Raw genomic sequence first — 72,089 nt, 5'->3', positions numbered from 1 at the left:
TTATACTAGCTTTGTGCCAAGCTAAACCCCTTTAGGCCTCCGCCAGGTCAAGTACTGTACTTTATTGTGGGCCAGAAAAATTAGGAATTGGCAAATCAGGATGGAATATGAAAAATCTGACAGATCAGTTTTGATCACATGACTATAGAGACTATAGCCACGCCCATTGAAAGAGTTCTGGGTGATTCTGGCCTCTGGTGACTAAATGGCAGCCTCGGTTGAAAATCTGATACTGCGGCTACGGCCAATAAGCGCCTTTTCAATTCGATGACGTCAAACAACAAACATGGCTGCCCCCACTGTCGTAACTTGCGACAGTATCGATCTGGCTATTAAATTGTCCTATGTTGAATAATTTCATTACAGAAACAACAGATTTAAGAAACATCAGCAACCAACTTCCTTTACCGTGTTTGTTTACATGCTAGTAGCATGGTAGTTGACCGTGTTTAGCAGCAACCGGGTTAGCCACAATGACAACGACGTCGTCTGCTTTTCTACTATTTTCATTGGTTGGTGTGTGAACCATCGCCGAAGACTGCCACTTTGGCAACTGCTGTCAGGCTACAGATAATGGGTACCGATTTGCGATATGTTTGGACAAAATAGCATGGCATTTCATTTCACTCCTTGGCCTACTATAGTAGGAATGTGCGTGCAAAGATTCACTGCAAACGGATGCAACGTTAATTTGAGGCATTTTGTTCAAAACGGGCCATTCCAGATCTGTCTTGATCACATGTGTGTGCATGCATGTCCATCGATTTGCATGATTTCTGAACATAATCTGATCACCCCGGCTGGGTCACCCGAGTGAGGGGTATGATGTTGCGAGACCTGAAACCCCGATCAAATAATCTAGGGAGCATGAAAGTCCACAGCAAATTTCATGGCATTCCAGCCAGTTTGGGACCAAAATGTTGGACAGACAAAAGGACGGATTGACATTGCCATCCTTTACTATAAACAGTATGATAAATTGATAACTTTGTAGAAATAGACTTTTTACAGATTTATTTTTAAGTCACCATTTTAGGCTATAGACTATAGAGCTTGGAAGGAGCCTTGCCACTAAGAAGGTATTACATAACTTATTCTTACAATTATAGTACAATTCATCTAAAGTGAGTCATCCTCATACGAGGTTATTAGTTCATGGACAGTTTAGAAGATGTTTTTCTGATCCAATTCCAATATGCAGTCGGTGCAAGTTATCAGCTGATGTAATCTGCTGACGATGAACATTTTACCGCCGTGAAAATTGGAACTCCAACTTAGTCAAAACAACAGCATGTCTCATCCCTGTCTGCATCTGCCTCACATTCTCTCTCTCTCTCTCTCTCTCTCCTGTGCATGTGCACAAACTTGCGTGACAATGCTGCGTCAACTATACTACCTCCCCAGAAGCACACTAGCTAGCCGCCCCCTATTCCCCCACCCACAGTCTCCTTCTAACAGTCCGGCCTCGTTGACACTATGGAGATAAATCTAGTCAGCATATAGATCGCCTGCAAAGAATGTTGTCGGGGTCGTGTATCTCTCGTGTGCCTTTGTGCTCTCCCAAAGTGCCATGTCCCAGAATCAGAAGAGACGCGCGGTGGCTCGTGTTCGGAGGCACCGCAGCATGAAGACGATAAGGCGAGGGCAAAACTTGCCAGTGGTGGAAAGTGGCCGTGGTACGACGGGGCTCACCGTAGCGCCGCTACAATGTGGATGCAAGGAATCTGGGCATCTGATAAAAGAGTGCAATATTTGTATCTCTCTCTCTCTCCACCACTGTCTCCTTGTGTGGCCCAGAAAGTGCTCGACTTTCATCCCCCCCCCCCCCCCCCGCCCCCCCATCCTGACAGTGTTATCAAGCGATCTCTCACGGGTGGTGTAACTAACTATGCATCTGATGCTCAGCTAATTTAATAGTTTTATATTCAAGTCAAGATGATTTATGTTTCTGAAACCTTGTGACCGGCAGCCAACCTTATGCCAGTTAACCTGTCATGCCTTGAATTTGGTTATACACTAATAAATCCATCCCCTTGTGACATAGTCAAGCCCATTTTCTCTGCAGAATACGCACACATTTTAATTATACACACACACGTGTGCACACACACGTACACACGCACACACACACACACACACAACCACACACACAGGGTTTACCCAGATGCCTCCACCAAAATAACCACGGCCCCATTCTTCACCGACAAATGACATGACAAATCGAATTAATCAGTCGGTTACTACGCGCCACATCCACTCCTTCATTCATCCTTTTCTCCGTTGTTTTCATCCCCTACTTCTTGCCCTCCTTGAGTTCACAGAGTGTGCAACTGAAGCTAGTAGTAATGTGGTCGTCGGATACACAATAACAAATGTCATTCCAGGAAATCACTGTCGCCGCTTCATTCTCTCTGTCTGTGTCCTTTTACTTCAAACTGTTCTGCCTTGCTTTTCTACTATAATGAAGAATATCTCCATCTTGACGAGACGCTGTCTTGAGAGGGGAGGAGAGGAACAGTCACAATCTTAGCTTTGAATCTTAAAATATCATTATGTCCAGAAATACCCGAAGAGATTTTGTGTGGAGGGGAAAAGGATGAGCCAAATACAGAGTTACAGACCTCTGCAAGACCCTAGTCACGAAGTATATAAAACAAGAACAATACATGTTTGTTTACAAAATGTTCTAAGAATAAGAAAAGATTTACTAATCTCACTGCGGCAAAACAGTAGCTCCTTGTGTCCTCAACGCCACACTTGCTAAGACTGTGTTGGCAGACCTGGGGGCTAGACGCAAGTAATGAAAAGTCAAAGAGAAATAGAGAAGAACAGAGCAGAAGAGAGCAAGAGAGCAAAAAGAAAAACACAAATATGCTGTGCGTCTTGTGTATACAGTAATTGTGAGCACTACATTCGCATGGATAGGGATGGAACCATGTTGAGTGTTTTGGCATGCACATACTCTGCGTGAGTGCGTGCGTTCATATGATTCACAAATTGTGAATCATGTGAATGAGAGAGAAGTAATTTATCATTGTAAATCACAATGATAAATTACTTCACTCAACACATATTAGCTAATACAGCAAGTATGGCCGGATGTACGGCCTGATAAAACAGCGTGACCATGCGCCTACATCAGCACATGGTCACAGAAAAGAAAAAACAACAGGAAGAAAAGTTAAAGGCTGTGAAATGGATGGAGGAAAGAAAAGACAAAGGAGTGATGAAAGAGTGAGAGAAATGAGCAGCAACGTTACAGCCTATAGATACTGTTAGATGTATATATACAGTAGTTATAAAAGCAGATAGCTAGACAGACAGATGGAGAAAAGGATGTGGCTATTTAGAGGAAGGGGGGGTAATCACAGAGGACCCTAAGAACTTCCTCAATAACCCCAACCAGGACAGGAAACTAGCTCATCAATCACCATCCAGACAGCCAGGACAGCCAGGACCCCCTGCTCTCTCTCTCTCTTTTTCTCCCTCTCTTTCTATTCTTGTTCATGTCTGTCTGACTGTCTTTTCTTTCCTCCATCCATTTCACAGCCTTTAACTTTTCTTCCTGTTTTTTTTCTTCTTTTGTCACTGTCTGTCACTCACTCACTCACTCTCAGTCTATTTCTCCTCCATTCTCTCACTTTCATCTGCTCTCTCTGACTGACTGATCTGTATACCGGTAGTTGCTATATGCAGGCTTCCCGTTCCCTGCCTATACCTCCCATTTTCATTCCTACTGACACAGACACGTGCACATGCGCGCGCGCGCACACACACACACACACACACACACACACACACACACACACACACACACACACACACACACACACACACACACACACACACACACACACACACACACACACACACACACACACACACACACAAAAACATCTACAATGTAGAGTCTTGTAGACAAATGCAATTATTGGAGTTCAGTCGGTCTCCAAAGCAGCAGGAGCTCCGAGACACTGACTGATGTGAATCAGATAGTCCGACTGCAAACGGATACCCAACCTCATTGTGTGTGTATGTGTGTGTGTGTGTGTGTGTGTGTGTGTGTGTGTGTGTGTGTGTGTGTGTGTGTGTGCGCGTGTGTGTGTGTGTGTGTGTGTGTGTGTGTGTGTGTGTGGTTAAAAGCTGCACTGATCCTGGGGGACAGAGAGAGGGAGAAAAGAGGATGGAGGAAGACAGGACAAAACATTCAGCTCGTCTTGTCAAAGTGAATGTCAAGGCATTCTCTTCGTCTTTAACCCATTCTGACCGGGCACCCATTTTGGTGTTGGCATCATGTTATGCTTTACCTATTGAAAAATAGCAGATCTACAAGCTCATATCGCGCCACCGAGTGGCGCGATACGAGCTTGTAGGTCTGCTATTTTTGAAAAATCGAAGAGCGACTGACATTTTTTAGAATCTGATCTCAGGTCAGAATGGGTTAATCAGACCAGTGTGTGTCCAGTAGAAACCTCGTATGAATCTGATCTCAGGTCAGAATGGGTTAAACCCTACGCGACGTGCTCTATATTTTCCCTCTCCTTTTTCCTCTACACCAAATATATTTGGTGAGGGACCCACTACACTGAAAATCTAAACCACAGCAGTAAGAGAGTATCATATGGTCACCAGTTCACTTACCGGCTCATTTCTATCTCTCAAAATGTCCCTGAGCAAGACACTCCACGCCCAACTGCCCCCCCCCTCCCCCCTCCCCCCGCCTGAGGTCTCATCATACCATCTCAGCACTGATCAGCCATCAACTGACTGAGTGAAGCTGAAAGTACATTTCTCCCGGGTGTTGTCGGGCTGCGATAAATCAGCTTTTATTCCCTCCCCATTTCGAATTTGGAATTGTATAGTTTTGAAGCTTGTAAATGTCATCCCATTGCAGAACTAGAGCAACAGGTATGACGAACACAAACATTTGACAACGGCACACATGAAGACTACAGATTTCCAGGAGAAGGAAACAGAAAAAACAAGAATCGTGCGAATATCTCTATGTTCAATTGTTAGTAATTGCACAGCACTTTAATCGAGGTCAATGGGCCGATCTTATATATGTTTTCAAGCCCTTACGATATAGCTTGCTAACAGACTTTTATTAAAAACCTTGCATAGTGCAAATTTAAAGTCATTGTGTATTTTGGTCGTTCCAGTACAAAATAAACATCGGCCTGTTTAGAAAGCTAAGAATTTGCTCCTCTTACAACAGTGTGCATAACATAACACGACATCCGACTGACTTTGGCCGGCCAAGTCACTTGTTCCTGCTTCACCATTACGTGTAGTTTTGAATGTTGCAGTTTGGAGTGAGCGAGCTGAAACACTGTATTATAGAGTGTTTCTGCACACGCGCACACAGTTACAGACGCATTTAATTCATAGTATAACTTTGTATGGCCAACCTTGCGTGCACGCGCACACACACACACACACACACACACCCCAACACAGATGTTCACTGTACTAATGAGCCTACACGGCTGGGGAGGTGGAGGGAGGGAAGTGGTGGTAGGAACGGAGCGAGGGGATAAAGAGAGGGAAGGTATGGAAGGGTGTGTTTTTTTGTGTGTGTGTGTGTGTGTGTGTGTGTGTGTGTGTGTGTGTGTGTGTGTGTGTGTGTGTGTGTGTGTGTGTGTGTGAGAGGGGAGTGAGAAAGAGTTAGAGGAGGAAGAGGAGTTGGAGGAGGAGGAGAAGGAGGGAGGAAGGAGGTAGGAATGGAGTGCTAGGGAGGGACGCCATTAAAAATAATGAGCTTTCCTTCACCTCCTTGTGAGAGCACTCAGCCAACGGACTCCTCAGCTCGAACGCAGCGGACAGAAAGCCCACTGTACGCAGGCTGCGTTTTAACAGCTTCTTAACATTTACAGTGTGAGAGAAATTTCCAATTATAGACAGCAAGTCATTTACAGTACATGGTACAGACGCTGCAGTGAGCCCTGTCCTGTGTAGGATGACTGTGTGTGTGTGTGTGTGTGTGTGTGTGTGTGTGTGTGTGTGTGTGTGTGTGTGTGTGTGTGTGTGTGGGTGTGTCGGTGTGTGCATGCGTGCGTAGTTGCATACGTTTTTGACTTTCTCAACCAGGGCAGGAAAACGTTGCAAAAACACAGCAGCTGATGGAATAAAAACAAAACGGTATATATTTTCAGAGTTTTCAACAGTTCAGCTGGATTCCAGCCAAAATGCCTGCAAACTAAATCCCAAAACACAAAAAGTTAATTAATTTATTCGTTTTACACACACAGTCGTGAGAAAAAAAGAGTTGTGAGATTTTTTTTTGTGGAGTGACACACACACACACACACACACACAGTCGTGAGAAAAAAGAGGTCTCGCACAATCGTTGATAAGTCACCGAGGTATAGCTTGTAAGGATCGGGCGTTTGTGGAATAAGCAACACAGCTAAACTTGTGGGTAGCGCCTCCAAGAAATTTGTCAAAATGGCAAGTGGTTGGTATTCACCCTTGCTTTGAGTCGCTTAGCGGATTGGAACACATATTGGCCATTTTTACACTTTATTAATTTTACACTCAGTGATAGGGAACTCAGTAGTGTCTAGCCACAACATCTTGGTATGGTATGGTGCAGTGTCTCTCTCACAGGCAAGACAGAACGTGTCATCATTGAAGGCAATCTCAATGCAGTGAGATATCGGGATTCTGGAGCCAGTGGCGATCCCATATCTTCAGAATCTGGCACAGTGGCACCTAATGCCATCTTCCAGGATAACGCTCGCCCCCACAGAGAGCGTTGAAGAGAATTTGGGAGTGGATAGGATGGAATGGCCTGCCGTGTCCAGACCTCCACCCAATTGAACACTTGTGGGATCAGCTTGGGCATGCTGTACGTTCTAATCTAGAGTGATCAAAAACCACGTTGGCTGACAAAATCTGTTTGAGGAGTGGGATGCCATCCAACAGCAAAATGTAGCCATAGTTTGGTGCATGACCAGCATGAGGAGGTGCCAAGCTGTTGCAGCTGCATTTGGATCTTCCACCCGCTGAGTTGTGTAGAATTAATTAAGTGTAAAAATGGCCAATATGTGTTGTTTTTTCCTTATTTGGGAGAGTGCAATCATCCAATCCACTAAGCAACTCAAAGCAAGGGTGAATACCAACCAGGCGGCACTTCAGTGTTCCTCACTTGTCAGTTGTTGAAATATCTAAACTAATAATATATCATAATAAATGTGTAATATGTATTTCAAAATCTCTGTTACTACCACATCTGGAATGTAAAACCTCAACTTTAAAGAATGCACAGAAGCTTCCTAAATAAATGTACACACGACTTCAAAAAATCATGCACACACGCACGCACGCACACAAATGCACAAAAGGGCTACATGGTGGAAAAAGCTATACGTAAACAGCTAGAGAGAGTATCGCTTTTTTTTCCAGCTCACACTAATCTGAATGCATTTTGACAGCAGGAACAACACGGTCACTTAGGCTCCGCCAACCTCACTCGACCCTGCTCAACAATACTGTGTACTGCATGTACACCGTCACATCCAGGCCAAGAGGCAGTGCTGCTACCGCAACAATGTGACTGACAGAACACAGAAAACATGTCTGTCTTTATCTCGCACTCACACTCACACACACACACCTGCAAAACAACGGTACCGTACAGTAGTACAGTACGGTATGGGTCCCACACATCGCGTATGCAGTGGAAGTGCGGTGGAAATGTCAAGAACCGCCGCTGCTATCAGGCAGAAACATTGTACCTTGATATTTAAACTTAAACACAGGTTATCTTTTTAATTTCCTGAAAAGTAACTGTTTTGGACATACAAGGTTTCCAACCGACAGCGACGCTATATAAATACATGCACACACAAGAATGCACAAAGGCATTCGTCCCTTGACAGTTGAAACCCATGGTTAATATAAGGAAGTAGAGCGCACACCAGAAACCAGCACAAGCTGTCACTGCACACACACACACACACACACACTAAATGAATTATCATGGCGTTATCGAACACAGATTGCAAACCCGTCGACTATTCTGACAAATAAGATAATGCTACATGATCAGCACAGAGCCCTTAGTTTCCACGAACCCGTTCCCACGTCAGCCACAATGTTTTTAAATGCTTAGCGACTTGTGAGAACCGCTCGACCAACACAATGTGTGACTATAGTCTAGAGACTGTGCAGACAGGGCAAAGGTCAGTGAAATGTATGTGTATGTCTATTCATGAATGAGGACCAGTCAGTTTGTGTTCGTACATGGAGAGTTTCCCCTACCGTTAAACACTGTGAAAAGTAACTAAGTGCATTTACTCAATACTGTAAGTAAGTAATGTGTAACTTTGTGGTACTTTTACTTGCCATTTTTGTATGTACTTCTACTGTACGACACCTCAAAAGAAAAATATTTAACTTTTTACTCTGCTACAATTATTTTAAAACGTTTAGTTACAAGTTACTTTGAAGATTTGTATTAACGCAAATCCACTAGTCTATACTTCAGCTAACTGAAAATGGAGGATCTACAAGCGCACAACGCGGTACGGCGCGTTGTGGTACAGAGTACAGGCCAGGGACCCCGGTCAAATTAAGTATACTGTAGGGTGTAAGTGTTTAAGTGGCCGGACATTAGCACCGAGGCGATGGATTCATAGCACCACTATAGCAGCTAGTTTGACTTCACTTGTGGATGTGAGACGACTCCCACAGTTAAGAGGAGATGACACGCTGAGATCGAGCACGCTCAGCCAGCCAAAATGCATCGCTGTCTCGTTCCACGGCCCATGTCCGTCATAAAGTCGTCTTCCTCCGCTCTTGTCATGCCTCGTTGTCCGTCTCATTCGTTATAGCTTTTGCCCCGTTTCCTAAACAAGCAAGGAAAGGGGGGAAAAAAACGTGTGCCGTTTTCCTTCTCTTTCCTCGGCCTCCTTTCGTAAGCTTTGACTTCCTTCCCTGCACTGTGATTGTAACTCCATCTAAAGCTTTACACCAGCTTTACAAGCAAGCAAGAAAAATGTGATCACGCTCCTTTCATGGTCAATATCTTTCATAACCCTCAACTTCCATCATTCATCGCATGTTTTTACTCTAGCTCCCGTAAACCTCTCCCTCACTTTTTGCGCTTGCTCTCTTTAAAGCCTGCAAGCGCGCAAAAATTGATGTCTCTCCTTCCATGGTCAATATCACCCATAACCCTTCCCTCCATTACTCCCATCTCTCTCTCTCTCTCTCCCTACTGTACCTCTGTCAGACCTGTTATCCAGTTATCTAAGCCAGACATGAAGGAAAAGTTGTCATCTTTGCTAGTGAACTGGGTCAACATTTACCCATGGCTGGCCGGGGTAGGGCCGAGGGCGGACGGGCGAACGAGCGGGAATGGGTGCGGTGGCGTGGAGAAGTCAGTCACCCGTGTCTCACTACTGTGCACAGAGTGGCTGAGCAGGGCAGGCTGTGCTTCTGCTCCTGGTGTCTCACCACTGTGCACAGAGTGGCTGAGCAGGACAGGCTGTCCTTCTGCCCCTGGTGTCTCACCACTGTGCACAGAGTGGCTGAGCAGGACAGGCTGTCCTTCTGCCCCTGGTGTCTCAGAGTGGCTGAGCAGGACAGGCTGTCCTTCTGCCCCTGGTGTCTCAGAGTGGCTGAGCAGAGCAGGCTGTCCTTCTGCCCCTGTCTCACTACTGCTTAGAGTGGCTGAGCAGGACAGGCTGTCCTTCTGCCCCTGGTGTCTCAGAGTGGCTGAGCAGGACAGGCTGTCCTTCTGCCCCTGTCTCACTACTGCTTAGAGTGGCTGAGCAGGACAGGCTGTCTTTCTGCCCCTGTCTCACTACTGCTTAGAGTGGCTGAGCAGGACAGGCTGTCCTGCCCCTGGTGGTGTCTCAGCAATGCAGAGAACAACCAGTCCTACACACAGGAAGTGCTGCACACTTAATTGGTGCAGATCCAGGTTGATTTTTTTTTTACGGCATGGCTCTGCAGGACGCAAGACATCCGAGTCTGTCTGGAGATAATCTCGCAAACCGCTGGACCGAAAACTTTTCTTGTGCACATTGCCAGTAGGTGAAGGAAGTAGACAACCAGCACCTCCACACATTTTTCATATGTTTTGTATATATATATATATATATATATATTTAAAAAAGATCTCTCTCACACACACACACACACACACACCCAGCTGCAAAACAACGGTACCGTACAGTAGTGCAGTACGGTATGGGTCCCACACATCGCGTATGCAATGGGAAATTGGGAATGCTCTTATCTGAGCAGTTCAACCACTATATCTGTAGTTCTCAAACCTTTTCATGTCAAGAACCCCCACATTGATACAGCATGGATTTGGCCACAGACCCCCCATCTTCAATTTTCTAGCAGGGACCCCCGTCAGAGATTTGTATTGAAAGTAAAATAGCCACTCTACAAGTTCACACTGCATCGCATTATGATGTACTGCAAGCTTTAGATCCGCTACTGTCTTAAAGTAGTTAAACTGAATTTGACGCTATATTAAATAATTTAGCTGCATGGGGACCCCGTGGAACCTCCTCAATGACCCCTGGGGGTCCCCACTTTGAGAACCAATGCACTATATGCCCCTCCAGGGCCACCATAGATGTGACGCCTGAGTTTAAGTGTGTATTATTAAGTGTTTAGACAGGTTTTGACATCCATGGGTTACAAAGGCATTAACTTTAACGGGAAGGGGAAGTGGCTGAGCAATGTGCTGGAACTTGAAGTGGACTTGGGATGATCTCAAGAGAGCTCACAAAGGTTTCACATCTAATTGTCACAAAGGACACAGACAAAAACACTCAAGAGCCACTGTCTGCTTGACGCAACTATTAACAAGGGTCAGAGAAAACACAGAGAATAGCCAGATAATTGCACTAGAGGGACTAATGGCTATGATAATGATGATAATGAGAGGAAACTAACTTCTACACAGTAAATGTAACTCTAGTCTGAGGGTTATCTGGTGCACTCCGACTATAATAACCCAGCAGTGATTTCAATGCTGTGCCAATATGGTAGGCCTATTCCTAATGTCGGTTTGTCATCATTAATTATTATGCTGACAATGAGTACGTTTAACTGACAGTCATATCTAACCGTCCAGCAAACAAATAATCCCCTTTAATTGGAGATCTAAAATAAAAATGGCTATATAAAATGGGTAAATAACTGTGTGAAGAGTCGTCCTTTTTCATTATGCCCAACTTTTTAGTCCCTTGCCTGTGCTGGTTCCACTACTCAGTGCTGTTGCGAACCCAGCAATAGAGTGGTACAATTTGTAGAAGAAGTGCCTCAAGCTTGTTGTGATTTTTTTAACCACTTTCAGAATTTCATGTTTAGTTTGCAATGGCGATGTCCCATAGGACTCTAGAATTAGGATTCTAATAGAAAAATCCAATTAAAAATCCTATCAGATTTTGGAACACATTTCATGAGAATGTAGGCTATGTAGCACATGTAGCAATAACCTGCTATAAATTATGCAAGAATAGCATTATACATATTTTCACACACACACACACACACACACACACACACACACACACACACACACACACACACACACACACACTTATTAAATCGGCATCATAACTCACCAGTCGACTTGGCTTGGCGGCTTGCATCAAGCAAAAACCTTAAAAAGAATAAAATAAAAAGCATTACTGCATGGCTGCCAACTATATCAATGTATATTACTGTCTGGCTATAGGAAGACAGAACCCCACAGGGTAGCTACACGCATTCACAGATGACAGGTGTTACTTATAATAAAGTAGTATGACTCAATCAGGAGAAATGAAAAGTGCCCCACCTGAGAAGGGGAGTTCTCAGCTGGTCACACCGTGGTCTCAGACAGTACTGTGTGATAATGTACGTGTATCAGTACGCATTATTAGACCTCTGCCGGAACTTGGAGAAGTAGTCTTTGTTTACCACAGTGGTACTTTCATTTGTGTATGCTTATAGGTAGGCCTATATGAAAACTTTAGATGATGTCATGATGTTATATGGGTGTCCACAGTCAAGTAGGCTACATAGGCCTAGTAGGCCTACATAGGTTTTTAGTTCTTTAGCCACATATAACATTCCAGTAGGGCGAACAGGACAGAAATTATTAGCAATGTTCAGAATCCAACATGATTGTATTGGAACATATAGTTGTGAGCTTATAGATATTTGTATATATTTCTGGAGAAGAATGAAATGCCCAAAATAGTGATGTCATGTTGAAAGTGGGTAAACTTCACAAACTTGCACTTGTGAACCTTGTGAACTTGTGAAGTGGTTAAACTTCACAACACAACCATTATGACATGCACAGAATTGGACAACAATACAGAACTGCATGTATCTAATGCTAAACGTGCAACACAGTTTCCTCAGGATAGATTGTAGGCAGTTGAGCACTGCAGCGAGTTGTGAGCTTGTATGTAGATCAGTTATTTTTGGCGAAGAGATTTGGTGTAGAGTAGACTGACAAAAGCAGTTCAAATACCAGACTCGGACTAGAGGGTTTAAGTGTTTAAAATCCCCACCTCAGAAACCATAATGCAGCCCTGCTGCTACTCTGTCTAAATGAACAATACATAGTTTAGCAGACTGCCTGTCAACTGACGCTGTTTTTCAATCTCTCTCTCTCTCTCCCTTCCTCTCTCTCTCTGGAGTGATAAACGTATTGAATAACAGCTTATGGAACGCCCTAGTCAATACCAAAGTATAAGAGGATTCAGGGAGAAACTGTAGACTCTAGATTTCTGACCCTAAGGGGTCAAGGACCCACTTAGTTAGACTCAGCCTTTATCCAACCTTGAGGGGGGAATGCGTGATTCACTCAACATATGACTCCTATTATAGCTCTCATGTATTCTGAATGTTTGAAAGGTATTCCAAACAAAGAGATTATTACGTAGGGTAGGCTATGAAATATCTTGTAGCGTGGCAGTACGGTCAGAAGCATAGAGTAATTTGTATGAAATATCACAATATTCCAAAGAGCTACTTATCCTTTTTTTCTGTCGGGTGGGTAGGGGGGGTGCAAGAAATCTTTTAAGTATATAGAATCCATTCTGTAAAGAGTGTTTGAATTTTGACAGCCAAGGACTAAGGTTTCTCACCGGTCTTTTATAAGTACCAGATGGCTCAATCATGTACGACTCAAGTAACTGTTGGATTTTCCCAGTGAAACATTCTCATTTATTTCCCTGCCCTGGGTGACATACCGTACATACTCTAGTCAAGTATTGCCTAATTTATGCTCCGTCGTACGTTGGTGTAGATCAGTGGAAATATCCGATTTACAAGCTCACAACATGGTGCTTCTGCAACGCGTTTTGAATTTGAACATCAACTATTTTCAAATGTATAAATGTGATATGACCAATATGCTTGTCTGGCAGACATGTCTCCCCTTATAGAAGTTAAAGTAGTTAATCAAACACATGCAGTGGGCTCAAGGCAACCGACAAGTCAGAACCTAACTCCTAACTCCAGCTGAGGCACACTAAACTAGCAACTACTTTGCTCATCACTTAAAGCTATAGGGGATGGAAATTGCAGGTGGTTTAATACAGATTCTAATTAAAATTCCACAAATTAGTTACAGGGGAAGGGAGGGGGAAAAACTCACAGTCTGAACTTGATTCAAATTTGAATGCAGCTTTCCAGAGGCAATGGATAGTTGGATACATACATCATGATTATATATTGGGTATTTTATGCTTCATTTAAGCTTGAATGAACTCTCCAAATAGTTATTTTCAGCTCCTTATTAAGACATCATCATGTGAATTAACATTATTTCACAGGTTAGTAGGATGGAATTATTATTAGCCTTTTAACCTCTGGTACTGGACTGGTCCTGTTCTAGCTTTTCCGATGAGATACTCATTATTCTCAAAAGCAAAGCCCAGCAGTAGCTCATTACAATGCCAATCATTACCAGCAGTGACTTTCAAAACATTTCTTTATTCAATATTGGGCTACAGCACAACCCATATCTTCTCTGGCAGATTAATTGTGTTTTGGCTCCACCTTGTGGCAAAGTGGAAATTGCATGATTTCTCGCAGGCAGATTGTGGCATAGCAGGATTTGTCCAGGTCAAAGTTCAAGGTGAGAGCGAGGGAGGCAGAGTCCCCCTTCATCTCCGACACCCCGCTGCGCGTCTGCTCAGCGCTTTTACTCTTCCCTCCATCACGGTCTCTTCTGCTACCCTCTCCTCCCTCCCTCTCTCCTCCTCCTCCTCCTCCTCCGCTCCCCTCCCCGGCTGTCGGGCCGTGCAGTCGGTAGGCGAGGTCCCGAGGGAAGGCCAGCATGTGGCGGTAGCAGCCGGGCACGTTGAGTTTGAGGGCACCGACTCGGAATCGGCAGCACTGTAGGCCATCTCTGGCCAGTCTCTTCTGGTACCAGAGCCCGATGCTGTTCTCTGGGTACCTGACCGTATTACCCGGCATGGGCAGAATAACCTGGCATAGACGGCACAAAACCTTAGGCGCGCCTTAATAGGGCTAGGCAGAAAATATATCAAAACCAATATTTATAACCAATAACCAACGTGATCTTGCTGATGTAGGTTAATCGATTAATCGAGAAACAGTTTCTTATCACCAAATCGACAGGAAATGTTTTTAATCGATTTTTTATAATTGACTAAATCTATTAATCAGACGATTAACCACACAAACCCTGTATTATACTATGTTCTACAATAGTGCTATAGTGGACATATCATTGCGACACGTTGTGAGCTTGTAGATCGGCTATTTTCACCATTTTTCTTTTGATAATTGTTCATTTATCGTAAACAAGGAAAAGCTTTGATATGATGATGATATTAATTAAGTCATTTCGGCCAGACCTACGCTACGATGTAACCACTTTCAACCTGGCAAAGAGACGTTCTTTAACAACCTGCCACCCTACAGGCCAAGTCAATGTTTGTTTTTTGCTAGTGCTTCGCTAGTAGTCATACAATCCCCTCTCTCCATTCAAACACAACAATCCCACTGCGCCATGTGTGACATAATACTGTAAAACCATGAAGAAACAAAATAAATTATGAAGATGGAAATTTTAAAACACTCTCTCAAGCTATTGAGTAAAGCAGGTGCTATGCAAGCAGTGGTGCCAACATGTCTGCTATTGATGTATAAAGGACTACTTTTGTGGGGTACGTACTAGGGAGAAAATTAAAGAGAACTTGTTCATATTTGTTCCTTTGCTTGACATTATTGCAATCATAACACCTCAAATACTCAAGCAGTACTCAAGTAAATGTACTTACCATTTTTCTATCATGCGAACATGGTGTCAGCAGTTTAATTGCAATGTACTTTGTTTTGTAATAGGCATTGTAATTTTGTTATTATTATAGTATATTATTAGATCAGATGCATTTGCATGTATTTTCTGTTTAGTATAGGTAGATCATATTTGTATAGAAAGTCCTAACCAGGGACTGGGGTTGCAAACGCAACGGTTCCATGTTTTTATACCTTGATATATTTGTATTGTTCCTGTTAAAAATTAAATTAAATAAGAACGAAATGTCTGCTTTGCAGTCTGACATCCTCACCTGTCCTAGATTGTAGACTCCCTCTCTCTCCTCCTGGTCTGTCACCACATGGATCTGGAGTAGGGGGGAAAAAACGACAGCATCTTTAGACGTAAAGAAAATCATCAACACTTTCAATCATCAACATTGCATGAATTATTTCCTGCATTGAATGTTTTAATGGCGTTTTAAGTGAAGAGATGTACACTGGACAGTCTCTGCTTACGTACGTTTAGTGTATTTCTGGCTACCAGTAAAAGCTAGCTCCATTCCAAAATAGGTCTAAATTAGTCCCTGGTTAAAACCCAAACCCTACAGCGGACGTGAAAAGCACTGTTAAAATATAATTCCATCATCTTGGAGCCAGGCTTACCTGAGGCTGGCTGGACTCTGCCGTGTCCTGCTCCTGTTGTGCCCTCACCAGGTCACCCTCCCTGGCTGTGTGACCCAAAGTAGACAGCCGGTGTTCCACAGCCTCGTTCCACACCCTGAACATCAACAACTCAGTCAAGGACTCATTTACAATAATACAATGGATGTCACATTTACAAACTGAAATCATGAATAAAATAAAGTAGACCCTCATCAGGTGAGATGGATGCCTAATCAAGACAAGGTGTACTATGTTTTTATTTTTAATAGTATAACGGCAAAGACACATGGGGAATGGAGGATCAATAACTTGATATTGTTGTTGTCGGGCAGAAACATTGTATCTCCACATGTCAGCTTTGTTCTGTGCGTGAAAAAGAATGCCCTAGGCTACTTTGTCAAACAACAGTGTCAGACAAAAGGAGCGGAAATAGCTGATCTACAAGCTCACGTGTCACAATGCAACGTGTCATGTCCACCCGACGGCAACGGCATGCACTTGGACTTTGTGTTCAGAAGGGCTCACCTGCTACAGTAGGCGTGGAGGTAGAAGACCCTCATGCCATGGGGCAGGCTGAGCCAGGCACGGACACAGCCTTGCGGACCGGTCCCGTAGCGGTGCAGGGCCTGCAGCATCAGCCTCTCCCTGGCCTTGTACACAGGCATCATGGCCAGGCTCTCCTTGGCATTGTCTGTGTTAGAGTTAAGAACAACCAGAACTTGAAACACCATATTGATTCTGAAGCATGCAAAGGAATCTACCACAGCATTTAACTCAATTAACGTCAAGGTACAATGGACATACAGGCTTCACATTGGTGCATTAGAAAACTGTGGAACAGTGATTCTCAACCTTTTTATTTCAAGGAGTCCCAGTTTGATATTAGACCCCCATTTGATGATTTGATCAATTGTTTCTCAGGGACCACAATCTATAGTACACAAGCTGTAAAATCATCAGTGTTCATTTAACTCTTTAAGTCTGCACAAAGGGAACCAAATCCCAACATTGAGAATGAGAATCAGTGCTATAGAACTTTATTCAGTTTAATTATGTGGGATTATTAAGCAGTGGGGTTCCGTTTTCGAGGGGTGCTGGTAGCCAAGTGTGTCCCAGGTTTGATTCCTGAGCCCAGTGGCGGGTTAACTGCATGTCACTGACCCAAGAAAAACTAGCTTTTACTTTTACTTTGTGACGTTAGGTGGCCACAAGTTTAGGAGACCGGAAGCAGGAGTCTATTCATTCCAACGGGAGAGTGAACATGAACACAGCTTCAGTCCTTCAGAACGATTCTTTAGCCCGATGTTTAACTAAAATTGGACGCAACTCTCACAAGCACACAATCTTCCCAACATTTTGATACCAAAATCACAAATCATGAAAAAAAGATGTTTAGTTATCGACCTATCTCTGTCACAGGAACACTCACACGAAATGTAGCACCAGTAAACAGTAGGACGTCCACAAGATCTGCAGTCAGATGGCGCCCACATAGGAGACCATTTCTGTACCATTTCACCTCTAGTGGCGAAGCAACGGTTGGGCTATCTTCCTAAATTAAGCATCTTTGATGTCACTCCCCGACTCTCTCTCTCCCCATTTCCGGCAGAAAAGTCTTACCTGTCAGCAGGAAGTGTCTTTTAGCCTGGCTCTGAGGGTCGTCACCTTCCTCTGGAGTGAAGACCAAACGTACTGCACTCACCTGACCCAACACACCAACACACATCAATCTACATCAGTGGTTCTCAAAGTAGGGTCCAGGGACTACTTTTACTTTCAAACTAAATACTTTTAGTCTACACTTCCTTGCTCTATAACAAATCAGCCCTTCAATAAAATACTTATTTTGATTCAAAACCACTTAACCAGTGGTCACTACAGTTCCTATACTGTAGTGATGCGGGGTCAGGGTTTTTTATGACCCGCGGGTCCCGCATGTATTAATAATTTGATTCGTCCCAGCCCGCCCCGCAACCCGCCGACATTAAATACACATTGAATACAGCAACCTCCTACAGGCGTATGCATAGGCTCAACTTATGTAACTTAAATAGCACTTTATGTAAGACATAGCACTCTAGTGTATAGTTTCCTTAAGATAGATATTCCACTGTTTTTTTGCAATTTACAATTTAGGCATTTAGCAGATGCTCTTAGAGTGTCTGCTAAATGCCTAAATTGTAAATTGCAGTCTGTGGTGGTAGTTGCGTAATTATTCTACCGTATTCAATGGGTCACCACCACCTTTGGTGTAGCACGTGTAATGTGACTGACGGTATACGGTAACTGGTCTTGTTTACATACATTTGGTGGCAGAGATTGAGAGAAGACAGAGAGGCTACCTTTTAACGCCGACGGTTAAAGTATTCACAGTCACACTGTTTTTGGATTTATGGTGAAAGGAGGAGATCAACGTCAAAGCAAATAAGCCATGGTGAAGCCAGCCGAGCACAGCACGGCTCCACAGTGCGCACTCTTAATTTGTTTACCAAACTTCCTCGCAGGACAAGTGAAATGATCCCATGTATAAATTACATTATTTAACCCACTATAACCCGGCTCGTCAATACAATTAAAATGTCTTGACTCGGCTCAGCCTGCCCCGCAGGTTACAGGTCGGACCGCGCATCAATACTATACTGAACACAGGTTTGTGGTTTTCAAAGACAGACAAAGAATCAACAGAAGGACAATGCTCCTAATTTACACACTTATTTCTTTAGATCCCTCTTTTACATACCTTGTGTTTAAATTTAGACTTTGTATGCCTTTGAAAAGCATTTTAATTTTCTTTGTGTATGAAATGTGTATGAAATAGTAAACTTGCCATACTAAATGCCATTTCTGACAGGATTTGTAGAATCTGGTCAATGTTGAATGTGAAATAAACTGACACTGGCTGTGTAATATGTCAACAAAAACACATTGTTTTACAGCTGAAGATTGTTCTTCAATACACAGCTGTCACATTGCACTGGGTGAGAGTACATCCAACTTCAAATGATACCAGTGTAAATAAACAGCAGCATCCCTTAAATTATCATTCATTTATTTGTAAAAACCTACCATGTCTTCTTTGAGCAAGGCCAGTCCTACTCTGTCCGACTGAACACTGAGGCCTGTCCCAAACCTCTGAGGCCCATAGTAGTTTACGAAGCCTTTAGCCTGGGAAGAAAACATTCAAACGTAATGAAGCACCAAAAATCTAGCTTAAAATAATGCATGAGCAAACTGATGCTGTTCCTATCAGTGCCAATATTGAGTTTCATTAAATTATCTAAATATCTTTAAAGGCTTAAAAGTCTGTTTCTTGTACAGGATGACGTCTTGCTTCTGCATGTCTGCAAAGAAAACACTACGTGTAGTTGGTGGGCTTTTTCTACCTCCGTTTGACAATTGCAATACTGTTTATAGATTTGCCTGTTCCTCTGTTTTGGCTAAGCTAGACTGTATCATTGGGCATCAAAGACCCACTCCCCCGAAAATGTCAATGTGACTTTGAAGCTTAAACATTAAAAACGTGATAGTTGTTTTGCATATAAATCAGCCTGTGTAGTACAATCCACAACATTCATGTATTAGCATAGTGTAAGTTAAAACCCATTTTGGGCGGGAACCCCTTTTGGTGTTAGCATTATGTTATGCTTTAGCTATTGAAAAATAGCAGATCTAGCAAGAATCGTGAAAATGTGCCTCAAATTTGGAATGTATTTTTTCAGAACGAATGTTTTTAACTCAAATCTTTGCTTCTGGAGGGTCCCTGGAACAAGATATTTTCAGATGGGGGGGTCTCGGAGGCCAATTACAGATCATTTTTGGGGTCCTTGACATGAAATATTGAGTGATATAGGCCTAGAAACATAGGTATTTCAGAAAACAGTCAGGATTTAGAAGACAATTCTTTCAGGCCTAAATGGGTTAACATCTCTCGTGTCATGTCAATATGAGTTGTCGGTGTCCGGGTGGAAACCTAAACCTGTACCTTGACATTCTCCACAGCCTGTTGTATCAGCTCCACCAGGTGGGCGTGCGTCTCCGTCTCGGGGGCGGGGTGGAGCGTGTCAGCGTCGCGGTGCGGTCTCAGATCCCGAACCACCAGGTCAAAGTGATTCCCCTGCAGGCGACCCAACCTCAGGGGCTCGCTGACCAGACGGACGCCGGACACGACCATCCCTTTCTTCTCAAACGCCGACGTCTTCTCTTGCAGCCTGACAAACATCGCATCAAAGAAGAAACTAGATAAATTATAATGTCAACGGAATTAAATAAAGGCAACACCAAATGTGAAAGCTGGTGTTTATTTGCAGTTTACTGTAGTCCTACACACTTTACACATTCCATAAAAGCGAGAAAGTATAAGCAGCACAAGTACCGTTGTGGAGAAACCTTCTTGACTACCATGGACTGGTAGGTGATGGCTCTCTTGTCCTTGATGCCAGCATAGGTGAAATCTGAGGGCAGGACACCCAGCATTGCTGCCATGTAACTGATAGCCTCCAAAGTCTCCAGGTTCTCCTTACACAAGATGAAGGCTGCCAACACACACACACACACACACACACAAATTAACAGGTAAATAACGTCAACAACTACCGTCACTGGGTTGACCTTGACGAAACCCTAATACTTCATTGACCGGAGTTCCGCATGGGTCTACACTTGGTACCCTCCTTCCCCCCCCCCCCTATACACCAAATATATTCTGAGAATAGGCGATCTACACAAGAGTGAGCTTGTCGATTGGGGATTTACAGAATGTTCGTTTCCTGGGGAAAAAAAACTAAATGATGGAGCCTGCACGAACATGAATTTCACCCGGCAACATGCCAGGAATGGGGACGCTAGGGTTCATGTGGTGGACAATTAAATGATGCCCATACCCGTATAAACATCGTCCTTGCTGCAGTCCTCTGCGGTCCTCTTCCTGGGTCTGCCTCGGTCTCTCAGGCGCACAGTGATAGCCGTCTTGCCCTGCTCGCCGAAACTCTTGGTCTCCACCAGCTTCCCAAACCTCCGGCTGAGGAAGTGGTGGACCGTCGTCCTGTGGTCCTTGTCGGCATCGGGCAGGAAGGTGTGCGACGACCCCGGCACTTTGGCGTCGATGAACCTGAAGAAGTCCTCCGCCTCCTCCTCTGTGACGAGCCCGGCGAGCTCCCTGAAGTCCGGGCACTCCTTCACCTTGTAGGGATATACAGATGAATGAAGATCATGCAAACATAATTGCCATCAGGCATGAGAGAGAGAGAGGCAAGACAGGATAGAAGTAAGAATTGTGACAGGCCTATTATCACCTTGATCTCTGACTGACAGGTGATGGTCATGAGGAAGGGGAAACGATGTCGTACTGCACGGTGGACATTAGCTCGCTGGTGTTTCTCTGGGAAGGAGCCCAGGGACAGTAGCTCTACACCGGTCAGCTGCTTCGTCTCGCTCCTGGTCTCTTCTTTAGGGAGGCCTGATGGGTCTCTGACAGACACGGCAAACTGTTCAATCGCATCACAGACCGAGGCGCCTAAAATCACACTCAGGTCAAGGTTTTCAGTTGTCACCGAAGGAGTGACATCCCCATTTGTTTCATAGTCTTCTACACTGATTATGGCCAAGTCCTGTGTAACTCTGGATGAGCTGCACTGCTTAGCTTCGTTGCTGGTGTTGTCACTAGGTTTTGTGGGGATAGAGTGACCGAACTCATTGACATGAGGAGGAAACCTGGGACTCTCCTCTTGTGAGGACGTTATTATTGGCTTACTGATTAGATGTCCATCGATGTCTATTTCTGTCACCACAAAGTCCCTGGTGAAGTTTTTGATGCTCCCACAGAAACCTTCGTGGCTTGATATGAAACACTCTGGGACGGTGACAACATCACTTTGTTCCATCTCTACCATCACATCCAATGGCCGCAGCCTGCATGCACTTTCTCTAGTTAAGCCTTTTAGTAAACACGAGGTAAGGAAGTAAAGGAACACAGTACCCCAACCCCACCCGTAACAATTCTTCCCCGCAACGTTCTTCTAAAGCGCAATGTCCACTACCCACTCTTCTAGAAGTATTAGTAAACTAAACCCACTGCAGAAACGAAAGTCAGACTGTCAGTGTCAGTCCGTCAGTTATCTCATGCATTTGTAAGAAGCTAAGAAGGTGCTAACCTGAATCAGAACCGAGTCATTATCGAGTCAGTCTCTGTCTTAATACTTCTCTAGTATGAACTTTGAACTTTATTTGTATAGCGCTTACTATTACTATTTACTACGTAAAACCGCGTAAAACACCATATATACTCTAAGAAAACACCCCATGCTGCTGCATGTTGTAAACAAAACCACGCGGAAAAGGGGTTGGTGCACTTCCGCGTCACGTGATGAAGTTTTTTTTTTTTTTTTAAGAAAGAAAAAGAAGAGGAAACATGATACCGGTATCAAAATAATAATCCAAAAGATACGCCTACTACGTCCACCACTACTACTATTATTATTATTATTTGACATTTGAATAGAACACGATAGTAGTTAATCAATGTTGGCATAAAAACAGAACAGACTTCCATATTTTTTTGTCAATTTACCCCTGAATGGCTCTGCGGTTAGGGTCAACAGAAATCTGGGAACGCATCCAAAAAGGAAACCATTTTTTCCTCTTTTTTCTGCTGAATCTGTCTTGAGCGTGATGCGTTTGTTGCACAAAGTGCTTGTCCAAAAAAGAACAGATCTACAAGCTCACATCGCGTGGCGGATACCATGCATTGTGAGCTTGCAGATCTGTTCTTTTTTGACCAGCGACACTCGCGCGATGGGGCGGAGTTGACGTGCGCGCAAGTACATAAATAAGCGTGGCTTTTATAATAAGAATAATAATTCATAGTGGTGACTGACCCACGCGGTTATTTGGGGCATCAATCATGATCATGCAGCCGACAACCGTTATAGTGGTGGCGGACAAAACAAGCCTGAAACGGCCGTTCATCTTTTTCAATGGCGTGAATATGGTGAGTAGGCTGCTATAAATAAATTCAGTACCAGCCTTTACCAGGAGGCCAGCTATCTGACGGTCTCTTTGATAATTGGGGGGATATGGGGGGCTAATATACAGTTTTGGACACCTTTCATTATAGGCTATCATTTGCAATGTAACCTATTTAGCTTCTCCATTTGAGCATTTATAGTGCCCACAAGAAATACATTGAAATGAATCGACAAGGTATGACATATTCGATGTGTATAGCCTACTGCGTTTCCATACTGCCGTCTAAGGAAAATAAATAAATAAAAATAGGTATTTGCAGCATCTATTGAAAACTAGATAATGTGCTGCTTATTTTATATGAAAATTATACACATCCTTTATAGCCTATGATGGTTGATTTAGATTTAGTGACATTCAGCCAATGCAAATCAAGTTATTCAACACTGTGGTTCAACACTGTGTTATTCCCCAGCCATAGCATTACAGTGTTATTATTATGCCAGGAATCAGTCAGGCTTGAAACTAAAGCCATGGGTACCGACCTTTACAGGCTATGGTACCGACCGAGGATAGTCAGGCTGATTCTGTTCCCTTTTAAATGTACTAAAACAGGCTTGCCAGTAGATGGCGATGCTGATCTTTTTTTTGTTGCAATATTTGAACATTAAGACAATGATGGTCTGTTATAGCGTTCTTCTTTTATAAAGAAAACAACAACAATTTACAGACCAAACCACCTATGTATATAAGAAAGGAGCTTTTCAAATTGAATGATGCTTGCGGTTTTGATTTGGGTGTGTAAGCAGTTTGCTTAACTTTTTGATTGATTGATTGATTGATTGATTGATTGATTGAAAACGTATTAACAGTTTGTAGAATGGGTAGGCCACTAGGCCTACATTTCAAAGAAAGTGCAGGTCAATACAAAATCTGCTACTTTTTTACAGCAGGGTCCTCCATTTTCAAGTCATCAAGACATTTAAAGACATACAAATAATATACCCATCTATGTAAAATAGAACTAAACATAATCAAATACACATCAAATACACAGTTAGAAAAAAAGGGAATGGTGAACAGTATAGAAAAATAGAGGGGGAATTGTACACTGTACAGGGGCCAATTTAACCCCTTGTTTGAGCCGAATCTGGATTGCACGTGGAGAATTCAGTGGTGTAAAAGCCGATCCGTGGTAAGTGGTACTATAACACAACGGTTGGGAACCCCTGATGTACATTTACTCAAGTCCTGTGGACATTCTGCATAATGAGTAGCCTACTTCTTCTTCTTTTTGTCACTTAAAATGTTATTCCTTTTGTTACAAATCACAACACGAAATGAAAATATAAAAATAACCAAAAAACACACACACATAAAAAAACAAAAAGACAAACAAAACGACATCTTCTGAATGAATACTAGCCAAATATAAAATACATTATACACTTCATGTTGCTATGACTTTGAAAAGAAACAATTTGCCTTTTTTTCCCCCTTAAGGCCTTGAGCTTCATCCTGCTGGCGATAACAGTAGCTGCCCACCGACACCTCTCTGATAATGACAAAGTAAGACTGGGTTGTGTGTTTAGTGAATAAAGGTTGTTCATGTTCTGTTCACTTTTTATCTGTTTGCATAAAGGGGTCATTGAAGGGGTGCCATACCATTAACATAATCATCTAAATCAGTTTAACTACTTTAACCCTATAAACATCATCTACAAGTTCACGACTGCTATACAAAAAAGGATGGGGGTCTGTGTGTCCAAATACAAATTAATTTGGGGTTCCTTGACATGAAAAAGATTTTATAACACTGACAAACAACCAACCAGACTGTCCTTATTTTCCTCCTCAGCTGGAGGAGTTTGGTTTGACTGGTGTGGTGAAGCTCTACGTCCTTGGCTCAGCCTGTCTCATTCTCTCTTTCGTCGGAGTGTGTGGAGCCCTGAAGGAGAATAAATGGTGCTTGATTGTGGTAAGATCTGTTGTGTGTATGTGTGTGTGTGAGTGAGTGAGTGAGTGAGTGAGTGAGTGAGTGAGTGAGTGAGTGAGTGTGAGTGTGAGTGAGTGAGTGAGTGAGTGTGTGTGCGCGAGCGCATCCAAGGTTGGCCTTACAAAGTTATACTATGAATTAAATTATTCTGTAACTGTATTTACTTTTTGATCTTTGTGTGTGTGTGTGTGTGTGTGTGTGTGTGTGTGTGTGTGTGTGTGTGTGTGTGTGTGTGTGTGTGTGCGTGCGTGCCTGCTTACTAGTTTGCAGTTGGGATGGCAGCAGCCAGTCAAATGATGATTGTGAACACAGCGATAAAGTACCAACCTGTTTATGAGGTGCGTTCACGTTCACCATCAATTCTTCTAAGTTCTATACAAAACTATGATCATTATGTATATCACAATCCACTATAGACCTATGTATTCCTATTACAATACTACAATACTAATTTAAAAGGTTTGTACACACTAAAATCCTCAGTTTTATTTTATTTTTATTTAACCTTTATTTAACCAGTAAAATCACATTGAGACTGCGTCTCTTTTACAAGTGGGAACTGGCCAAGAGGCAGAAATAAAAATTACACTTCAATACCACATCGTCAATGTTACATTTTGAACCAGCAAATACAACATCCATAATATACCTTAAAATACCTATGCATAAATACAACAAGTCACCTGTCCTACTTTTTTAGTAGCAGGGCAAAATACACCATATACACAATCTCCACGATCTGAGCCGATATAATTTAATATATAGGCATGAACATAGGCTAGTAGCCTACATATCCAAACATGTGCAAGTGTTGGATTGTACATCAAAGATGATCCTTTTGAAAGTTCTCAAGGGAACTTTCACAGCCAGTTTTAGTCTGGACTGTCTAATATATTATTTATGCCCCAAAATCTTTAAATCTCGCACTATTAAGGCATCCGGCCAGTTCCACGCGCTGCACAAGGTGCCCCTTTTTTTCACTTGAGCACCTGCCCCTCTAAATGTCTGTGCACGCCACTGCTGAGCATGTATCCATTTGTAACAAACAAAGCACAGAAGTGAATCATTATTATGTGACATGGTTGTTGTGATGTCGGTCTACAGAAGGAGGTGCAGAACAGGGAAGCATCATTCTTGTCCATGATGCCTCTGAGTGGAGCCAGCAACAACAACCGCACCTTAATGGACGGCATCCAACTATATGTAAGCACTAAACTATTTATTCTCATGAGTAAAACAATCGGTATGGCAGAGTACGTTAATACGATATAACGAGCACACCTGCAGTGGTTGGAGGTAAGGCTACTCTTCCATTGAGAAATGTAGATCCTGGTGTCAGGTATAGGACAAGTACATAGAGTCTGAAACCCCACCTTTTCAGACTCCATCATGGCCCATAGCACTTACCCTACCCCCTTAGATAGCATTTCTGTAGACTTAGATAGCATTTGATACAGACTTATAGCATGTTTTGTAGACAGCACTATACTTGCATTGTATGTAGTCATAGCACATCATAGTACATATGTATAGCATAGTATAGTATGTATAGTTTATATGTATAGTTTCATTGCTTACGCATGTTTCATGATAAATGCTTTTTATGTGATGTATTCCCATGCATTTTTGTTCTTGCTTAATATAAGTCGCTCTGGATTTAAATGCCTAAATTGTAAATTGTAAACATAAAGGATAGAGTGAGGACCGGGAGCGACAGCCCCGCCCCCTGCTATTCATTTCAATGGAAGTTGCTCAATGGCGTTTTGAAGCACCCGGAAGACTACCATTAAAAGTATAACTCAATGGAAGTTGAGAGCGGTCAGGGTTGACGCATGTTAGGCACATGACGTCACTGAACGTCCGTCCACCTCCATGAACGTGCTGCAGTTCCACGTTTGGCCAGTAGGTAGTGGCAGCTGCAACGTTGGCCAACCCTTCTGAGGGCTTGGACGCATATACTGTACTTGTTGACAAGTACTGCCTGAAGCTCATGAGCCTAACATTTCCCCTATAGCCAAGAGCGGATTACCTCTGAATTGTATTCAGTGTCATTTCTGTACAATGTACATTAAATGTCCTTTACTGATGCCATTCAGTCAGTATCACCTTGTGTACCCGGCACTGTCCCGATTAACCCTCATAATAAAATGTAATGTATGTGTTAATTGCCATCTGTTTTTAACTTGAGGGCACATGGTCCTTTGTGTGTGTGTGTGTGTGTGTGTGTGTGTGTGTGTGTGTGTGTGTGTGTGTGTGTGTGTGTGTGTGTGTGTGTGTGTGTGTGTGTGTGTGTGTGTGTGTGTGTGTGTGTGCGTGCATGCATTGTGCGTGCAGTATAAGTGCTGTGGTCTAGTGGAAGGCTACGCAGACTGGGGCTCGTCCATTCCAGTCTCCTGTGTGTGTGAGCACCCAGGAAGGAATTGCGTAAGTATCGTGCACATTTGCGCTGGAAGAGCCTGAGTGATAATCTAACTAACAAGAGTCTTTGAGTTAAATTAACACCGGATTTTGCTTTGTAGTTTGTACAATAAAATCATTAGACTGCTGGTTCCATGCCATTAGAACTCATTTAATATTTCTGATGGCAGAACCGGCTTACTTCTGTAGTCATTCATTGCCGTTTCATCAGGAAAGACACTTGAATGGTATGGCACTTTTGGCATGGTACATTTACCTTATAAATATGGACTGAAACAGACCATACTGTAGATGCTCTGCCATGTAGTGTCATGTTTTGATTGTGTATTTCCTCTATTTGTCTTAAATATACAGTACCACAGTGAATCAAGATAAGAGCAATGTTCTCTGTGTGAACATTATGACATTCAATTCTCCATCCTCAGGTGAGACTTCAGGGAAATGTCACTGTTGGCACAGCAAGGAGTAAGAATGAGTTTGTTTATCAAGAGGTAAGACAACATATTTTATATCAGTGGTTTTCAAAGTGGAGGGCCACCAGTGGGGCCAAATTGAAAGGTGAGTTTTTGTTATAGTGATATAGTGATTATAGTGTCAGTTAACCACTTTCAACCAATTCAAGATTGACCATCTCCCTGGTCAAAAGTCTATGACCAGACCATGCAACAATTATGAAGTACCGGTATTATGATAGTTGAGCTACCGGTATGTCATTATGAAATGCTTTATAATGGGTTGTGATGGTTTTGTTAGTGCTTATAGATATAATTATACGGTATTGTAAGCACATTATAATGCATTAAAAGTAAGTATTGTAATGCATTATAGACATATCTAATTATTGTTGTAACTTCATTTTCTAATACCATCAACTAACAGTAACACCCATTATTGTTGCTTACAGCCTTGTCTGCATATCTACATGGCTTCTGTGAAACGTGCATTCTCAATCGTGACAGGGTTCAAATTTGGAAGTGCCATGTTTTGGGTATGTTTATGCATTTCATTGTTGTATACTGTACATACAGATCCTTACATCTGTAAGAAAATATTAATAATAATTAATTATTATTATTGCATGCATGTGTGTTTGCTACTTTGCTTGCAGGGGGTTCTACTCGTTCTGAGCATCAAACTCATGGTTCAGATGAAAAAGAAAAAGGCGTTCCTGGAACTTCTCCAGACTTACAAATACTGCCCTCCAAGCATGTCTTAAGTGACCATCACACTCGCATTACTAATTGAATATTCTTTGGGATGCTCAGGTGTTCAGCTTTTGTGTTTGCGCATGTAAAACTAACAAACAAACAAAAACACACACAAAAAAACACCCTGCTGTATCCCCTAACAACCACCTGAATAAGTTGACAAGCCAATTAAGAAAAGCTTCCAGATGCAGTAAGATCTCCATGCATCTGAACTGAAGTATGCAGTTCCTGACCTGCAGTATACTACTGTACTAATACTGCAGGGTTGTTTGTCGGCTGTTTGTGTGAGCCCCAACGAGAAGGTCCCGGGTTCCATTCCCGCTGGGGGCGTGTTCTCTCCTCCGTGTCATCAGCACCCCTTGTGGGGTTTGACGAAAGGGCCTTTCTGTGTGGAGTCTGCAATTTGCATGTTGTCCCCGTGTTCCCTATAGGGTAGGTACCCTCACAAAAGCATGCAGTAATCCTGGTCTCTATATACTGCCTCCCCTGATGGAGGGGAAAGGTACTGGTTTAAATAACGTGTTCCTTCCACTTCAATGCACGACGTCCTCCCAGGAAAACTCCCCCGTCAGGCGATAAGAAGTGGCTTGCTCACTCCTCAGTCCTCATGCATTGAAGGAAGCATAAGCAGTTCAAGGTTCTCCCTAGCTTGGCAGAGGGAGAGTAGCGCCCAGGATTACAGCTTACTCATTGGTACTGGGTGAAAAAAAAACACATAGCAGCAACGATAACAGGAGCGGTTTGCACTGATTCGTTTATCAGAGACGTGATTTTTATGTGGTTTCAGAATGTACGAATCTAAAAGGCTCGTGCCATGTTCATAGCCATTACCTGAGGATTACACTCTGTAAATGTATTATTTTGTCAGCTGAGGTCGACTTCTGACATAGCCTACTTACTGTATGTTTTATTTATCTTCTTTTACTTATTTTCTTGTTGTGTTTTTGTTCCATTGTCGATAAGTACAATAATTTGTGCCATATTCTATTTTATTTTCATTCACAAATTACGGATAGCTCATTTTGGATCAAGAAACCCTTCATGTCATTCTCACGCCAGGCTCCAATCCTAATCAACGTGAGTTATGCAATAGGGGGTGCTTCAACACCCAAGCAATTATGATTTCTCAGACTCCCAAAAAACAAGAATTATTCTTTCAAGGCCATTTTAAAATGTGTTCAGAGTGTTGGTGAGATCATCACGATTTTTTTTGTATTATTGTTTTCACTTTTCAGGCTATGCATTACGTAATTTGTGTCTGCCTGGAATTCCCAGCAATCATGACCTAACCTGTAACACTGTTGCCAACTTGCCCATTATGACATACAGCAGCTGTTCATGAACTATCGCATGAACTGTCTCCTTGTCCTGATTTCACACTGGGTTATGTAGGCTACACTGTAAAATCCTCAGTGTTCATTTAACCCAGAGAATGTACAAAATGTAACCATATAGACTAGACCCACGTGGGACCGTTTGGTTACCGTGGGACCGTTTGTGCACTCTCTGAGTTAACAATGGATAAATTAAATGGTGATGATTTTGCTGTGCATGGTACGAGTTTTATCCAAATGAATTCAGCCTGACGGAAATGATTTTGCACCCACATCTGCACTTTGATAATGAATTAAGAATTACATACTTTAAAAAAAAAGTTAACTCTTGTTTTGTGCATTTCATAATCTCAGTATGTTTCGATTATTTATTTTTGAACTCATGGAATGAATACTTGTTTTTGAATGTGAATAAAAGAGAAAAGAAGCTCCCTTTTTCTCTTTTTCATATGTGTTACCGGTGATGGACAAAGTACTCAACACCAGTATGTGAATAATAGCAATTGGTCTATCAAATTTGAACTGGACATGCTTTTTGACATTTTCTATGAAAACAATTAAGATTTTCCAGAAAGGTTCAACAAATATCACTCAAATATGACGTTACTCAAGTTACTCAAAAATGATTACTTACCGGTAATTGCAGTAGAAGAAATGTAATCTTTACTGACCATCACCATTTGTTGCCTTGAGCCAAGCTCATTTCCCAGTAGCCCTAACAAAATGACACCTGGGCTGTCAGGACAGCTCATTTAAACCTTCTGCTCATAAATGTTTTCATGCTGTTTGCCTTGACTGGGTTCCACTATTCATTAGCTGTAATGACCTCCGTGAGCAGTTGTGGAATGCATTGAATACATTTACTTGAGTACTGTATTTTGTAATTTGTCTTTTTTAATACCTTTGAAATATTTTTAAAAGCAACTTTTTAAGACGAGTACAAATTTGACTGAGCAACTTTCACTTGTAGTTGAGTAATATTTGACCAGGACTACACAGTATGCTTTGACCAGCTCAGGCCTTGTGGTTAGTTTCTGCCCTGAGGCTGAGACTGGGAGGTTGGGGTTCAATCCCCGGCCGGGTCATACTGTCAAAGTATTTATTGGGCATATACTAGCGTCATGTCCAGGGGGTGTACTTGTAATCAAGCTGCCTCACACTACAGAAACAGGAGCCCTATGGGCCTCATGGCTCGGCAAGGCCTTATACTTACTCACCTATACTTTGACTCAAGTGCAGGGGGTGGGTACTTTGTAGTAGTTTGTACACCATTGTCTGCAAGACACGGGGGAGGTAAGCTGTGGGTTTTATTGAAGATGACAGTCCCTTCCTAATTTGGCCTGAGACTAGAACATCAAGAGTGATTTCATCACGGAGGACCTGTTTTCGTTCAAACATCAAGGAAAGTGAATTCAGCTTGCATGAATTTGTAAAAGCAGGGTCAGAGGAACCCCAGGGTGGTCTCTGACAGGCTCCATGATATATTTTACTTTAGTTTAAATTGATAATAAGTTGTTCCACACAAAAACGATTATCCTAATAATAATAGTTGTCGCCAGACTCCAGGCGGAGCTAAGATCTATGTCTGTGGTGACAGGAGAATCTCCTGGCAGAGATTCTGTATTTGGACCTGCTGTAGTGGACTACAGCAACCTTTAAAAACATTTCCATTAACTTTTCTTAGAAGAAGCAGGGTAGGTACTGTGCTCTAAAATTTGATTTCCCATAAGTAGTAAAATAATGTAAAATGAAAATAAAAATAATTTAACTATCAAATCTCTGAAACAAATTATGGAGATTATATTTATATAATAGAACATCACTAAGAACAATAACAAAACATCACTCATTTTATTACACACCAATCAGAGTGGTGAATTACAAAGTATGTTCACAAATCCAAACCGAAAAACAAGACTATAAAATGATAACAAATCGAGAAAACATTATTTGGAAGTTACATGCACAGATATTATACGTTTTTTTCCCTTGGCATTTCACATGCAACTACGGTATAGTCTCGCGTTGCCAGACTGTTGCCTCTTGCAATTTTCAAATGCTTCAGTCATACAGTCTGGAGAACGGAAGTTCTGATCATGAGAAAAGTGGAAGTGCAGCGGGCCCCCTCCTCCTCATTTCACGCAAATTTATCCTAATATAAATCGAAATCATCTAAACATAATATAGCGTGCTGCTTAGCAGAAATGGAAATAAAAAGGCTAGAAAAAATATTTTTGTGAACCGAAATGCGAGCTTCCTTAATCGGAGTTGTAGTTCCAGACTCTAAGTATATAGCATTCGGAGATTGTGGAATAGTTGTCTGGCAACGCGAGACTAACCTACAACTAACTAAAAAAATACATTTGATCAAAGCAGCAAAAATCATGATGCTTTGTAGTAGTATCTACAGTACAAATTAAAATCTTTTATCTCTTCTGGAAGTATTTGGTTGCCAATTAGAAACATTTGAATATTTCTGAGATTTGCACCCCATGTATAATTACAATATGTACATTCAATTAGGAAGGGAGAAAAAAAAACTGTATAAAATAATGTCATGGTATTTGGTTATTACACGAGTTCCGTTGTCAGTGCGGTCCATTTGTCATAGGATATGGCTGAATATGTTTAGTCAGGAGCTAAAAAACTAAATGCAAAAGTCTGACATTTGCGTGAATGTGTGTAAACCTATTTTTACAGTCATGTCTCCATCAGTGCTTTTTCTTCAAAATATATATCTTCAAAAACAGCTTATTAGAAAGAGAAGTCTTTCCACAGTTACAATTTACTTCACTCCGATGAGTCTTTATTCCTGCACGTTAACATTTCAATCACAGTGCTATTATCATTAAGTCTTTGTGAATATTTGTCAGTGAAGGGTAGTGTACCGGTATATATTAAATCCTGACAGCTTAATGAAGAAGACTTGATTTCACAGCTTGGATCCCACTATGGTTTCATATCTGTTAGTCAGGTTCTCAAAATGGGGTCCTCGAGCCCCAGAGATCCTTTGGGTGGCTCCAGGGGTCCCCAGCAAAATATCACAATCAATTTAACCACTTTGTCCATATTTTATACTTTGGCTTTTTGAAAAATGAAGTCTTAAATATATTTGGACATTTTTCAATAAGTTAGATAGAATTGTCAAATCTTTTCTTCTGCGAGTCCCTGGTACAAAATATTTTTCAGATGTGGGTCCACGGCCAAATACATTTAGGGGTCCTTGACATTTTTGTTTTGTTTTATTAAAAACGTTTTTAGAACAAACAAATTGAAATATATATGAATGTTATATTATCATTAAAATCGTATTATGCCAATTATTTGGGAGACCATTTGCAATACTCTCGCGGCGCACCAGCGTGCCCCGGCCCACAGGTTGGGAACCACTGACCTGTACCATATCAAACAAATTGTTCTCTAGGAGTATATTAGGTTTCAGAAATGTCTGTGTAAACCTTCAACGTTAAGTGTAAGGCTCTGTACATATCATTTTCTTCCCATGTCCTTGTTCTGCCCTCCTGCTCTTCCTCTCATTGTTTATCGCCATCATTTGCAGTTTGATTATGATAGATTAGATCCACCCTGTCCCTGCAGGCCTGTGCCCGAAGGACCAAACTCAAGCAGGTTTTTTCCCGTTCCTAAGCTACAAGCAGCGGCTGACGGTGCATTAACCACTTTAAACAACGTATATTTATACTTTGGCTATTTGCGAAGAATTTTGAGAGATTTCTATACCTACTGTATAGTACATGCCCAAAGTAGGGATGCCAGTTTGAAAGTTAGTGGGATCAGCTAGCTGTAGCGTTTGGTTGGACGAACTGGAAGTGCCCTCTGTGGTTCATAAATAATGACATTTTGAAAAGCTATTTCGTACACAAGCAGATGCTGTTCTGTATATTATTTATTCTGTTCATCACCATAGGAGGACTAAGGACTTTGAAATTGAAAATTGAAAATTGAAATTTTGTGAAGCTACTATGTATACAAATACAAAGTATTGTTGCTGACTGTTCTCCGATTACAACATCACACTGACCCTAGCCTTCTTCTAAAATCGCACGCACGCACGCACACACAAACACACACACACACACACACACACACACACACACACACACACACACACACACACATGTGCACGCGAAGGCTCAGGCGTCCGCAGACGTTATGAGTGTGGTGTAATTTCCTGCCTTGGCATTGATGCTGTAGACCACTGTAGGGACATCCGTCTTTCTCCTCATCTGGCAGAGGATGGCAACAGCCAGCCCTGTGGACACCACCTATAGAGAGACAGTACAGTATAGCAGTATTAGCCCACGGACCCCCATTTGAAAAGATATTCCAGGGACCCCCATAAGAGAAGATTTTTGCGGTGATTCTGAACCCGTTTAATTTCAAGGACCCCCCAGTTTGACATGCATTAGTCTACAGACAGGCCCTCATTTAATGGCATTTCTACTGTATCTCTGGGACCCCAATTTATATTGTAAACTCAAACTCTGAGAGTGTACAAATGGAACCAAATGGACCGTTTGTACCCTCTCAGAGTTACAGACCCATAAGGGTCCATTTGGTTCCAAACTATAACTCCCTCAAGGACCCCTGGGGGTCCCCGGACCCCACTTTGGGAACCACTGCAGTATAGTACACTGTAGAGCCATCCATTGTTCTCTACAGTGCTGCCATACATTATCATTGTTACATAACCTAGTCACGTCACCAATAGAACATGTTGAAATAAATAGATTTTCTGAGACAGGTTTACAGATCATGGGTATAAATTGACTACAAAGGTGACACAGACAGACAGACGTTACGGGTAACGGGTATAATAACGGGTATTGCATATCATGCATTCCCTATTTGCATCGTATCCCGACTCGCATACTTCCCGAGTAGGCCGGTACCCAATGGACACCTGTCTAGTAGCCTAATTATAATAATAAATAATTATAAAATAAATAATTAGATTCATAGCATCAATAGTTTTCTCTTGCAGTTTTTAAAGCAAAATGTTGTAGTCGGGTAAAGGGGGTGCTTGATTCAGAAATGAGGAAAAAGGGGTATTGAAGAGTGTTACATGTCATTGCCTGCCTCCTGGCAAACACACATTCCCATTGTAGTCAGTGATTGGCCACTTGACACTTCCCTTTCACATCTGGATGAAGGCTGTCCATTCAGATGCCAACAGAAGAGGCTCATTCATCTCATCTCCCAAGGGCCGGACAAAATGTATCACTGGCCGAAATAATGCTCAAAATGTCAGCATAATTATGCCACAATAAAACTGATACTGTAGACATAAGAGCAGACCTACTTTCTATACAAGACTATCCATCTATCGATGACTCACACATTACTCTTCATGTGTTCTGATGATGTAGTACAATGTAATATTACTTTGTTTTTCTTGTTTGCACAGTATGCACGCGCGCACGTGTGTGTGTGTGCGTGAGAGATGGACTCAAGCCTGATGATAGATGGAGAAAGTCATTTAAACGGTATGTTACATGAACTTGTGAAATACTAATGTTACAACACATACTGAAAACCCTACCCAGTGTGGAGAAACAGGAGAGAGAGAGAGAGAGAGAGAGAGAGAGAGAGAGAGAGAGAGAGAGAGAGAGACACTGGGCTGTATTTTGTGTGTCTTAACTTAATTATTACTTAACTTAAGACCTGGAGGCGTATTCAATGCCATTTGGCTATTCTGAGTGGCCAAAGAGCATTGACCACACCTCCAGGTCTTAAGTTAAGTAATAAGACCTGGTACTTAAGACACGCAAAATACAGCCCAGAGAGACAGAGAGAGAGACTGATATTCTAAAAACACACAGCACCAAACATTGAGACAGACAGACAGACAGACAGACAGACAGACAGACAGACAGACAGACAGACAGACAAGACAAGACAAGACAAGACAAGACAAGACAAGACAAGACAAGACAGAAATTGCATACCCAGAGCAACATGAGTCCCAGTGATATTGTTATAACAATATTAATGGCCAGAATCACGTGAGCGATCAGGATCGGAAGGCATGGCTGAAACAGAAGAGACATTAAAATGGCATTAAAGCCTGATTCATACAGTACGTCTTGTCATCTTCTAGTTGCATTTGTGTGGTTTGGGCTTTACACTTACTAGTGTACACGCACACACGGACACACGACATACATAATGTTAGGTCGTGTTGTTGCAGTCATAGCAAATTAGAGGAAACAGAATTCTATTGTAATCAGTCCAGTGTGTGTCTTAGCAAATTGACTCCAGAGCAGATGGATGGATGTTCATGCACCAGGGATATAATCAGTAGGCTGCCCCAAAAAGGGTCAAAACATCAGGGTCAAGGTTACATAATCAGTCATATGTGACAAAAGTTGGGACATTGGTGCACTGGTGCAGGCATGGTTTGGTACTTCAAGAGCGTTTGTTTTTTTATTCACGTTCCTCCTGACTGTGGAATCAGTTCATTTCCAGTTGATCTAACAAAGTCTAACAAAGACCAAAGTCCTATTCACACAGGATTAGTATTATATAGGGACCCCAGGTCATTTGTAATAATCATGAAGGACGTCTGTTTTTTTTAATCCTGTGCAAATAGGATTTACTAATCTAGCATTTACTGCAGCTTTAAACAAACAAAAACAAAAAGAAAGACAACCGACCTCCTTGTAAATCATGATGGGCTCATCTGTGCTCTCCTCAGAAAAACTGCTGTTCCTAGGGACCGCCACCTGCAACAAGCATGGGAAAGAAAGAAAGAAAGAAAGAAAGAAAGAAAGAAAGAAAGAAAGAAAGAGCACAAGCATACAGAAAGAAAACCAAACCACCAGTCAACAAACCAATTGCAACCTTTATGAGAAGAATAAATGAGTACAACATGATGAGGTGTGATGAAATAGAATGTCTTAACCACTTAAGCCCTGCTTAACACGTTGACTGCGTTATAAATAAATCTCTAACTCCAGTTCCCAGCCGGGGTTTTCACTAACCTTTGAAGAATCACGCCGTCGCAATTGTACCTCCCTTTCATGAAACTGTGCCTGAAAATAGTCCCATCGTTTGTGTTTGAGTTGAAAAATCCACCACCGCGGCGATTCGAAACAACAACACAGAATAGAGCGAGATGGATTACGCACCATTACGCACCATAGGCAGGTATGCATTGAGCCTCAATTTCCCAGAAGCCCTAGGAATCGAGTATCAGTGGGTTTCACGTGATCCAAACGCGTGACGTGGTGTCACGGATGTCCGACGGAAACACTGTGTGTATGTCTTAAAAGTTATCAAAAAATGGCGAATAAAACATAATTCGAGAATAGCGTGTTCCGCAGGGAAAGACAATGGAAAAAAAGTCAGGAATAACGTGATCCGTAGGGAATGTGTTAACCAATGTCGCAATGTTTGAATATTTTTTTATATTTCTGAATATTGTTTTTGAATAGTTTTGAATATGTTCACCTATAATGACAAAATAAGGACGCTACAGTTGAAGTGGTTAAGCCTAATCACACAAAGCTATGAACCTGGAATTACAGTTAGAAACACAAAGCCAATAGAATCAACAACGCCCCGGACCTCCGGTCCACTATAGGAGGCGAGACAGTAAATGAGAAGGAGCACTTTTGGGTTAGTTTTTGATACTCACACAGTTGCTCAGGTCGTCCTCGTTGCAGAGGCAGGACTCAGGGACATCGTCGCCCCAGTCCTCGTAGCCCATCTCCAGTCCACAGCACTCAAACTGAGAGACACGACGCACGAGGGCACAGAGTGGACTATTAGGATACACACACCGCATTGGCACATGTTGACACGTGCAGTCGTGCATGCACGCTCACGCAGACACAGTGACATACTGTATACATCAAATATACATCAGAGCCAGACAAACACAACAATATAAGATTAACAATAGAATACTATAGAACAAGCACACCATTCAAAGTAATAGGGCGACCGAATAGAACAGAGTTCAATGGAGAAGTGACGCCCTGCTCTATTCGGTTCCTCAAGCTCTATGGTGCTGGTTCTCAATGGAATCAGGCAGCAACCATAGGATCATAATAAAGTTGTGATAAGGAGGCATTATTTGGCTCAGCAAAACGAACACATACTCGGTCACACCCAAGAACAAGTAGACGACAACCTACATTGTACTGCATGCCGGCGAGCAAAGCTTTGGAAGAGTCGCTGGCTTCGCTGAGCGGTATCATGGCCTGATGTTCCCGCTTGATCTCCTCACCGACCTGTGGGGGAAAAAAACGTTTATTCACCAAATCAATGAAGCATTTGTTTGTGGTCTGTGGGTTTTCTTTTGTGGTTTTGTTTATGGATTTGTTTTTCATTTAAAGCGTAACCGTGTGTGTACCTCATGTCGAGCCGGCAGTGCTCTCATGAGCTCCACGAACAAGATGAAACTGGTCAAGGCCATTCCGACTGTGAACTAAAACGCACGCACGCACGCATGCACACACACCCACACACCCACACACATACACGCAAGTCATGAGTCAAAAGAGAAAAGATAAAGATACAATACATAACTTCTTTGTGAATCAAACTATTCTAACAAATCTAACAAATTATTTTAACCAATCTCTATCTTACAATTAGGTCCACGTGTAGCTGGCTCGAAGGAGCTCTCTGTTAAAGCTCAACACTAAAAATGTTGAAGTATGAGTTAAATTCCTTAGGTTATAGATCACAGCAATGAGAAGAGCAGAAACTGGGGTCAAAGCCAGCCCTCTCTTGCATGCCAAAACCCATCATAATCATGTTATAAATTCATATGGACTGGCTTGACAGGCTTTTTCCGTTTCAATCAATCAACAAATTACTAGCTGAGGCAAACAGAAGCACACTGTGTCATGGGTTTGTGTTGGCCAAATGAGAGAAAGGTTATGTTTGTGAGACTTACTAATACGAGAGCCCATCTCTTCTCTTTGCAGATTCCAAACAGACCGATTATGGCCAACAGTAGGGTGACAATGTCCAGGGCGTAAAGGATCGTTATTCCTGTGATCAGCTCATCCATCTGGGGGAGAGACATCAAATAAATTTCTTTTCTTTTTTGTCAATCAATGCCCTGCTTCGTCATACAAGAGTGTCAAGCAAAAGTAGTGACAATAGCCTATCTATAAGCTCACATTGAGTTTCACGGCTATTTTCGCCCCTTTCTGAAATATTTTTGTTCCATTTCCTGTACAGTAACGGTTTTGGACATTTCCACATGACAGCGACAAAATGTAATGATTATACACAGTAGGGTCATACCTTGGGCTAACTAAAATGAATGAAATATTTACAACTACATATACAGTTGATAACATTTACATTAAGAAATATAAGGCTTTTACTGTATAAGAGGCTTTACCGAAGAATTATAACCATATACCTTAGTTTTTGTCTTTGTCTGTGTATTTCATACCTATATATAGGCATACATATATATCTATATGTATGCCTATACTTTTGGTGGATGTGTAAACTATTTTTCAAAGTGGTAGCTGTGCTTTGAATAAACCTTTTCTGACTTTTTAAAAGCTTGATCATGACAAATACGTCATATTACAATTAAAAACTAAAATGAATGAAAACCAAACGAAAAGTAAGAAAAGAAAAACTAAACTAGTAAACCTTGCCTTCATCTCAACTTGTCTCGCTCAATAAAGAGACAGCAATGCAATGTGGACTGTGTACCCCCCTTTGTAAGTAAATAAATCAGTTTTGTGGCAGGCAGGGTCGGGTTCAAATGGTGGTCAGGGGATGGAGAGAGGCAGACACATCCCACTGGGACTATAAGGAGTTCAGTTAACCGTTTCCCCATTATGTATCATTTAGTTTGTTGAGTGACCCATGCAATGACACACATAGGGAAGCCTTTGCAAGTGAAAGTTTATTTTAACAAACGCTGTGTCAAAATGGCCTAACTGTTTAGCTTGGCCGAGGTCGTTTTCACCTGCTTTTCTGAAAAGGAATAACGGACTGTGTGCATGAGTTCTGTTTCCTCTATCTTTTTTGCAGCCCAAGGTCAATCAATTGTGGTTATAGTCACCAGTGCCACATTGGTGGTTTTTGTGTTGTCTATACATAGGCATAGAATGTGTTCACAGTTCATGATTCTTCTCTATGTCCAGAGTACTGCATTGAGTTTTAAACTTTTGACAGATCTTTGCTTTCGTTTATAATACTTTATATGGTTTCCAGTTTCACATTTGGGGAAAAGACCGCCTTTAATGTGAGAATTAACCAACACCTTGTCACTCTCAGCTGACTCTGTCACCCAGGGCGACTTCCCACAAGTGACTTGTTGGGGGGGATTTAGTGTCTTGCTCCGGGAACCTTCCGCAGGGACATGCGGAAGTTGGCGGTTGCGGGGGTTGAAGCCAGATGTTTCAATCTGGCTCTAAGGCAGATTTCATTCAGCAACTTATAATCTATTTCATGGTCTCGTTATTCGATGCCAAGAAGATACAGTGAATTAAATATCTAAAACTGTATGTTCCAGAGTGTGTATCTGATTAGATTTTAAGCAGGGAACTGTGGTCACATGTACCTGTGGGTCAGTTGAACACCCATTAGGACAGTATATGCTTGCCAACTTATCTGACAAAGAAATTCATACCTGTCAGTGTATCATACAATGTTAAACCCTGAGCGCACAGGACGGAGTTCTCCACCCTATCAATTAGTAACTTATTTCACGTTTTTCAATACTTTATACTTCTACTCCACAAGTTAGATAACAATTATTTTAGAGAGAGAGAGAGAGAGAGAGAGAGAGAGAGAGAGAGAGAAGAGAGAGAGAGAGAGAGAGAGAGAGAGAGAGAGAGAGAGAGAGAGAGAGAGAGAGAGAGAGAGAGAGTGAGAGAGAGAGAGAGAGAGAGAGAGAGAGAGAGAGAGAGAGAGAGAGAGAGAGAGAGAGAGAGAGAGAGAGAGAGAGAGAGAGAGAGAGAGAGAGTGAGGAGAGAGAGAGAGAGAGAGAGAGAGATTAGAGAGAGAGAGAGAGAGAGAGAGAGATAGATAGATAGATAGATAGATAGATAGATAGATAGATAGATAGATAGATAGATAGATAGATAGATAGATAGATAGATAGATAGATAGATAGATAGAATAGATAGATAGATTAGATAGAATAGATAGATAGATAGATAGATAGATAGATAGATAGATAGATAGATAGATAGATAGTAGATAGATAGATAGATAGATAGATAGATAGATAGATAGATAGATAGATAGATAGATAGATAGATATAGATAGATAGATAGATAGATAGATAGATAGATAGATAGATAGATAGATAGGTATTATCGTTACCTCCTCAGCTCCGTGCAGGTATCCATGACTAAACAGAGTGACTGCCAGCAACAAAGCACTGATGGCCTGCAAACAACAATCACAACAATAACAACTTAGTTTAAGCCATGTATCTGATGCTCTTATCCTCAGTGACTTACAATGAGCAACACTATGAAATCATGTGTTCATTTAACTCTGAGAGTGTACAAATGTAACCGTAAACCGCGGGTCAATTGTTTACATTGGTTCAGCCTCATACTGTAGTTAAAGACCCATAATTGTCCATTCGGTTCCTAACTATCATTAATTTAGCTGGGGACCCCCTGGAACTCCCCCACAGTAACACATGATAAATGGACACTGATGGATTTACTATGTAGTATCTCAAACAAGGACCTTTTGGCAGGGCCGGCATACTAGTCTATGCAGATATATGTGTCTGCAGTAGGATCGTTTATAACATTTGAACACATGCCCAAACTAATAATGTCAGACTCACTCAGGTATCCCCACCGAGCCTACTGTAAATAAAGGATTGGAGCAGCAGGCGGGTTGATTTGTCAATATAATTTTTTTTGTTCTACTGTCACAGATATTAGTACAGTGTTTTAATTTTTGAATAGGCCTATGTTTTGGAAATGCTTCACTGATAAATAGGCTGTTGAAGTTGTAGGTGGTTCCTGGTTGTACCGTTCTCAATCAATCAATCAATCAGTCAATATGCATGTTGGTCATGCTTGCTTAGCCTTGCTGTTATTCTCTGGTTAGATTAATAGTACTGGAGGTGTGTACAAAGTGCCACCATATATACCCTAATAGCCTACTTAAACATTGTAGGCTATAGGCCTACTGTTGCTTATTTGACACTATAGTGGGTTACCATTGAAAGGGTTCAATAAGCAGAAAATGCATCGTCATATAGCTTATGTTAGTCTAGATGGAACAGGGGTCTACGCGCATAGGGTGGATTTTTTATCGCCACCTGTTTTTTCTTAATCTTTGAAGGATATATTTTAAGATTCTGCCAGGTAATAATGGGCAAAAGAAATGTCCCATGAGGTTAATTTGAACCATTTCTTACACATATCCATTCCTAACCCTAAACCACAAGATGACAATAGAAACAAGCATACCTTTTGAAGGGAACAACCTACTGAGACAAATTAACGAACTTTTCTATACAATTTGGACCCAATTAATTAATTAAAGTGGTTATTATTAAGATTCAAGCATAGGGCAAAAACTGCCAAAGAATAGCTGAGAATGTTGTTTTTTCTTTCAGATTCTGCAAGGTACCAACCTGAAAACATTTCCCATGGGGTTCCTTTTTAACCCTTTCTTACACTATTACCAAAGCCCAGAAAATGCATAACCTTTTTAAAGAGACAAATGACTAAAATGAGCACATAATATTACCATACAATTTGTACCAATTCATTGAAATGGATATTATTTAGATTCCACAACTTAATTGACTCTAATATTAAGCTGAAAATGTTTTTTTCTACACCCTATTTTAACCTCTCAACATAGAACTGTAGGCCTACTGTACGAGTAGCCTACCTGTACCACCTATACATTTCCCACATATTTTAAGTTTAAGATTTTAAGTGGTACTTCGGTATAAGGTTGAGAACCAGACTATATGGCTATGTTGAGCATTAGTCATCTACTAATATTAGGCTATAATTAAAAACACCCGGTCACCGCCCATGTAGGCTACAGCTAGGCCTACGACTCGTCACCGACGTTACTCGGACAAGTGTGGCCTATCGATGCCTGTGACTCGAACAGGTGTGTGGAGGAGACTATGTCGAGAAAAAACCAAAAACATGTTGTTAACGACGCTTTCGTCGTTAACAACAACTTCGGGTTTTGAACCCGAAGTTCCGAACTGACCAAGATCCACATCCACACTCACACTACTAAATGCATCTACGATCTTCTTCTGGTGGTGTTTATGTTTACAAGTTCAACGACGTACCGGTTTCGTCTTGTAACATCGTGCCCACGCGGCCCCACCCCCTCCAGTGCAGAAATTGACCAGTGTAACACTGGAATTGGTAACCTATTGAATTTCGTGACTCCATTAGTATTATAGCATAAACGGCGCACAACCTGAGAAGATGGGTGGTAAAGGTACTCCTGTTAGGTCACACCCTGACGGCGATTATTAATTCTAGACCGGTATGACTTGTGAAAGACCGTTGTGATTGAGTGAGTCACATAATACGATACGTCACCAATGTTGGTGTAACCGCCTGGGGTCCCGCACCGCGCAGAGAAAGTCTGGATGAAATATGATTCCAGAATGAAAGACAGGATAGCCTGTCGCAACGAAAACCAAACGACATGTGTCCAATTCGAAGCTGTTTATTCAATTTTAGCATTGTTATTCAGGTTTTCCTTTTTTGGTCAGTTTTGCATGGCTTCAAAGTTCATATATTCATAAGTAATAAACGAGACCACTTGGCACTTACCCCCGAACAAACTGGTCAAGATAATGAACCCTCTTTTAAGACAGACGTTCACTGTCCCCATGATTTATTCGCGGTCAGGAAAAAAACAAGTTTAAAGTGACCCGATATCCTCAGTAAAGAGAAGGAAAAAATGAATACTATGAGAATGTTCACAAACAGCCTGTGCTCCCTAGTGTGAGTGTCCACAGCACCAGCACCATTGTGCGAGCCTTCATGTTATGGTGTTTAAAGAGGGAGGGACCGTTAGTCTGTATGGAGAAAATGAGAGAGACGTTACTCTGCATGGAGAAAAGAGAGAGAGAGAGAGCGAGAGAGAGAGAGAGAGAGAGAGAGAGAGAGAGGGGGGGGTGCAGGGAGAGTTCTTTAATAATAATGATACCTATAGGCAACATATTAATTCAAGCACACGCGTGTGCATTCACACACACACACACACACACAGTCACACACACACACACACACACACACACACACACACACACACACACACACACACACACACACAAACACAAACAATTCAGGCCCTTTATTGGCATGGGAAAACATACATTGCCAAAGCAAAAAGTGGAACAATATATTTTAAAAGTTTCTATACCGAGATCAGCAGCAGCACTCGATGCAGATAGTGAAGGAAAGGATTCAAAGGAATGGAAAGGACCATATAGAACAGATGGTGGAGGTGAAAGAACAGATGGTGGAGGTGAACGGAACACTGTCCCCCCCCTCCCAGTAAGCTGTGGCGTTCCACAAGGAAGCATACTAGGGCCTTTACTGTTCCTAATATATGTAAACGACATGACATCAGCTTGTGACTGCAATTTGTTCCTGTTCGCAGATCAGCACTGCTGGTCTCGGACAGGAACAAACTGCAGGTTGAAAATACCCTCAGCTCTGAACTCGGTAGAATCTGCACCTGGCTCGCTGATAACAAACTATCCTTACAATATTATCACACGAAAAGATGAAATTACCTACCTAGGTTCCATCCTGGAGGCCAATATCTTTCCGGTGATAAAATGGCCACCAACGTAATCAAAAAAGTCAATCAAAGAACAAGATTCCTTTACACTTTACAGGATCTCCTCACTGGTCAACAAAAACACCTTGAAGACAGCTAGGAGCCCTCGTACAAGGTTTCTTTGACTATTGCATGCACCTCTTGGTACCACAGCAACTCAAAGGCCCTTAAAACAAGGCTCCAGACCTCCCAAAACAAACTGGTCAGGCTCCTACTTGGCCTCACCCCCCGAACCCACCTCACCCCTGCCTACTTTGACAAACCGGTCTCAAAGGGCACCTACGGACGGCTGCAATTCGAAACTGGCCCCCGTAAAATCTGAATCGACGACGATACACGAAAGAAGAAGAAGGGTCGTCCACTCACAGTTAACAGTCTTTGTATTGAGTTTGTGCTTGAAATGTACTGTAATTCTGCAAACTGTTAATAAATATTTCAATAAATCAATCAATATCCTATGAAGAAGGGGCAGGTTACATTGAAGTTGGTGTGTATGTGTATAATGTTTATTATTATAGCCAAAGCCACTGCAGAGTATGTGCTGGACATTCTTGAACAAATACACAACAATAATTGTGTTTGTTGATTTCTGGTTAATTGTATGTAAGCTAATCTATCTACTCTTTCACTATCAAGGACCACACCACCAATGGAAACATTTAACCATTTATTGAAAACAGGAAGGAAGGGCATGGTTATGGATACGGCATACGGTCTGGGATTTGAGCGGAGGTGGGGAAGCTTCGGGGATCCGGCATGCTCCCGAGGCACGTCAGACCCCCCTTAGGGATCTGTTAGGAGATGTTAGAGGGAGTAGGATAAGGATTAGGGTGAGGGGGTGGGACGACGAAAGTGAGAACGGGGGGAGAACCAGGGGTAGGATGGGTTGGTTATATATGGGTGGAGGTGGCTTGATTGGAGATGGCTGATAGGAGATAGGAGATAGGGGCGGCTGCATTGGGGGTGTGGTCCTGCTGCTGAATTTCAGTTATCTCTAACTCCATTTACTGCAAGAGAATAATGACAACACTGCTGAAAGCTACGCACAATACAAGTTTTATGTTGCATCTCGGCCCAGGGGAACTGTGTGTGTGTGTGTGTGTGTGTGTGTGTGTGTGTGTGTGTGTGAGAGAGAGAGAGAGAGAGAGAGAGAGAGAGAGAGAGAGAGAGAAACACCCTGAAATGTGCACACAGAGTTTAGGAGGCTGCATTTCTAGGTTAATACAAAATAAGGTAATGAGGGATCAAGGACAGGCTGATAGGAAGTCATCAATAAAAAGAGACCTCAGATGGATTTGAGCTAAAAGTCTTGAATTCAATTCAAAACAAAACAATGTAGGCCTATGTACAAATTAAAAGAAAGTTTATGAAAGTGGACAGCCGTATTTATAGTATGGATTTCTGTGTGTGTGTGTGTGTGTGTGTGTGTGTGTGTGTGTGTGTGTGTGTGTGTGTGTGTGTGTGTGTGTGTGTTCGTGTTCCCTCATAATAGCCTTGTTGTGTGCTGTTGTCTTGGCAGAACAAAGGATCTCATGGTAGACTAGCATCTTCAACCCCAAATCACGTGACTTCTTATCCCGTGCGTGCGTGTGTATACGCATGCACATACACACACACACACACACAGTCACACACACACACACACACACACACACACGCACGCAAGCACGCACGCACACAGCCACACACACACACACACACACACACACACACACACACGCGCGCGCGCAATGCAATTGGTGTTTCCCTTTGAGTAAAAAGGGGCCAATTGTTAAAACAGTTCACGAAAAGCATTTCCTGACTGAAGGAACATCTGGAGAACATGAATGCACACACACACACACACACACACACACACACACACACACACACACACACAGGTTGCCAATGTATATGAAGTCACGCATATGTACACAGTACACACACTAACCTCTTGACACATTTGCGCACGTGCGCACGCACGCATCTGGAGCTCAGTCAGGACATGAATGCACTATAGACATTCTCTAGCCTGCAGAACAGAGGATGTGGGTGGGAGTCACAAAGCACTGGTCCAGCAGCACACTTCGCAGAGACTTGAAGGAGCAGCAGTGTGCACAGAATGATTCCAGCAACATATCTGACTGCTGGAACCACGCTCATGCAGCAGTGGCTCAGAGCCTCAGCCTGATGGCCTCAGATGTCTAATATCTCCCCTGGTCCATAGGGGGAGATATGTGGATCACAGGGATATCCCTTAATTGGTCTACTGTAGTTGTTAAGATATTGGACTTTCACGTGGGAGACGGGAGTTTGAATCCCGGGCGTTACACTCACAAACCTGAGGAGTCCACATTGTCTCTAATCTGGCAACTATGGGAGCAGCATCCATGGATTCCTAGGCCCTGTGAACATTGCTTATAGTTCAGTGGTTCTCAACCCCCCACATGATTTTTTTTTGGGGGGGGGGGGGTCTGCAGATGACAGTGAAGTGACAATTAAAAAACTTTTAAGACCCTTTAGTTCTTTACCTAAAAAAAAAAAGAAAATAAAATAAACTAGAAAGACCATTACTGCATCAGAAGTAATCAAATTGTCAAAAAATATAAGAAGGCAAAAATTATGAAAAAGTGTAGATCGGCTATTTTCACAATATTCATCTGTGGAAAAGAGTCAAACAAAATGTAATGTCTCAAATACTACAATTCCAAGTGTTTATCAGGGTGGGGGGGTCCCCAGTTCAAATGTTTATTTTTGGGGTCGCGGCCTGAAAACGTTGAGAACCACTAGCTTATTTGACACACAAAAATAGCAGATATAAAAGTTCACAACACGTCACGACTCAATGTACAGTATATACTGTATATATTATAGGGTTAGAATAGTAGCTTATGTTCAGCAGGTGAATGAAGTTGCAGTGTTCAGTGTTGAAGTTACATTATACAGACAGACTGGCTATACTTGTGTTAATATGTAAATATAGCAATCTTTACTTTAACTAATAACAAAACAAGAACAATGTTTATATGATTGCAAATTTTGATCACTTACCGGTATTTGCAGACACAGTATTTTACAATGTGTCCCCTAAAAATGTGTTTGTGTGTAGTACTATCCCCCAATCACTTGGGGGATATTCATTCTTGTCCTGAGGATGCATTCTCTATCGTATTCTGATAGTGGAGTGAATCTCAGCTCTGCTGTATCTGACTTTCTACTACTCAGCATTCCATGTAAAGTGTAAATTACAGTACTTCTAGGTCTAAGGTGGCCCTTGAGGGTTGTAGTTAGATTATTTTCTTTTTTTTACCCAATGACACAAATAACAGCTGCTCCAGACAAGAAAACTTAACCTTGAATTGTATGTTTAGTTTGACTGCCTGGTATGTGGTATCTTTACCTATTTTAAACACTCAGTACTTTCATTATGTTACCTACATCTACTACCACTCTCAACCTAGAACATGTCTTTAATCTTTAGTGTTGCATAATTAGACCCAAAGTTTATTGACTGTTACAGATAGCTACCTGCCATTTGAAGTGTTAGATGTTTAAAACTTGTCCAGCAGATGGCAGCATAGAATCGTAGGACAGCAAAGTTGAGGCCCAACGCTGCATTCAATTTATGGTGAAGTGACCACCATTCATCATGTCATTTGAGTTCCAAGAAGTTTTTTTCGCCATCTCTAGAATGCGCTTCTTCACTGTTCTTCACCCATGTACTGCTGTAGTGTATTGGGAGACAACTGCGCTTCCTAGTCAGCCTTATCCCTCTCTTGTGCTTCTGTTGCATTACCAACAAGCCCAGAAAAGCCAGGCCCACCGTTGTCGCGCATTTACACTAGCCAGTAGGCCTGCCGTTATCACAAGAAACCACAGAAATCAATCAGGTAAAAATGCTCCGTTCCGTTTCATTTGTTTTTCCCACAAAGTTAGTGGTGGTTGAGGTTCCGGTGGTTTCGCCCTATGTTTCTTCCTATGGGTTTTTCTCCCGTTTGAGACTCCTGCAGACTACTGCCACCTCCTGGCACGTAGAGGTATTTCCTCTTATCACTTAACGATTTAATGTGATATCCTGGATTCTGATTATGTAGTGCAGACTGTGCACTGCAGTGGTCAAAATCAAGGACCCCCCTCCCCCCGCTTTCATATGCATAAGGCCACAGGCACCCATTTCCATTTGATGCCATTTCTTCTGGGACCCCAATATATAGCTCTATCTCTGGGACTGGGACCCCAATCTACACTATACATTTGTACATTCTTGTTTTACAGAACTAGTCCTCAAGGACCCCTGGGGGTCGGCAAATCTGTACTATAATGTTCAGAATGACTGGGATTAAATTGTTGGCATTGTGTCTTTGGGTCTGTTTGGAGTTTGCACAGCCCATTCACCTATAGTATCTATCTATCTATCTATCTATCTATCTATCTATCTATCTATCTATCTATCTATCTATCTATCTATCTATCTATCTATCTATCTATCTATATCTTGACTTTCCTACATTACTGAATGCACGGTCAGAGCCCACACACACACACATGCACGCACACTCACGCGCACACGCACGCACGCACGCACGCGCGCGCACACACACACACACACACACACACACACACACACACACACACACACACACACACACACACACACACACACGATACCAGGTGAAAACCATCAGGTGAAAACCCTTGTTTTAAAACAGGTTGAGTTTTTCCCACTACAAGGTACAGTATGTAATTTTTAAGGGTATGCTGACCTCAGATTATTTAACAGCATTGCTGTTAGATGTGTGTGCCAAGTTGTGACATGCCTACTTCACCAGATATTCTTAATGTTAACAAAGTCCACACCCACAACACCAGAGGGAGTGCAACGAACCATGTACAACCCAGATCTGGCACAAACAAGGGACTAAATTATTTTTGCTCCTATGCCACCAAAATGTGGAACGCCCTACCAACAGTCATTAAGACATGCAAATCCCTTGACTCCTTCAAAACCGCTCTCAAAGGGCACCTACGGACGGCTGCAATTCGAAACTGGCCCCCGTAAAATCTGAATCCCTCCCACCGCCCACCCCCTTTCCCCCTCACTGTAGGCTATATGTTTCTTTTCCCTTTTTACCTCCTTTATGATGAATTCCTGTTCTGTTCTTTGACTATATAGAAGTGTCTATTTGTACGACTCTACATTTTTTTATGAATTGAACAAGGTGGACCCTCTTGTAAACAAGTGTAATGCTTAATTGGGTCGTCTACTCACAGTTAACAGTCTTTGTATTGAGTTTGTGCTTGAAATGTACTGTAATTCTGCAAACTGTTAATAAATATTTCAATCAATCAATAGGGAAGAACAGTTTTGTGACTTCTTAATAAACCCCTTTAGGGCACACATGTTAAGTAATATTGTCCTCGCCCCTCCTTGTCCTATATACCTACATTGACATTTTAAACATTTACCTTAATCCGCTGTATGGTGACTTAATGAGGTCTCATTAGATCATGACATGTTGGCTTTTAGCTACAGAGATCAAACTTTTGACCTAACTTTTAGGGCCTGGACTCTTCAGCCACCAGGCCAAATCTTCCAGTATAATAACACATTCCCCTCCTCTCTCTGGTCCTATGTGAAATTATGTTTGTACAATATACTTATTAAACATGTATTTGTTACATAACTCTGCTGTCAGGAAGAAACCACCTAACTCCAAAATGTTCATTTTTCAGGAAATGAATATAACATTTTCAGGAAATGAGAAAACCGTATATTTTGAAAACAAAGCAATACTGCCTCATCAAAGTTGGCGTTGTGACTTTATATATTGTCAATTACTTGCATGAGCCGGAAAGAGGTGGTTGAGTTAGTTGCTTTATATCAGGGTCCAATAGAGTTACTTACTTGCTTTTTACTACTTTTCATTGGTTCAATATTTTTTTTAACCAACACGCAGACGTAGAGGGTGTTCAATAGCACTAAATTATGCAAAAACAATGCAAAAACCTCAAAGCTCCTCATCAATTTTATTGATTGAATACTTAATTGTCAATTTGCAAAAAAAGAGCACAGGAAAGCACAGTTCAATACAAGGTTTTCTAAGAGGATGCACCCTGCATTCGATGGGTGGATTCATACTACATCGGGTGGAGGATTATAAACCCAAGAAAGCCTACGGCTTGTTTCCATTGGTGTCTTTCGTACTCAATACACTTTGGGGCGCAAAGGAGAGACCACAGCCTTGAGCCTTCTCTTCATCGATGGCATTGCAGTAAAAAGTCCACGTTGCTATAGGCATGCACACGCGCGGTCAGGGACAAACACAACACGCATGTTATAAAAAGGTTTAACAGAGACCATGTGATGCTGGTTTCGTTGCCTGGAGAAGAACCTGTTTATTTTATGTGACTGTAGGTTTTTGTTTGCTTTTATCAAAAGAAAATAGGGAAGCTCCTCATCAATTTTATTGATTGAATACTTAATTGTCAATTTGCAAAAAAAGAGCACAGGAGTACAGTTCAATACAAGGTTTTCTAAGAGGATTATAAACCCAAGAAAGCCTACGGCTTGTTTCCATTGGTGTCTTTCGTACTCAATACATCAAAACATTTGTCTAGACTAGTTTGGATGGACATGGTATCGGTCAAAAAGGAGGCATCGAAGAGGAAGGACGGGTGGGTAAGGATCAACATGGAATGTCAGAACAGGTCAGGTCGACCTCCCTTTGTTTATCCATGCCTGGACCATATCAAAAGCAGACCACAAGTATAATTTTGTGTTTGAGTCTCTTGCTCTGTCAATGCTTTTAGGAATTAGATTACAGTAATGCATAAATACATAATCTAGATTACAGTAATGCATAAATACATAATCAATCATAATCCAATCTGACAATCCCATCGGCAAATATTCGGGAAAACAGTCTTGACTGTCTTGACTATTAGTCAATCTAATGAATCACTTACAGTAGGAGGAATATTAGAGAATCATGCACTGGCATCAGGAAGTCATGGCCAGAGACACTGATAACTTTATTGACATCGAGTAGTGCCTGATACAAAAGATTATCCTATTTGAAAATAAATGTATCCTTTAACAGGGGTGCCTGGTGGTGACTCAGCCTTTTGGTGTGTGGAACTGTGTTCCTTTTGGGGTTTCCCAAGAATCCCAAACATTTGACCAATTTGTATGTGTCACGAGTAGGCTACATGTCAAAGAAAGGAAAGAGGAGATCCGCACACCATTTTAAAAGCTACCAAAACTATTTATTGACAACAGAGCGGAAAACAATACACATTTCGGCCTCAGGGGCCTTCATCAGTTAGGAAGGGAAGATTAAATGTATCCCTCAAGCTCTAATGTCAGCACTTGTGCAGGGACCCGGGTTAAAATCTGGGGTAGAAGAGGAAAGTATTACCAGTAGGCCTATAGGTGCCTGGACTGCTAGGCCGGCCCGGGCCACAACACTTTATATACTTTTGGATTTAGGGATTTAGAAGAAGACATCAACAATAAAAGGAATGTACCTGCACACGGTACAGGTACAAAATCTATTTACTGTACCTATGCAATGTGAGACTCCAGTAAAGATGAGCACCTGCTTTTAAAATGTATTGTATGCAAATGTTTTTTAAACAGGATTTACAAGAAGGAAATGACTTGTCTTTCTGCATTTTTGCACACCCACACACGTATGATGATGATGTCATGCGCATACCATCTATACGAGCCATTATGCCAAAGGTTGTGAGTTTGTAGATCGACTATTTTTAAACATTTATTTATGAGGTTTAAGTGATTAATGGACATTTGACAGATCCTAATTGAAATATTCAGTCACCTGATAAAAATACTAATGATAGCCTATAAGACTTGTACTAAGTGCTGCCTGTCTGAAGGTCTTTTGGGCAAATACTGTATATTGTACAGTTTTGTAGTTTATGTCCAGTTCAACGTGTAGGGTCATACCCCTCTCTAGAAGGTAGACGAGTCAAGATGATATACACCATCAGCAGGACAACACATAAGTACAACATAACATCACATAACAATACAACCAGTAAGACACCTGAGGGTGAGAAGCGACCTCGGCCTAAAGGGCGAGGTTGCGTGCACGCATCCGTCTGGGTCACAGCAGACTGCTGGGCGAGCGCTGGTGCTTTGGCATATGGGGGTAATTTTCGGGCCTGTTGAGAACTCTAGTTTTCTCTGGCTGCCGGGCGCGGCTGCACTAATAACTTTGGGGCAGGCCCGTCTAGAGTTTGAATGGACAGGTATCAGTCAAAAGGGAGACATTGAGGAAGAAGGATTGCATTTTTAAAATCTGCCTTTTATAGCGCCACCAGGAGACTGATTTATATATTTTTTCAATTGATCCAAATAACACGCAAATCGGTACACATGATTTTTATAGCATGTGATCAAGATGGATGGATGGATGGTTTGTAGGTGTGTATAGCCTCATGGGAGCTTTTTTGGGCTTATGATCTCGTCGGGAGTGGAAACTTACGTCATGCTGTAGAAACTACAGACTGTGTCTTTATCTCAACGAGACGAAAACTGAATACGTAAATATATGCATATCCAACAATAACCACATTATAAAAACACTTAACAACACTCCTCTGAAACAGGTTGATGACTACAAGTATTTGGGTTCATATATATCTTCTTCCCAAAAGGACTTTCAAACTAGGAAGGGTATGGCCTGGTCAGCCTGCAATGACATGCATAAGATCTGGTCATCCCAGTTTAGTAAGATGTTAAAAGTACAAAATATTTAGGACGACCGTTGAGCCGATTGTACTCTATGGCTCCGAGACATGGACACTTTCAAAGAAACTAGAGAAACGGTTGGATGGCACTTACACCCACCATCTAATGAGAGCGTAAAATCTGTCTTGGAAGAGCCACCCATCGACTATACTGCAACCTTCCCTGTGTCTCTTCACTAGTCCGATCCAGAAGAACACAGTTTGCCGGCCACTGCTACAGAGCTGACAATGAGGTTATATCTTCCCTTCTTCTCTGGAGTCCTGCCTCAAAGCAGACCAGAGGTAGAAAACTGTCGATCCCTGATGTCATCGCTAGGGACACATGCATCAGTAAGCAGGAACTGCATGGCAATGAAGGACCGGAAAGTCTGGCGTGGCATTGTGAAATCCATGATCACACACACACACACACACACACACACACACACACACACACACACACACACACACACACAAAACATGTTTAAATTACTCCCACACATTTTGTCCACGTTCCTGACCTGAGGAGCACTTTTTCTAGTCTGTCTGTGTATGTTTTCCTTTGCAGCCCTGGAACCAACCATGAATGTGTTAAGTTTACATAACCAAAGTTCATGTGTCCTTAAAGTGGGAGATTACATAAATGCATTCCACCGCATTCTTGCCTTCGGTAACCACCAATGAGCAGGGAACTACCCACCCCAAGTCAAAACATGGATCTCTGTGTCAGTGTGCAAGGTTTTGACTGATGTTTCGGCTCCGGACAGTATGTGGCAGGCTAGCAGTACACAACAAACTGGTTTATGTAAGTAAGTTATCTGTACTCATGTAGCCACAGTGACTGACAGTGTGCAGTGTGGTCCTGCCTCTATAGAGCGTTGCAGTCCCGCCCCCTACCAGGGCCCAGGAAATGATTCTCCGTTCATTTTCCTCATAGACTTTTCAAAAAGTATTTATTTAAAGACCTTTTAAGCCTCGTACAAATAAGCCAACTGTTGTCGTGACAAATCAAACACAATTCTTTGGGCCAAAAAAAGAATTAGAAAGAAGAAGAAAACGGAAGGTTACAACACTTTTTTGTTGTTGTTTTTCTTTGTAATTATTTTGTTTGGTCCAAAATATTGTGTTTTTTTTTTCGAGTTGGCTTTGTCGGCGGCATAACCGTCTTTAAATAAATACTTTTTGAAATGTCTATGGGAAAAATGCATTGGGAATAATTTCCTGGGCCTGGCGTCGTCATTACAGGGGGCGGGACTGCGACACTCTATTACAAGTGTCTATATGTTTTCACAGTCTGTTATGCTTTCAAGACATGTTCATATCTACAGGCGTTTAACCTGCACCACTTATGCAACTAGCAAATTACCATTCATCATAACAAGTCACGTCACACCAATTGTATTAGCAGTAGCACAAGTAAATGTGCAGAAGAAGGGATAGACACTGGAGCAGCTCGGATATAGTTTAACCCAATCTGTGCCAAATGAGATAATCTCGTGAATAGCTATTTAATCGACCAACCGAATCCGACGTGCACGTGGCCACACGTGTGGTTATTAGTCGTTTTTCTGCTCAAAATGGGACAAAGTACGATGTTTATGCTGAACAAAAGAATCCCCATGGCGATCGTCCACAGCCTTGAGTGAGCTAGGCTACACTACACTATAGCTGTGGAGGATTATATTCCAATGCCGGAGCAGTTGCGCATAAGCAAGCAGCACGCTAGCAGCCTAGCAGACAATACACTAGTTCCTTTCAATCATCACATCGTGACATGAAACTCTATACCGTCATATGCATACATCTGTCGCGCGAATTATCAAAACATTGGAAATTATCTGTGTATCAGATTGTGAAAATATAATAATAATAAAATTATTGAAAGAAAGAACTAGTGTATTAATGTTTGCTAGTGTGCTGCTTGCTTATTTTATGGATATACATACTGTTGACTTTTACAACTTTGTCATGGGTAATTCAACAAAAAATACCGGGGAGGGGTCTTTGCGCAACCGCTCCGGCATTTATATATAGGCGCTGTGAAGGGCTACACTTAATCCTGGTTGGCCAGGGGGCTCTTTTGGGGGTTTTTTCACTGGTACTGGCCCCACGATCCCGCCTAGCATAACGGGATGGAACGTGTGTTTAAGCCTTTTTTATTCAGGTGTTAGTAGCCTACAAAGAATGACTGACGAGTCATAAAGTAAATGTACTTCACATTAAATCTATAGCCTAAATAAAAAGCACATCAATCGGCTCAATACACATTACACACACACACACACACACACACACACACACACACACACACACACACACACACACACACACACACACACACACACACACACACACAGACAGACAGACAATACCAAATGCCTGAGAGGATAGTAGTATTAAGCCATGCTTTTAACAGATGACACAGTTAGGGAATTAGGCAGTTCCAGAGAGTAGGACCAAAATAACTAAATTCCACCTCCCTACATTTATATCTTATTAGGTGAACCAGTGTCTCTTGATCTGAGCGGTCTGATTGTTTCTTTTTTGGGTGAGCTGCAGGTCATATTCAGGAGCTATAAGCCATTAAGACTTAAGAGCTTTATAAACAACATAGCCTACTACTTTGAAGTAAACCCTGTATAGGGCCAGTGCATAGGGAGGAGTTTCACTCAGAACGGGTTATTCAGAATAACCCGTTACCAGAATGCCAATTATTCTGGTTGCCATTTTTCTGCCTACCAGTAGGCTAGTAGGCTGTAGTAGTAGGCTGCTAGGCTATATTTTCCAGCCTCACTGTGGAGACATACCATTGTAGATATAAAATGTTATAAACACTGTATGGTTTGGGTGTCAGATGACAAAATAACATAACCTTGAGCCACAACAGTAATGGTTCTGCCCTGTCCATTTTTATACTCTTAACTCCACCGCGGGCCGTCAGAATTATGCTTCCATTGTAGCCTCGCAGTGCGTTGACTGTCGGAGATATCAAATAATTAAATACACGCTGTATGGTAAACAAACGAGCATGACAGTGTAATCAATATAATAATACCACCATCGATCCAGAGCCATAGAGTAGAAGTAGAGTGACATATGTCAAAGATAGTAAGATGATGTACTGCAGTGACAGTGTACACACCAGCGTCACTGACAAGCAAACTTACGAAATACAGACTTGGCAGCCAAGTAGCCTAGCAGCCTACTAGCCTACATGTAGGCAGAAAGATGGCGCCCAAATAAGCCAAAATCCTACCGAACGCGTCACTATGCTCCCCCCTATTGAATTGAGAGACTAGTATGAAGTGATTTAAGTATGGGAGCAATGTGTTCCGCTTATCTGGTCCAGTCAGTACTCTGGCTACAGCATTTTTTGAATGAGCTGGAGTATTCCTATACAACCTTTTTAGGAAGTGCAGTGATGATGGCATTATAGTAATATAAACTGTTTCCTTGAGTCTAAAAGAAAAGTAATCAAGCACACTGACACTCCTCTTCCCATAGTAATCTAACTGGTTTGAGATTAATGCATTTTTTTTTAAATCAGACTGAGACAAGAAGTTTCTTACTTTGTTTAATTTGTATTATGATGAACGCTGTCATAGCAATATTAGTGGATGGTTTTCTAACCACATGAACCCTAGAGTCCGTATTCCAAGGGCAAACATTAGTTGAAAATATCTGAGCTACAAACTCACAATGCATGGCAACGTGAACATTATGAGCAGGTAGACTGTCTAGTTTTTTTTAAAGTAGGCCTATAAGGAATTTGAAGAGAATATAGCCTACCTAAATGTGAAAACGTTTCCAACATTTATATGGTTGACTGGAGGCCCTCATATCTTCGCTGAAAATAGCAGATCTACATGCTCACAATTCCTTGTGTCTCTGGCTGGCTGCCTGTGTCCCTGGCTGTGGCCCTGTGTCCGAGCACTGAGCAGTATTGTACATCCTGTACACTTGTACAGTACAGTACAGTACAGTACATCCTGGAGGCTAATCTTTCCAGTGATAAAATGGCCACCAACGTAATCAAAAAAGTCAACCAAAGAACAAGATTCCTTTACAGGATCTCCTCACTGGAACCAGCCCGACCCACTGGTGCGTTCCTGGGTGTCTGGATGTTCCGGGGACCCCCACACTGTAACTCTGTCATTTCTCAACGGTTTCGGACACGAGGCTGCTCGCCGGAACCACCCCGGCCCCCTGGGCGCATTCCTGGGGGTCTGGATGTTCCGGGGACCCCCAAACGCCAACTCTGTTATTTTTCTACCTTTTCAAGCATGGGGTGTCTCTCCGGAACCGGGCCGGCACCCTGGGCTTGTTCCTGTGGGTCTGGAAGATCCGGGGACCCACACATGGAGTTGCACCACTCACTTCACACGGGTGTGATTTTTTCTAATACAGGATTTTTATTAGAGTAGACTGAAAGGAAAGGTACTATGTTTACCCAGGGTATCTGGACAAAGCTCAAGAACTTGTTTACTGCTGTTGTAGTAAGCTGTTTCTACATTGTGCCGTAGTATATTACTGTAACTATTTGATGCAAATTTCCAATACTCATTTGAACTCAGGACTTTATTCATCTAAGTTAACCCCAATGACACAAATCTCATTACAAGTAGATTAGTCGGTGGCGTGTCGTCGTCGTCAGTCTACGACGTAAAAAAGAAAGACGAAAAAAAAGAAAAAGGGAAAACAGTAACAGTATCGCGATTGAATTCTCCTCCAGGGTACACCAGTGGAGCGGTTGCGGTGGTTATGGTTAAATTGCTAGTACTTGCATCATGACTTGCATGCAGACCGCCCGACCTGGCCCACCGCGGAAACAGAACGAGCGCTTCCTCCGAGTGAGTCATCGGCCATTTACCAGCATGCAACGGCGTCGGCGACTGTTCTGTGTAATGTGTATGATAGAGAGAGGCGTTGCCTGCTTGCATCGCAGAACACTTTAAAACTCCGCTCCCAAGACAACCAGCCTTCTATAATATTTCTGACACCGTCAACACAGACGCATCTTTATATCGTGGATATATTTATACATTCACATATAGATATACATTGTTCACAAAATGGCCAACTACATCCATGTCCCCGACGAGGCTCCGGCGGTGCCGAAGATAGATGTGACGATGGACGAGAACGACTACAGACACGGTGCACTGGCACTCATCAAGAGCCTGAGACCCAATTGGAAACCCTCCGAGGTTAAAATAAAGGTATCCTTTATTTATTTCATTCATTTATTTGAGAAGTGCGGCTTGCCCCCACATGACTGCTCTCTATTTAATTTAACAGCTTCTAATCCGGCCTCCCTATTTTTTCCCCCAGAGGTGTTGATTTTCAAATATTTTCCTAAAATATCCATATATCTACACAAGCTGAGTCAAGCTTGTAGATCGGCTATGTTCGCCATTAGTCATATGACGAAGTATACGGCTCAAGAGCAGGTATTAGTTACTATGCAGTTACATAATGTCGTAGAGAACCAGGCGGCTCCTTTTACAATATGAGCTGCGCCAACTTTGCTGCTTCGTGACCGGCAGCCAGTGGAATTTCACACAGCGCAACACACACACACACACACACACACACAGTGACACACACACACACAGTGACACACACACACACACACACACACACACACACACACACACACACACACACACACACACACACACACACAGCGACCTCTGAAGGCATATAATATATGCCTTCAGTGCCATATATCAACTCTGGTACATGTACCACTCTCAGTACAGACAGTGCACTGCAGTCTGCAGATTTCAACCTTCACATACAACCCAAACAGTAAACACCCTGCTGCGACCTCTTAACATACAAATGAATGTATGAAGCCTTATTATCAACTCTACTGGCTGCAAAGTAAATGCTTAGTGCTTTTCAGTCATACATCGGTATTCGGTAGTTAATAAGTTCCAGATTGGTTACTGGATTTTGCTGTGTAGGCTATGTGACTTCTGCAGTTCATGCATTGGATGGGTGGGGGTGGGGACTGGGGAGGTGGTGGTAGGGTAGGAGGAATGAAAGAAGTTGCATCCGAGTGTGTCATCTTGGGTTGGTGTACTCTGTGTCCATGAAATGCATACTAGCCCAGTAAACCTAGGACCTTTCTCAAGGAAGCAACACTGAACACACACACGCATGCACGCACGCACAAGGCCAACTCGGATAGAGATATGAATTTGCATGACGTTTTGCATGAGTCCCATGATCTCCTTAAGGTCATGTGACTTCACTTGTTGCTAACTTGCCAACTTGCCATGTTGTCGTGTCAGACTTGGGCAGCAGGCTACAACATATGACTCAAGACAAGAGTGATGCAGAGTCACTGTCTGTGGGGGGTCTGTATGTGGGGGGTAAGGGGGGCGTCGCCCCTCTTCATAAACACGGGGGAGGTGATGTGGTGGGTCACAGGCCCTACCCCTTTGCTTGTATTCATCAATGGTCACAAACAATGTGAGAGGTCAGCAAAGGACTGTCATTGGTTCATTTTACAAAATAAAATTCCTGCCATTCCTGTCATCGCTGTTAGTCTATCCCCAATAGTGTGAACGATTAGGTTCGGAATGTTGGACCGCCCCACTCCCCCCCCCCCCCCGAAAATGTTCCCAGTCCCACCAGGGGAACAATTCAGCTTAAATCAACCCAGACAAGCCTTCATTTCCATGGCTACATTCACTTTAGTCTGTTGCCAGAACCCAAATCGAGTCGGAACTTGCACAGAACAATAGAGGCCGTTCGGTTCAGTGATTTAAAGAGGACAATATAGAAGAACGGCCATAGGCAAACTATTTTAAACATCAGCCTAATTATGTCTTCAACCGCTTCCAACCTGACATACCTTTTGGCCATGTCATTGTGCTAGGTGAAAATAGCGACCTAAAAGGTCCCCAACATAAAGATGGAAGTATATAGAGCTCTTAGTGGTTAAATACTACCTGTACAATAACCAACCCTCCCCTTTCAACCCCTTCCTTTCTGTGTAGTTCTTCACAGATGGGATCACCAACAAACTGCTGGGCTGCTATGTCGGAGGAGGTATGAAAGATGTGGTACTGGTTCGTATCTACGGCAACAAGACGGAGCTGTTAGTGGACCGGGAGAATGAGGTGAAGAGCTTCCGGGTGCTCCAGGCTCATCGCTGTGCCCCACGCCTCTACTGCACCTTCAACAACGGCCTATGTTATGAGTTCCTGCAGGGAAGGGCCCTGGAGCCTGAGGACATCCGTGGCGAGCCTTTGTTCAGGTAGAAGAACAGACAAATATATTGTCCACACATCATGGATGTAGTGTAGTGGTTCCCAAACTTTTTCATGTCGAGGACTCCAAAATTGACACTAATTAACCCGCAGACCTCCATTTGAAAAATATATGCCAAGAACCCCCATATGAGAAGGTTTTTTACGGCTCTAGCAGTTCATTTGGTTAAAAAAAAGAACGGAACCGGTTCAACCCCGGTGAAAAAGGGGGCTTAAGGCTCATGCATAGTCTGGATTTTCGGTGGTTAGGTGACCACCGAACTACAACATGACGTCACGAGCCGTGGTGAAGAGAAAACCACTGCCACCGCTCCAGCCCTTCTCTCTGTTTTTACTCACCACCGCTCAACATTTTTTCCAGCTCCGGTGGTCAGCTCACCACCGGAGCGGTGGTCACCTCACCACTGAAAATCCAGACTATGAATAGGCCTTTAGAGTTACAGACCTTTAACTCCTTCAAGGAACCTTGTGGGTCCCTGGACAGCATTTTGAGAAACACTGTTTTAGTAAAGGTTTTTACACACCGGGAGCATGAGGAATAAATAATACGAAAATAACCAGCAAGTATTTTGTATGTAATAAATGCATACAGAGAAATTCAGGTGAATTATTTGCATTAAAAATGCTTCGGTGAGTATTAATATTGGACCAACTAACTAAGGATAATTTTGCAAGAAGGAAACAAAATATCAATGAATTACTATTATTAAATTAATAATTTGTAGATTAACTGGTATGGTACATAATGCAACAAGGCCAAGCAGTTCTCTTTGATGAGTTAATGAGTCAATGAGGATTTGTAAGGGAACTGAGCTTCTGATCTTGTCTGAAAACGCTAAGGCCATCCATACTGTAATGTAAATGCATGCTTAAGCGTGGAGTCACACCCAGACACATGACTACACCAACACACACACACACACACACACACACACGTGCACACACTTATATAAGTATGCGCACCAGCCCTTATGCCTGATTTATACTCTGTTGCGCAGGTATTACATGCCGGTCTACAAGCTCACAACGTGTCAAGCTTGTAGATCGGCTATTGTGTGCCGTGCAGTGACAATGTTCAACAAAGTATACATTTCCGTTTTTATATCACCATGTCAGCTGCATCTTCCCATTTCCTTTTGCACCAAATTAATTAAATCTTCTTGTTGCCAACTCCTCCCTATAGGCTCATAGCAAGGCAGCTGGCAAAGTACCATGCCATTCATGCCCACAATGGCTGGGTTCCCCGGTCTGACCTCTGGCTGAAGATGGGCAAATACTTCGCCCTCATCCCCAAGTACTTCCAGGACCCTGAGCAGAACACAAGGTAAGAACATATCAAGTAGCCACCCAAGTAATTGGCAAGTTTTCATTTGGCTTAAAATCTCCGTCTCAGGCTTTTTTTGTTGTTTGTTTTTGCCCTTTTAATTTCTAGCATGTCATTGTCAACATGAGTTGACAAACGTAGAAATTTCACCATCATTAAAAATAATCACGTGTTGTTAACTTACATCATGATGGAACAATGAATGGATTTTTGTCCCCTTTTCTTTTTTCGAGCTTCCGCAATAAACCTGATTAAGGAAACACTAGGACAACAAGAAACTCTAATTTCATCAGCCAACAGGCCTGTTTGTTTATGTTCCGACTTCCGAGTGGCCTTTCACACAATGAATAACTATGACCCGTCCTTGATGTTCCTTATCGATGAGTCAATGTTCGAAGCAACTCCACGTCTCCACATCCATATGTTACATGTGACGGCACTGTTTACTGTCTGCTAGTTGATGCGCACAAGCCGCACATGTTTAAAGGTGCAGGGCGGGGTTCCATTCATAAACATAGTAAGTAAGTGTGCTCATGATTTTATTGCCCACCTATCGATAAGGCCTCTGTGTATCTTTAGTCAGTGTAACGCTGTCGGCATAGTCAGACTGAGGTCAAACTTCGGCTTGTGGAAACAAATTCCTCCAAGGACAAACAGTTTGAAGTTCAACGTTTGACCCACTGTATACTGTTATTTAATCATATGGATGTTGAATGTTTACATCAACCTCCGATATGATTTAACAGACTGATTTGACATACTGTCTGTCACTATTACTATTATTAGACACGGTGACTAATACTATTGTGTGTGCTGCTGCTACTGCTGTGGTTGAGTTTGTGCTGTAGTCCCTCAGGGAGGGATTATAGAGTTTTGTAGTGTACCTCCTAACCTCCTCCGTTCTTAAGAACTGTCGTAGAATAGCAGGAGGAGTTGACATTACATTGATCACGTGCTTTTTGAACCCTCCAGGTCAGTAGAATACACCTTCCACTTGCCACCTGGGTCGAGTGACTTAACACCTCATTTCACATTATTTTTCTCTGGCACTGGTATTTTCACTATTTTGTAATGGTTTTGTGAATTCGTCTCTGTAATCTCTGCTACAACAGTTTTATGAGCCAGATTGAATACTGTTGAAACAGTTTGCAAAAAAAAGCACAAGAGTACAGTTTAATACGAATACAATGCTAAAAGGATTGAACCAAGACAGAACTATGGCTTGTTTCCATTGGGGTCCTGAGTATTCAATTCATGAAGAGGCGTCTCCCTGCCCATCTCCTGTCTACTCTGTAACCGGAGCAGAGCACACCCGCAGTTCACTGTGCTGAGTGTGCTCCCTCCCATAAGAGTAAGACGCACACATTCACTCGTCTTGTAGTAGCAGCAGCACAAAGTGCTCATTTAGAGTGTTTCAAAGATTATTCATAGTTTCATACAACATGAGATTAATCTGCCCATAAACACAAATGAATGCCCTTGCTCTCTGTTAGGATAAATTACAACCCCCACCACCCCATCCCTCAACTGATTCATCCCATCTCATATTCCGTTTGTTCACTCTTGTCATTTCGAATCGTTTAACCCTCGCCACCTCTCGCTGCTGTCCCTCCCGCAGGTTGATCACGGAGGTGCCGAGTCGCCAGCGCCTCACAGAGGAGCTGGTGTGGCTCCAGCAAAGCCTGTCGATGCTGGGCTCCCCCGTGGTTCTCTGCCACAATGACCTGCTCTGCAAGAATATCATTTACAACCAGCACGCAGGTGAGTATGCACAGCATGGGTGCAAGACATAACTGTACTAGATATCACTATACCCTGCGACTGCATTGTGTTGTAATGTAGACTGCATTTGGCACCTTGACTCAGGTAGGAATACATTTCTACCACACTTCATTACTTACCATGCTTACCGAATGCCAAGTTATTTCCATACAATTTGAACAGATGGAACATATGTTGATTTTAAATCGATGCACGCTACCTGTTGCCACAGGCAGCTGCCATTTGTTCCTGAGATACGCTGAAAAAGCATCAACAGTTGCCGTAAGAGGCTATTTGTTGCAGATCAGTGTATTAGTTTGAAATTATATGAAAATTGAAGGCATCATACATTTTTATCGTGTTCTGTTGTAATTTAATGGAAAATAATGCCTTCCTGCTAAAATGCAGGAATTCGTCTGTTCAAATTGTATGATCACCAACTTGAGTGTTCACCACTGCTCATCGCAGCCAAGCCATTACATCAGTTCCGCTAAGCGAGGGAATGAATTGCATTTGCAACGTTGAGTTTCCCTGAAAGTACATGATTCTTTTTAAATTTTATGTTGTGAATGCAATTCCTAGCACTGACATTCTTTCTAAACGGCAGTTAAAGGTCCAACAAGTTCCACTTCAGTCACCCAACAGACAAGTGGGAGGGATTTCCCTCAGGTTAAAGGCTGGTTATATAACCGGGGATAGGCTGGAGATGTTTTTGGGAAGATGTTTATGGTGCGTTCCAAAATGTGCACCGGGAGTGCACTCGCCTATTAGTTTGCATTGCACAGTGTGCTATTTCCGAACGCGCCCTTAGAGAGCTGTCAATCCCCCCTTGTCTGGACCAGTCATGATGAGGGGAGGTGGCCATTATCATAGCTGCTTTTGTCCAGCTTTTCTTCCCTAGGAGAGACAGCCGAGGCTGTGGCTGACCAGCCCAACCTGGTTAAAATGAGCTCCATGTACCTCTATGTATTCCTCTCAGATTCATCTCTGTCCCTACAGTGCCCTTTGATGTTAGGCTACTGGCAGTGGCAATGATGGTGATGGAACACGTTCTTCTACACTGCATTTAGCCCTGCTGGTTATAACATAGCACCAGCTGAATCCTTAAAATGTAAAATACTGCCTGCCCTCCATAAAATAATTTAAAATAAAGGCGAAAGCAGTGCATTGGTAGAGAATGTTTGGACTAGCCCAGGGGTTCTCAACCTGTTTGGCTGGGGACCCCCAGGAATGATCTGTGTCATTCTCACGACCCCGCCCCTGCCCCCCAATACAAATTGACAGCTACAATAACCTTAATAATAGAGAGAAAATACATCATAAAAAAATATCTAATAACGATGCTCTGATGAAGGCTCATAGCCGAAACGCGTTCCTTATTGGTGTGTGCCAATAAAGAAATGGAAATGTGAGTACTTTGTCTGCCATTTAATACGTTCTTGTGCTACCTTTTTGACCAGATATAATCGTTAAGGAAAGATTATGCATGTACTATGTAAACTCTTAATTTCCATTTTCAGTTGCAAAAAATATATATATTTTAATGATCTGGTGACCCCCAGGTTGAGAACCCCTGGACTAGCCAATAGTGATCCTAGATCACTGCGCAGGATGTATGTCATCCCCACTAGGACCAAAAAAAGCAGAGATCAGGAGATCGTATCCTGTCTGCAGAGAGATTAATTTGAACAGAGACCTAGTTCTTAAGTTTTCCTCATGTAATTTATCGTCTTGCACAACACTCGACACAATACACAAGCAGGCCACACCTCCTACACATGACTGAAAGACACCACAATGGCATGGACGCCACAATGTCCAAGCCATAATTAATCCATTCATTCCAGAGTATGTGGATGGGCGCCATATGAACACACAGGGACAGCTTCACACAGTTGATCCACCAGCACCCCGCCGCCCACAGATACACCCTTTAGTCACCTTGCTCTTCAACAGAGTACGGCTCAGCTGTTGCTGCTGAGCTACAGACCACTCGTTTGTTAGCGTGAGGCGAGGAGCCACAATTTCCTGTCTCGACAAAACCACATGGGAAGTAGAGGGAGATAAATACTGACATACTGAGAGAGAATTCTGTCTACTCTTTCATTTTTATTAGATTTTGTTTTCAGTTTAAAGCGGTTAAAGCTAGAGCTGTAAATATCGATTATCTTGGTGATTATTCCATTGATTACTGTTTTTATTAATTGAATAATGGAGAAGCATGTTTTTTGATGAAATGCCCATGAGCTTATGATTTGTCCTAACTCCTAGAGCTTATGATTTGTCCTAACTCCTAACGAAGGTGTTTGTTCCTCACTAATGTTTAGTCACCCCGATCAGTAGGTGCATTTTTTTACTTTCTTGCCACTAGGATGTGAATTATCGATTAATGCATTAATAGTTAATTGATACGTTTTGATAATGAGGTTTGATGATATAAGGTTATCGATCGATTAACAGGTTAGTTGATGAGCGGCGTTTTTGTAACATACAAATCTATATTTCTGCTGATATACAGAAATAATACAAAAAGCATATTATATTCCTTAATCAAATATTTATTTGACCATTGACTATACAGGGCCAGGCAATGGCATCTTTGTATGTGCGTTCCTCGGCCACACACACTCAGACAGCATTACATTCACAGAAAACCACCCAATGATAGGACCGCGTAATTTTCTATTAATTACGATTAGTTATCAACTGTTAACGACTACCGACTAATTTCTTAACAGCGATTAATTGATTAACGTTTAACTATTAACATCCCTACTTGCCATGCATTGGCCAATGCAATAAAAAAATATTTTTGTTTTGTTATATTTTTGTGTGCCTTGATCGCTTTTCTTTGTGAAAATAAATGTGATTTAAAATTTACTGTCCATTTATGCTGTTTAAAGACGTGTACAAACAACATAGGTTATTTTAAAGTACTCTAACCAAGACATAATAAATAATAATCAGACCTAAAACATGAGTTCACATAAGTCCACAAAACAGGGAGTGTCCTCCCACACACCATCTCTCTCAGCCTCGCTTACAAGCTGGTTTTGTTTATCTCTCTGATTAAAGCCAGATAATGGTAAAAAAAAACAATGAAAATAATGTATAAAAACAAAACGCATTCTGTGCACCCTTTTGTCCAAGGCCGCGAAACCTGCAGTTCAGTCACAGCCTCACAGGCAGGAAGCCCCTGGCATTTGCATAAAACCAGAACGCGTCACGCCATTGGGCTAAATGTTGACCAATGAAAATGAGCCACTGGAGGGGGCGTGCCATGAAAAGGGGAAGTGTGTGTGTGTGTGTGTGTGTGTGTGAGAGTGCATAAGGGGAAAGGAAAGTAAAAAGAGGTTGGCAGCTGTGCCTGATGTTGCAACACTGTGTGAGAACAAATGCATGAAGGAAAGATGCGTGCGCGAGAGGAGAGAGTGAGCTTGTGTATGTGTGACACATGTGTTTGCCCCAACCTTTTCGTCTGCTGCACAGGGGGGCAATAGCCACTGACCGGAGGTGTTGAGTTGTGTCCCGCTAGGACCTACAAGCCGGCTGGTAACCCACCTCAAAGTGTATTTTTTTAAATACTACAGCACCACTTGAAAAAAAAAATCAAAACGAACAACCACTCTACTCTGTTCCATAATGCTAGCTCAAACTTATGGAAAAACAGAACATTGTCAGAGAGAACAGAAGTTCAATTGGGAATGTATGTGTGTATGGTGCTTCAAAAGTTCAAATGTCCAATGTGAATGCCACTTGTAAACCCTGAGCTACAATGTCTAATTTATACTGCGTTTCGTGACATGCAGAGACAAATTGACAATGGTGATCTGCAAGCTCACAAAGTGTTGTACACTTTGTGAGCTTGTAGAGTTGTTATTTCTGTTGTGCGTTACTGGCGCACAACTGAGTTTAAATCAGACTTAAGTTTGTTCTGCATGAGTAAGGCTTTGTATTTTGAGAACATCTTTTTACACTATTCCAATACTTCACTCTGCTTTTCATTGATACTGTATTGTCAGATACAGTTGCGGTGAACTCCATCCATCAAGATTAAGCAGTTTTCATTTATTGATATATTCCCTCCAGACTACATTTACATCAGGGTTCCCCAATAAATTCTCCTCAAGGGCCATATTTTGACTACGGTACCAGGCTGGGGGCCGAGTCGGCACGCGCAAGGTCGAGGTCTTGCCCTGAAATTAATGATCAGGGCAAGACCCCATTTGAAAAGGACCCCCAGTTTGACATGCAGAGGCTACTAGTACTGACCCCCATTTAATGACATTTATAGCTTGGAGCCCCCCCCCCCCCCCCCCCCCCCACGAAGTCAACCACGAATGCTCGGCCATACAATTATCACATACCCATAGCCTTATTTGTTACAAAAACATTGAGAAAATAGCATTTGATCTTACTTGAAACAAAGAACTACCCTTGCACACGAAATCCCACTAGGATTAGTAGTCTCACAGTACAATTTCCACAACAGTGTGGAGAGGAAGTTGGCTGAAAACACGGCAGCTGCTGCTGGCTGCCATTCTGTGATCTGAAAGGTGGCTATTTTCCCCTCTGTGTTTTGTTTCCTTTGCTCACAGATACTCTACTAGGGATGCCCACACTTTTTGGACTTGAGAGCTACTTTCAAAATGACCAGCTCAACAAGATCTACCCACCGAAAACATTATAATACCATTGCTGAAAATGGCTTTGGAATAACGGTGCTGGCATTACATTTAAGACAAATGCACTGGGAAAGGGAAATGGAATAGGTAGAGTTTTTTCGTATTTCATTTGTAATCTACCAACATTTGTGCGCAGCAACACTCTTGAAAAAGTATTGCATTATGGGTTTGAGCTGACAGGCACTTTTTATGTCAGTCAATCAATCAAGTCAATTTATGGAAATATTTTGGCAGATGCCAAAAATAGTTTTTTTATTTAAATTAAATATTATTTAGGGGCATGTCATGTAATCTACATGCACAGCCTTTGTGATCTACTGGTAGATCGTGATCTACCTTTTGGGCACCCCTGAGTTGAACTTTCTTCTCAGCCATGAATTCTACTGTACCATTCGCAGCAACTGTGTTTGGTCCCAAAAATTCTACAACTTGCGATAACAGCCTGTGGCACTTGAGCTTGTGTTGATTGGTTAGCTAATAACTTTAGCTTGTGCAAGCTTACCACCGCCTCTGTCCTTTTTTCCACTCCCACGTAGGTTAAATTAAATCTGGGTATGTGATAACATTAGATAAAAATGTTAATGGTGAGAGTAAAGTAGACTGGAGGTAAAATATCAAACTGAATGTCGCTGCACAAATATTTTTGGAGCTCTTTGTGCTATCAAGTATCTCTCAATGTCACTGTCTTCCCCCCTCATTCCCTTTCCCTTTGTTTCTTTCCACCTCTTCCACACAATGTTATCCTTAGTCAAATGGCATGACCACACTGATTTCCTTTAAAGGTCTGAGTGAAACCAAAGCAAACATCATTGTCTCCCTTTTACTACCCCACGATATGTGTCTTTCTTTTCATGCTTTGCTCATTCTCCCCTGAATACGGTCATTTATTCAGACTTCCCATGGTTTGGTTCCCTGGGCGACACGTTGGTCACTCAATCTTGCTTGTCTCACACCAATCTGTTTTTATGTCCTACAATGGTAAAGCTTAGAGTGGTCTTTCACTTTGGCTGGAATGCCTCAATATATATTTTTTATTAGTATTTGTCACCCTCCAATATTGGCATTTTACGCTAACTGCTCGAAAAATATAATTTTATAAACATCTTGGAGACATCTACAAATACAAATTATATCAGTATTTGTCTTGCCTCATTTCCTATTTGCAACCATCATAAATACATAAATATAAGAGACCAAAAAAGTACCAAAGTGAATTAGCACTTCAAGGCTTATTGGAACTCTCTGTCTTCCTAGTATTAGAATGAAGCAAAATATAAAAAGAGCATGCAAGTGGTATTCAAATCATTGACCTATTAACAAAAGCAAGCTTTCACTCTAAATGGCTATGATGTTGGGCAATTTATCTGCACGGTGTGTTTCATCAACAAGACCCATCTTTGTGCATGTGTGACAAGTCAAAAGTTATATTTATTTTGGTTCCTCTTCATGTAAAAGCTTGTCTTGTCTTATTTCTCCTTTCTGTGTCACTACTGTACTATGCAGTTTCATTTCTCCCTCAAAATGCAAACACTTACTCTTTACATGTATAATAAGTCTAAATAGAAAGCCAAAGGGTAACTAGAAAGCCAAAGGGTAACTAAACAGCCATAAGGCTAACTAGACAGCCACATAAGGCTAACTAAACACTACCAGTACTACACAGCCATTCCATCAGTATGTCAGATGACAATCTAGAGATTGAGTTATCAAAGCGATATCGCAAAACATTTTTTTTACTTCCTCTTCCTGTGTCTCCTTCTAAACAAGGCTCCCTCTCTTTCCAGGCAATGTAAAGTTCATTGACTACGAGTACGCAGGCTACAATTACCAAGCCTATGACATTGGGAACCATTTCAACGAGTTTGCTGGTAAGTTGTTAATAACGTGTGACCAGGAACATTTATGACACTAATGTGATCTTAACAGGACCAATTTGTTAGGTTGATCCTAAGACTTCATTCCAGAACACATTTCCCTGCTCATTTTACTAGTCTTTGCTCAGAAGCATTCATGGCGTACCTGAAAGCCTTAAGTCTGCTTGCACGTAACTTTGGGAAAGTGTCATAGTAGCTTGTTTACAACTGAAACAGACTTCCTGTGCACTAACTACCTCTTCAAAATAAGAGCTACATGTAATGATTAGTCAACACTAGTTTTATTTATAAGTCTACTTACAGGACATTAACATCACATTTGAGTTCCTTTTGAATGCCTGTCAGATTTCTCTACATAACTGTCTCAGCTGTTGGTGCGCAAATGCGCCTTGCATGTCTTTGATCTAACGTGCAGAAAACATTTTGACGACGTATGCTCACCGGTTGTGTGCCCCCCCAGATTATTAATAACATCTAAACATGTAAACACAACATTAACAGTACTCTTATTATGCATATCACATTCTCCTTATGGTCTGAACAATTTGCTGATATTTGAATTAAGTGAAATCAATGATGAAGCAGGGTTTAATGTGTAAAATCCATGATATTTACATTGGAATGAATGAGGCCGGCTGGAAAGTGTATAAGTGGGAGAGGCCGGGTCTTAGCTATAGGTGAATTCTAGTTAGTTTTGCAAAATTTGCATTGTTATTGTCAGTGTGTCAGTGCTATGGTGATCAGATTAGGCTATCCTGACTATGGCTTCTGAAACACTTTTGAAATCCTTTCGAAACTCAAACTCACTTTTCAGCAGTATTCTGTCTATGTTCAGTTGCAATCATTCCCATGAAAACAAAGAGGAGAAACTTACCGCACCAACGCACTCTACTGAATGGAGAGACCAGGTGGGGGTTGGGTTGCGCATCAGATGCCGTGTGCCTAGTGCTGGCTATTGTTTCCTTAAGTAGTTACCCTACCAACAACTAATCTCTGTACTAGGCTACAGCAGTGGTATTGGGTAGCCTACTGCAGTTCTACAGGAACGCATGCCTGCAGGCATGCATGTGCGATTGTGCGTGTGTGTGATCCTGCAAAAAAATATGATTTTTATGGCGCCTCCTAAACCGTGTGTGTGTGTGTGTGTGTGGCTCTGCGCGCACTGTGTGCGTGTGGCTCTGCGCGTGCTGTGTGTGTGTGTGTGTGTGTGTGTGTGTGTGTGTGTGTGTGTGTGTGTGTGTGTGCTGTGTCTTCCAGGCTTGAACGAGGTTGACTACAGCCACTACCCAGGAAGGACCTTCCAGCTGGAGTGGCTCCGGTCCTACCTGGAGGCCTACAAGGAGCATAAGGGCCAGGCCAGCGAGGTCACTGACAGAGAGGTTGAGGTCCTCTATGTTCAAGTCAACCATTTTACCCTGGTGAGCATCAGTAATGTTACACATAGCAGTTTACATTACAATTTTTACTTGGGCCTAATTCAACGTGATTACGATCAGATCGAAATGGAAATCTATTGGCTACTGTACATGCATAACAAAATACGAAATGTAAATAAAATATGTAGTACGCCTGTTTATTCCCAGACCTGAAATCAGTAGCCAATTAATGCTAACCAAATATTATAATAAAAGTATAATCTATTACTGGAAAATATGTACTCTTTTTTTCCCCCATCTACATACTATACTACTAACTGGGTACCGACCATGCTGTCTCGCCAATATATTGCACAAAATACCAATTGATCAAAACATGATGGGCTGAAATTGGTATACTG

At 42.1% G+C, this 72,089-nt stretch overlaps 4 protein-coding genes across 4 annotated transcripts in view; 2 read left to right on the top strand and 2 right to left on the bottom strand.

Moving 5' to 3' along the window:
• Positions 1–13,839: 13,839 nt before the first annotated feature.
• On the bottom strand, positions 13,840–22,188 carry pus7l (pseudouridine synthase 7 like). The gene is made up of 11 exons (XM_080757651.1): positions 22,168–22,188; positions 21,216–22,123; positions 20,805–21,102; positions 20,297–20,456; positions 19,907–20,132; positions 18,991–19,089; positions 17,545–17,626; positions 16,450–16,615; positions 15,925–16,039; positions 15,573–15,626; positions 13,840–14,463 (listed from the first exon to the last, which is right to left on the bottom strand). The coding sequence occupies exons 2-11, from the start codon at positions 21,810–21,812 to the stop codon at positions 14,011–14,013; spliced, it is 2,250 nt and encodes a 749-aa protein (XP_080613777.1). The 5' UTR covers positions 21,813–22,123; positions 22,168–22,188; the 3' UTR covers positions 13,840–14,010.
• Positions 22,189–22,714: 526 nt separating this feature from the next.
• On the top strand, positions 22,715–30,182 carry LOC308311079 (tetraspanin-8-like). The gene is made up of 9 exons (XM_080757599.1): positions 22,715–22,909; positions 24,388–24,453; positions 24,743–24,862; positions 25,144–25,218; positions 25,985–26,083; positions 27,215–27,304; positions 27,724–27,789; positions 28,203–28,286; positions 28,407–30,182. The coding sequence occupies exons 1-9, from the start codon at positions 22,823–22,825 to the stop codon at positions 28,512–28,514; spliced, it is 795 nt and encodes a 264-aa protein (XP_080613725.1). The 5' UTR covers positions 22,715–22,822; the 3' UTR covers positions 28,515–30,182.
• Positions 30,183–33,090: 2,908 nt separating this feature from the next.
• On the bottom strand, positions 33,091–43,164 carry LOC308311192 (tetraspanin-8-like). The gene is made up of 9 exons (XM_080757799.1): positions 43,139–43,164; positions 41,173–41,238; positions 38,767–38,883; positions 38,218–38,292; positions 38,000–38,095; positions 37,498–37,590; positions 36,515–36,583; positions 35,807–35,890; positions 33,091–34,123 (listed from the first exon to the last, which is right to left on the bottom strand). Exons 3-9 carry the CDS (start codon positions 38,881–38,883, stop codon positions 33,992–33,994), a joined length of 666 nt encoding a protein of 221 aa, XP_080613925.1. The 5' UTR covers positions 41,173–41,238; positions 43,139–43,164; the 3' UTR covers positions 33,091–33,991.
• Positions 43,165–58,303: 15,139 nt separating this feature from the next.
• etnk1 (ethanolamine kinase 1) overlaps positions 58,304–72,089 on the top strand; it is a 20,416-nt gene continuing 6,630 nt past the window's right edge. The window contains exons 1-6 of the mRNA XM_080757090.1: positions 58,304–58,604; positions 60,396–60,655; positions 61,852–61,992; positions 63,611–63,753; positions 70,223–70,306; positions 71,570–71,730. Coding sequence (XP_080613216.1) covers positions 58,458–58,604; positions 60,396–60,655; positions 61,852–61,992; positions 63,611–63,753; positions 70,223–70,306; positions 71,570–71,730 — 936 coding nt within the window. The 5' untranslated portion in view covers positions 58,304–58,457. The remainder of the gene's footprint in view (positions 58,605–60,395; positions 60,656–61,851; positions 61,993–63,610; positions 63,754–70,222; positions 70,307–71,569; positions 71,731–72,089) is intronic.

Source organism: Protomyctophum bolini (assembly GCF_963924005.1).
Source record: "Protomyctophum bolini genome assembly, chromosome: 23".
Lineage (NCBI taxonomy): Eukaryota > Metazoa > Chordata > Actinopteri > Myctophiformes > Myctophidae > Protomyctophum > Protomyctophum bolini.
Note: the sequence above shows the minus strand (reverse complement) of the source record. Positions and strands in the feature narration are given on the sequence as shown.

What these genes read in the sequence shown, in the direction of transcription:
- pus7l (XM_080757651.1), bottom strand. Translation starts at nt 21,812, where the DNA reads ATGGTAGAGATGGAACAAAGTGATGTTGTCACCGTCCCAGAGTGTTTC. An exon ending in CAAGGACGATGTTTATACGG is followed by an intron (nt 20,457 to 20,804) that starts GTATGGGCATCA and finishes GTGTGTTGGCAG; the next exon opens with CCTTCATCTTGTGTAAGGAG. An exon ending in CCTTGCTCAAAGAAGACATG is followed by an intron (nt 17,627 to 18,990) that starts GTAGGTTTTTAC and finishes GTGTTGGGTCAG; the next exon opens with GTGAGTGCAGTACGTTTGGT.
- LOC308311079 (XM_080757599.1), top strand. Translation starts at nt 22,823, where the DNA reads ATGATCATGCAGCCGACAACCGTTATAGTGGTGGCGGACAAAACAAGC. An exon ending in ATAAATGGTGCTTGATTGTG is followed by an intron (nt 24,863 to 25,143) that starts GTAAGATCTGTT and finishes CCTGCTTACTAG; the next exon opens with TTTGCAGTTGGGATGGCAGC. An exon ending in AGTACCAACCTGTTTATGAG is followed by an intron (nt 25,219 to 25,984) that starts GTGCGTTCACGT and finishes GTCGGTCTACAG; the next exon opens with AAGGAGGTGCAGAACAGGGA.
- LOC308311192 (XM_080757799.1), bottom strand. Translation starts at nt 38,883, where the DNA reads ATGGATGAGCTGATCACAGGAATAACGATCCTTTACGCCCTGGACATT. An exon ending in CACTGCCGGCTCGACATGAG is followed by an intron (nt 38,096 to 38,217) that starts GTACACACACGG and finishes TTTCCCCCACAG; the next exon opens with GTCGGTGAGGAGATCAAGCG. An exon ending in CCATCATGATTTACAAGGAG is followed by an intron (nt 35,891 to 36,514) that starts GTCGGTTGTCTT and finishes CTTCTGTTTCAG; the next exon opens with CCATGCCTTCCGATCCTGAT.